This window comes from Myodes glareolus, chromosome 12, assembly GCF_982192425.1.
Source record: "Myodes glareolus chromosome 12, mMyoGla1.1, whole genome shotgun sequence".
Lineage (NCBI taxonomy): Eukaryota > Metazoa > Chordata > Mammalia > Rodentia > Cricetidae > Myodes > Myodes glareolus.
The window spans coordinates 68081651-68153739 of NC_142037.1; the positions used below are offsets into that span (position 1 = coordinate 68081651).

General features: G+C 41.0%; 1 long non-coding RNA gene across 1 annotated transcript; it reads left to right on the forward strand.

Moving 5' to 3' along the window:
• Positions 1-14172: 14172 nt before the first annotated feature.
• LOC146892166 (uncharacterized) lies at positions 14173-14772 on the forward strand. The gene is made up of 2 exons (XR_015004656.2): positions 14173-14450; positions 14729-14772. It is a non-coding gene; the product is annotated as an uncharacterized LOC146892166 (long non-coding RNA).
• Positions 14773-72089: the final 57317 nt, after the last annotated feature.

Consider the following 72089-nt stretch of genomic DNA (forward strand, 5'->3'; position numbering starts at 1 on the left):
AAGCCTGATTCAACTGTCCCTTTCTTCTACGGCCTTTCCCAGTGACTGAATCCCTGGGTTCCCTGGGGCAGCAGCCGTGCTTTCTTGGCTCAGTGTAGAGTTCCTGCTTTGCCTGCCTTTGCCTCACACTGAACACAGCAATCTTCTCTACCTGCAACCCGCTTCGCTGACCTCCAGCTCAGGGAACTTTTCATTTACATGCACAGTCAAATTAAATTTGCCTGGCCTTTGAAAACTTACATCTGTTGAGTGTATAATTTGTATTACCATTTGTTCCACAGATGTGTAACAAGACAAATACCTGTCCAGGCTTACCCAGGATTCAGAAATGCTTACGTTAATCATGCTTCTGGAAAGAGGTTAAGGGCTATACAATAAATCAGTCTCTGAATGGTTTCACTTGGAAGGGCCTGGGAGAACAGGGTTATTTTTATCCTAGGATGCTTTTAATTTGAATCAAAAATGCTTTACCACATGTTCTGCCACAAGTTCAAAAGGATTGGTAACAAACATTTAATCTTTTTCTTCTCGGATTGGCGCTAAGCCCTCATCAAAAAGCGAACGCCGTCAGGCAGCTTATCTCCCTGAGCTGCTTCCCTTAATGTGTTCCTAATTATAGTCATATATATGGCTCACTGTGGCCGATTGAACAATATGGCAGTGATTTCTTTACAGGCCTCCCTGCTCTTTGAACTGTGAGTACAGAGGGCTCGAACAGAACCAGATCAATGGGATTTGAGTGCTGGCAAATCAAGCCAGATGCGATCTTTACAGAATACATTTCCAGCTGTTTCCCAGGAAAGGACTTTAACAGATGCTGGGGACCTTATCATTCTTGTCACCATTGCCACCCTCATCACCTCGCAAGTCTCTGCAAACTGTGCATCTATTCTCGTTTCTTCCTAAATCATTAATTGCCATGGAGTCTCTCCGATGCTTGAGATGGCGGCTGGGTAACATAGATAAGCCCATGACCGATGATGTGGGAAAGGAAACCTAGCCATTGTATACCGACTCGACTCTATCTATTCACCAGTGCACCATGATGTCTGGCTGAAGGCAATAGCCCAAATTAATTGTCAAGGTAGCAAGTGCTCACATTTCCATGTGTTTGTAAGGGGATAGAAGACATAATCCTCATTTTGGGGGACAAATGGTGCTTATGGCTTTGTGTCTATATCTTTTTATCTTTCACCTCACCATCACCAGGTCATGTCGTATCCAAGAACTTGTCTTCCAGAAAGACTGGTGCTTTCTGTGAAAGAGAGTAAACTTCCTAAATCCCAAAGATGTTATGTCTTCTACACTAAACTTCTTACACTATTTTCAGAATATCTACTATTTTTCTTTATATGTTAAAAGATTATATTCAATAATAGAGACCAAATACGCAACAGCTATCTCTGTATTAGCTAAACTAAAATGTACAGTCACAGTACTGCCTACCTATCCCTGCTCATATCCCCTGTGTTTCCCCAGAAGCAACCGCTTAGCCCTGTTCATTCAGCTCTGAATGGATATTGACTCACAATTTATGCCCCTCTGAACAGTCAAGCCATATTATAAACCCACAGTGAATATTAGTTTCACTTCTAAGTTTTGCAAAGCACCAAGTTGAGTAGGGTAGGGCAGTATCAGAAAGTCCTCAGATGTTCATGGTTTTCTTACCCCTTCTGCAGAGATACCTCTACTATACTTACTAAAATGTTGGCTAGGAAGAGCCACTGCAGAGGCCTTAAAATCTGTACTTCTACGTGGTGATCTCACCCCCTCCCATGCACAGGCAGGGCTCTGGAACTTTCCTGCACAGACAAGGGCAGCCTCTGTGTTGCTTTCATGCTGCACTTGTGTCTTAAAGAAGAGAGAAAACTTGTAGCTGGCAATGAACTGAGGCAAGGCCTTGCAAATACTTCCTAAAAGCTACAGTCTGTTTTAAAACAGAGTGTTCCCACCCAAGAGAGGAGCAAGAGAAACCACTGGCTCAGGAACAAAGGCCATTTTAATCCTTACTAAAAGTTAGCTTTCTCTAAAGCAAAGGGAAAAAGTTAAATACGAGGACTGTCTGATACTGCCCTACCCTACTCAACTTGGCGCTTTGCAAAACTTAGAAGTGAAACTAATATTCACTGTGGGTTTATAATATGGCTTGACTGTTCAGAGGGGCATAAGTTGTGAGTCAGTATCCATTCAGAGCTGAATGAACAGGGCTAAGCGGTTGCTTCTGGGGAAACACAGGGGATGTGAGCAGGGATAGGTAGGCAGTACTGTGACTGTACATTTTAGTTTAGCTAATACAGAGACAGCTGCTGCATATTTGGTCTCTATTATTGAATATAATCTTTTAACATATAAAGAAAAATAGTAGATATTCTGAAAATAGTGTAAGAAGTTTAGAAGTATTTGAATTTGATTCACTAGAATGATTTCATAAATCAGGTTACATTTGAGTCTGGGGAAGCGTACATTGTCCTGAAAAGAGTTATTGGAATACAGACCGACTCACTGTAGTTAACTCTCAAGAATTAATCTTTTCCCTCTCAGGTTTGGCTTTGGAAGGATGGACAGTCTGTATTAAACAAAATGTTTAACTTCCTCTTAGGAGGGCATACCAGTTCTTATAGCTTGTATAAACACTCTATTTCATGCCAACAGAGTTGTCATAGTTCTACAAAATCCTCCGTTATCATTTTGATGGAAAACAAACAAATCCTAATTCAATTCAACAATTACACATTGGTCCTCTGAGTTATACCCTACATCATGCAGAACATGCACTTTAGAGGAAAACTGGAGCCCGCTAAGATGTGCAGTAAATCATCTACAGTTTTCTGAAAAGGGAAGCCAGGCACGTTAATGGAGTTTGTTTTTATAAACATGAAGTGTTTGGGCATGTTTGATTTTTCAGTTGGGCTGCTCAGCCAAGCTTAGTTAACACCTTGTAAAAAGTGAGTTGCTTCTTATTTCCTTAATGGAAACCAGCAAGAGTTAGAGCTGAGGTCCTGGTATCAGCTGGAGGCCTCGTGCAGCTCTCCTTATACCGCAGGTTGGATCTAGGATGCAAATCCATCTGGATACTTGAGCCCAGAAAGTGTGTTTCTCCGGGGAATTTAAGCTCTCTCCCCATCAATCTTAGACAAGTAAACTATCTAAAAGCAGATCTTTGTTTCGGAATGTCAGGCTGGAAGAAAGGTTCTATTGATAAGCATTTATATCATCATGATTCTTTGCAACCCAGAGCTGGATCATCATTTTTACAATCCATTTGGCCTTCAGAACATGCCGTGTATCTGCATCTATGTAGATATCACTTTTCTTAGTAATACAATGTTAACTTAAGGATGTGATAAAACAGGAAGCACGCTGGAGCTTTTACTTGTTCTGGGGCCTTAACAAGCCACAGCTGTATCAGCAGCTGGGCATTGAAGGAGCCTGGTCCTAGCCTCTACCAGCATCCTTTTCAACTAGATCAAAAGGAAATAGGCCAGGCAGAAGGCTTTATCATCAAAGCCTATAGAAATCTGTGGGAACCAATATTTCCATTTAGATTGCTTTAGCCTCATCAGACTGAAGGTTTTCCTAGTGGGAATGAGGTTGTTAAATCAACTAATTTAAAAAGCCTTTTTCCTCCTCACCAATTTATCCTCATGAGTTTCTTGACGAAAGGGGAATATGGTGTCCCAAAACTGCTCCCGCTCCCCAACATGCCTCACTCAAGTTGTCAGTTTATTCTTTTACCAATTGTTTTAAAGGTTGAGTTAATTACTACTAATGATTGCTTAGAAGGCACAGACCCTGAAAGTAGCTTAACATGCATTTAATAAACTGCAAATGTCTGTGGTTTCAAATGCAGGTCACACTAAAAACAACTACATGAGGGAGTAAATATTTGTGGGGAGTGGAGGAAGCCCCAAATGAGTAAGTCCCTGAGAGAACAAGTGCTGGTGACATTGGCATGGCCCTGCCAAGGACTCCAAAGCCATGGGAAAATGGTGATGCTCTCCCCAGGCTAGGCTGAGGAAATGAGCAAAGACTTCCCTCCTGGTCCCAGCACCAATGTTGATAGTATGTATAGAAAATGTCCACCTTAGCTTTTCCCCTCCACCCCAGGTATTTACAGCATAAAGACACCCTGTACAGAGACTGCTTCTACCAAAATTAGCTAAAGCTGGCTCCTTGATCTAGCTCTAGGCCACAAACTCGCCTCCTTATCTGGAATGATTAACCCCACCACTCTGATCAACTGTACATAAAAATATGCCATGCTTCTGGGTGCTGAGGTCTTTCCATCAGAGATCCCCATCACTCATCTCCAGATTTTGGGGTGCCTGTGTGTCTGTATGTGTTTGTCTTTTCTTCATTCTTTCACTGTCCCAGTCAGGTCAAGTCCTTTGAGGTAAGCAAGAAAACGGCAAATATTGTATGAATAATATTTTCTACAATGTAGTAGGAGGCTCTGGCCACACAGACCCAAAATAATCACATAGAAACTATATTAATTGCAATACTGTTTAGCCAATAGCTTAATCATATTTTTAGCTAGCTCTTACATCTTAAATTTGCCCATTTATATTATTTTATATTTTACCACAAAACTCCTGGCTTACAGGTAAGGTTCCGGGGCCTCTGTCTTCTTGGGCAGCTACATGTCACCTCTTTGACTCTGCCTTCTTTTTCTTCACTATTTCTGCTTGGAATTCCTACCTTACTCTATTCTGTGCTGCCATAGGCCCAAAGCAGCTTCTTTATTAACCAGTGGTAATAAAACACATTCACAGCATACAGAGGGGAATCCAACATTACTTCCCCTTTCTGTCTAAATAAAAAAGGAAAATTTTAACTTTAACATAGCAATATTACATACAACAAAACAGTTATCAAGCAAGAATTATAATTACAATATTTGGTCCATTTATATTTGTCAAATTAAGGAAAACACTCTATAATCTATCCTATCTTTGTGAGCCTTTTTAGATAGAAAGTTTTATATCTAATCTATCTTTTATAATTATAGCTTTCTTCAAGTCTATCAAAGACTCCAGAAGAAGATAATGTTACCTAAGTAAACAGGAAATGCGTTGCAAGCAACTTCCAAAACTCTAGAGTTGACAGAGATGACAGAGACATCTCGCTGCCTGGACTGTCACCCAAAGTTCTTCTGTAACATTTGGGCACCCATCTTCAGCCTACAGGCCCACAGTATCCAGCAGACTTTTCCATGAAGCAGGAAAGTTTAAAGACAGTTCCACCTACATTGGCAGTTTGTCAGTCACTTTCTTCTGTGTCTGCAGAATGTCTGGCAGACTCTTTCATGAAGCAGGAACCTTGAAGGACTGTCTCATCATCTTTAGGAAACTTCAGCAGTCATTTTTATGTGGGTCCTGCATGTCCAGTTTATACAGTGTACCATCAAGCAGTCCAGGAAAGAACAGTTTCTTGCCCAGATGGCTAACAAACACCATAAGGAGCCTCTTCAATGCCCATCATCCTCTTGAAGTAGATTAGTGCTGCCAGGAGAAAATGTGTCTCATTGCCCTGAAAAGTCCTAAGTTCTTAAAACATTTTAAATGCCATATTCTGTTAGTCTTTGAAAGGTTTGAAAAATACCTCTCCATCTGAAATGTGTCTCTGAACATTTAGAAAACTTAACTAACATGATTACAAGCCTGACTATTATAGATGACTATCTATTAACATGTATTTCTTAAATATACATTACATTTTGAGTGAGCTGTACAAACACAATACCTTAATCAAGAGCAGATATATATATATATATGTATATATATATATATATAAATTGCTCTTAAATTTTTATCAAAAATCCAAGATCCATATCATTCATCTCTATAGCATATCCCCCTTTAAATGTACCAACATTTATCAACAATGATTTAGAGAATTTGGTCATTGTTATCTAGACTACTTTTGCTGACTGGAGGTACTGTTGTTCAGGTTTTTCCTGGGGTCTCCTGTGTGGTAGGTTCATCTCTACCAGCCGTCCTGAAGCTGTCATGGATGTTGGACCATCTGGGTCCTTGCTTCAGGGGGGTCTGGTTTGATCAAATCATATTAGCTGGTAAGGAATCCATAGCTTTCTGTCTTCTATGGAAACAAACGCAGAACCTCTTTTCCAAGGCAACGTATTCTTAGACACAAATTTTGAAGTCAAGACACCTTTAAAATATATATGTTGGTTTAGCTTAGCAGCCCTCAGAATCAGATATCTCTCAGCAGTCAAAAAAATTAAAAGAAAATGCAATAATTTACATAATCCAGACTCTGTGTATTTTCCATCTTTGCGTGACTTTTTACGTATTACCTATTATTGTATTGCTTTTTAACATTTAATTATCTTTATTCTTTTAATATATGGCTTTCTGTACTCTTTCTTCTCTCTCATAAGCCCATGTACATTTATCCAATGCTGAGACCTATTCAGAGGATTTTTTTTTTTGCCTGAATATGTCTTTATTGCCTGTTTGTAATCATTTTCTGACCAGGACCACCTTTTTTTTTTTTAAATGCTAAATGGGAGTGGTTAAGACCACCTCCACTGCCCTGCCTGTTCACTCTGCCTTGTCTAACATGGCAGAGGAATGTTCATAAATGGTGGAGGAATGTTCACCACCAGCTCTGGGAGCCATGCTTACCGCAAGAGCTCCATGGGCACAGCTAGTCTATGCTGCCATTAAGCAAGTTGTAGCACTGTGCTCATAAACTCCATGTAAGTGCTCCATAGCAGACTTTCTGAAAGAGCCAGAGCTGTTCATGCCAGAATGAACCAGGAAGCGTTTTTTAAAGTAGCCATGCCTCTGCTTGCAGCCAGCAAACAGAATCTTTCTGAAAATAATGCAGCTACAGAGAAGTTGGACTTGGTTCCTGTTTTTGTGGGTCTAGAAGCACTCTTTTAAAGCTTTTTAAGGCTTTATGTGAATGTACATTGCCAAACATTTGGGCACCATTTTATATGTGGAGACTGCTCATTTGTTTCCTGGCCACCCAGACCCAAAATAATCACACAGAAACAATATTAATTGCAACGCTGTTTGGTCAATAGCTTAAGCATATTTTTAGCTAGATCTTACATCTTAAATTAGTCCATTTCTATTATTTTATATTTTACCATGAGGCTCCTGGTTTACAAGTAAGGTTCCAGGGCCTCTGTCTTCTTTGCAGCTACATGCATCTCTCTGACTCCATCTTCTTTTTCTCCTCTATCTCTGCTTAGAATTCCTGCCTTGCTCTATTCTGTGCTGTCATAGGCCCAAAGCAGCTTCTTTATTAACCAGTGGTAGAAAAAAAAAACCATATTCACAACATACAGACTGGAATCCCACATCACTAGAATGAATTAAAATGAAAATGGCTTCATTGATTTATATAATTGTTTGCCTCTTCCTGTGATTAAATTCAACTCACAGCTGTTTTATGGACTCACTGATGTCATAAAAAAATGTTGAGTAATACTTTGTGCTTTTTTTGTTGTTGTTAACCTGCATGAAACCCATGGCCATCAGTTGTGTGTGTGTATGTGTGTGTGTGTGTAAATACATATATGTATTTCATTATAGCCTGTAATAAATTACTATATGAAGTATTCTCATAGAGTACCTATATAGATGTATAATCAGATCATGGGTGTTCTAGGGTTAGCTATATTTCCACAGTTCTCATGACAACAGATATTTTTAGCTCTGTTCATTTCATACTGTTAACTAATTTGACATATAACTTTTAGATTTATCTTCTGGAATCAGTGACTTCAATCACTGCTTCCCCATTTCAAAGTCTTCTATGATTTCTCCAGGCATATTCAATCAACTTCAAAATTCTTACTAATACCAAGGGCCTTCATATATGGTCGTTCTAAAATACTGACTCTGCTTTTGTCCTCCTAGTTTTAAAAAGCCTCTTTTATTTTCTGTCTCTCATGAAATTTAAAGACGGTCATTAAAAATAAATTTTATTAAATATATAAAACAAATTTCACAACACTTGATTAGGGGATGGTATCTTGAAAAGAAAACAAAAAAAAGTAAACCAAAGAAAAGAAAAGTCAAAATATCAATGTTAAGAACTTTTTGCATCAAGCGACTCTATCAAAACCATAAAATGCAACACAGAAAGTGGGATACACACACACACACACACACACACACACACACACACACATCAGATAATTAATAGTGAGTTAATACCAAACAACATAAAGAACTTCTACAAGCAGAAAACAATGAAAACAAAGAAAACTGAGGGAAAGGTATTCAGGAACTTTTTGGACTACTCAGCTCTTCTGGAAACATCCAACTATTTTCACATTACTTCATTTAATAAAAGTAATTCTTGCTTTAGTACAATAAGTTACAATTACTTCATCCTAATAGCTAACCAGATAATCACAAATGTTGGAAATATTTCTTTAAAAATTCTAGAAGTAATGAAATAATCAGGAAAGCCAAAATATTGCATAATTATGGTATAGCATAGTGCAATTAATTGTTCAATATGTAATAATTTTCACTTAGCATGTCTTTGTATGAAACTAAAGTTATATTTATCTAATTATTTGTGTGTTGGGAGTGCACCTGAGTGAGAGCTCACTTCCTTCTCTACATTGTGGGACCTGAGGATCAAACTCAAACCATTAGGCTTGAGAGCAAATGTTTTGACTCGTTGAACCAACTTAGCAGCCCTCACGAACAATCTTGTAGAAGTATGCATAGTCTCAGTGTGAAACAAAACTGGAAGCTGAGAAGTAATATTTCTACTATTAGGAATTATTATTTGTATTATGCATTATTTGCAAATAGCATACTAATGACTATACTTGATTAAAAGCTAATCATAACATTTAGAAAAATGCAGTTATGTGACAGCACAGATTAAATAATTCAATTTATCAATTTTCCTATGTACTAACAATAATAATCTGCAAAAATATATTGGAAAATATATTTAAAAATTATAAAAATAATAAAATTAAACTAGTAATAGAAGCAAGCAACTTTAGCTTTCTAGGAATAACATAATTGGACTAAAAATAGAGAAGTGGAAAAAGCTATTTATGGTTTATGTATACGAGGTACTACTATACAGCACTTATAATTGCATTTTCAAGAGACTTTTAATATAGCTAAGTGACTGGCACTGTAAAGTTAAGTGAAAACTCAGAATTATATCATTATAATAATTATAGAGTGAGTAGTTGCCACCAGCAGGGAAATTATGCAGATGCAAAGCCCTAAAATTGATTGGCTTGAAAATCAGACAAAATCGGTTGAAGAATAAAAATTTCTCATGGAGAAATGAGATGGATACATTGTATAAAGGTAAGGAATTTGGGTTTTCATGTTTTCTTTTTTGTTTGTTTTTGTTTGTTTGTTTGTTTTGGAGACAGAGTTTCTCTGTGTAGCCTTGGTTGTTGTCCTAGAACTCACTCTGTAGACCTGGATGGCCTGGAACTCACAGAGATTCACCTGCCTCTGCTTCCCGAGTACTGGGATCAAAGGTGTGCACCACCACCCAGATGGTTTTCAGTGAGAGTTTTTGAAGTGTACTGAGGTGCGTTTATGTGAAACCAGCACCCACAATCACTGGCTTTGTTTTTCCTTTTCTTTCTTTCTTGCTTGCTTGCTTGCTTGCTTGCTTTCTTGCTTTCTTTCCTTTTTTGTGGTGAATTCTAGATGGTCTCCACAGAGAGATGTTAAGTTTGAGATGCACACTAAATTAATAGGAAATAGCAAATGCATAACCGAGTAGAAACAACCTGAGGAGTCACAGGGAGACACATAAATTTGGAAGTTACCAAATACTTGTCAAAGCTAAGACAAATCACTCTGAGTGAGAGGACGGAAGAGTGACATGCAAGACCCTTTCAACAATTTCCCTTTGACCTGATTTTGACAATTTAATACAGAAATATGAACACCCTTAGTTTAGTATATTTTAATGCTTTTCTATTTCTAAAGTTAAGAACTACTTCAGATTCACATTGGAAAAAATAATACTGAATATTGTTGAATGATGCCCAAGTTAGTACAACCACTTTAGAAAACAATTTGATATTGTCTAATTTAGTCAAGGCTGTTGCCTCCTCTTCCTCCTTAAAATTTCATTCTCAATTACTTTTTTTATACAATTGAACTTACATTGGATCTTCTCACTTTCCAAATGAAAATATCCCTTTCTTTTAATTGTCATTTTATGAATATATCAGAAAAGAAAGAAAAAAATGCCACAGAGTGATAAAAAGTTGAAGCCCCATGATGTTTCCAACAACACTTTCATACAGACTCAGGCTGGCAGCTTTTGAGATGCTGAATGAGATGCTGGTTTTGAGTCAATGGGTTTTTAACTCCGTATTGAGAATTGACTAATTCAGGTAGGGTCGTATGACTGTGCCATTGATTACACAGATGGGAAAGAAGGAGCTGCAGAGTCTCTCTGGAGGCTGAAGGGAAGACCAAGTGTCAAAACTCTCATGACCGACCTTGGTCTCATCTTTCAGGCTTTGCACTACATCCCAAAGATCACAGCACATCCACCTTAACTCACAGCTATCTTAGCTTTGGTTATATCTATTTGGTTTATCTATTGTATGTTGCATGTTCGATGTATGTGCACATGTGTGAAGTTGCATGTGGAGGTCAAAGGGGAACATTGGGTGATTCCTCAACTGTTCTCCAACTTATTTTTCATGTTAAGATCTCTCACTAACCTGAAGCTCATCTGTTCAACTAGGTTGACCAGTCTCAAGGATCCTTCTGTCTTTGCCTCTGCTATTATTATGAGAGCACACCACTATGGCTGGCTTTTTATGCAGTTACAGAGAATACCTGATGAATTCCATCAGAAGAAGACATTGTATCCTCTGGGACTGAAGCTATGGATGGTTAGCTATGGATGGTTAGAGCCTTCCCTTCAGCACTATTTTGTAGTTATAAAGAAGGTTAGACACACATAGTAACTTTATATAGCATCATATTTTGAAATAATAGTCATTGTAGAATTTAGGTGATTAACCAATGTCTTACTTTATGTAGGTATCATGTTTTGTAGTGAGAGCCCACTTTTGTATTTTTCATGAATATAATATACTGTTATAAACTTTAGTCATCTAGTTATGCACTAGACCTCTTGAATTCATCCTGCCTATTGCAAATTACATGATCTTTGAACAACATTTCCTGCCTTCTGCTGACAAATGTTCTCCTCTCTACTTCTAGGACTGACATACTAAACTTTATGCTAAGAATCAACAAGTAAGCATTGGTACAATGTTAACCATCCAAAGAGAAAGTGTTCCTAAGGGAAAGAGAAATTTTGACTCTTTGCAATTTTTCTTTTCTTTTTCTTTTTTTTTTTTTAAAGATTTGTTTATTTATTAAGTATACAGTGGTCTGCCTGCATATGTCCCTGCAGGCCAGAAGAGGGCAGCATATTTCATTACAGATGGTTGTGAGCCACCATGTGGTTGCTGGGAATTGAACTCAGGACCTTTGGAAGTGCAGCCAGTGCTCTTAACCTCTAAGCCATCTCTCCAGTCCCTGCAATTTTTCTCTAAACACTTAACAGAAATGGAAATCTGTTGTGACATGCATTTAATAATAAAATCATCTTTCACCTAGATATTACACTTGAGGCGATGCCTTCTAAGTGCGAGGTAGAATGATACCACCCCCGAAGGTGGGGCTGGGCCTTAAGTCATTGCATCTAAAGTAAAGTGCTCTGATTTCCTTGCCCTTCTCTGGGCTTTTTATTTCTGTTTAGCTTCTTCATACATATACACTTTGTAAAGCCAAGAGTGAGAGAATGCCAGTGTGGCCAGAAAGAATGAAGAGTTCACAAGCTTAGGACAGAAGGGACTTGCATGAAACTATTAAGCTCAATTAACCACTGAAAAATGAACTAACTTGTTCCAGAGTGATTTTTAATTCTGTCAAATAAAGAGGAACCAGACTGCAGGGTAAACTCTTATTTATTAGTTTTGGTTAATGAGTTTTTCCATAAGCAGAATTTCTTAAATTTTATTGAATCAATAAAGTCACCATTTGGAAATCTGGTCTTTCCCACCAGGGCAGTGCTTTAATGGAGCACGCAGCAAACACCCAAGTGCTGTAAAGCGGCTCCATGGCGGTGAACTGCTCTATGGGGTCTATTACTGGTCTGGCTGACAGGGCTGCAGAAATCTTTCATTTAATTTAATCTCCAGCCCAGGAAATAATACTGAGAACTGACAAATGGGGTTGCATGACGTTAAAAAACTTGTGCGCAGGGAAAGCAACAGTTCATTGAGTGAAGAGACAGCTTTCACAAGTGGAGAAAATCATCAGCGGCTTCATATCCAGAATGTATAAAGAGTTGCCAAACTACTGAACAATCAAATAATAAGTGAGTTAATGAAATGCACAGACACTTCTTAAAGGATGAAGTACAAATGGCCAATAACTATGAAAAAAATAGTGGACACTAGTAGCTATCAGGGGAATGCAAATTGAAAAAGCATTGAGATGTGGTCTTCAGAAAGCCTGACCAAAAAATAAAAAGAAAAAGAAAAAGAAAAAAACAGAAAGAGAGAAAGAAAGAAAGAAAGAGAGAGAGAGAGAGAAAGAAAGAGAGGGAGAGAAAGAAAGAAAGAAAGAAAGAAAGAAAGGAAGGAAGGAAGGAAGGAAGGAAGGAAGGAAGGAAGGAAGGAAGGAAGAGCTAGTAATCACGTAGGGAAAAGGGAACACTTATACACTGATGATGGGGGTATAAATTAGTGTACTCATTGTGGAAATTAGTGTGGGAGTTCCTCAAATAAATGAAAATTAGAGATGACACACGATTGAGCTAGACCACTTCTGGGTCTATATTCAAAGGACTCTGAAACAGCATAGCACAGAAGTGCTTGTATATTATGTTCATGCAAGCCACAATAACCAAGTTCAGAATCAGCCCCATGGAACAAGACAACGTGGTTTAATGTTAATATTTAACACTAACAGTGGGGTTTTAATCAGCTGCAAGGAATACTAAAATTATGCCATTTTTTGGAAAATAGATTCATCTGCAAACCAAATTAAGAAAGGAAGCAAGACTTGAACAAATATTGCATGTTGTCTCACACTTATGGATCTGAGACTTAAAAAAAATACATAAAGCAATCCCTCTCCTTTCTCTCTCTCCATATAACAAGAAAGAGAAGGGAAACTGAGAGAAGGAAGGTGACGTATGGGAGGGAGAAGAAAGGTAGGGTATATAGTAGACATAGTCACTAGACAGAAAATATTTGAAAAAAAACTATCTTTATGAAGCTAATGTTTTGCACAAAGAACACATCTCAGCAATACATTTACCCCAGATGAACCACATGTGAATTTGTTCGCATTTTCAGGGTGATGTATTTTTTTATAGGTATTGCCAATGAACAATTATGAGAATTCTTTTAAGGGAGTGATGCCTGACACTTCAGTTAGAGAACAGCAATGAATCTTTTCTCTGGCCCTTTCTGGATTGTCTGTGGCTAGCTGTTCATAGTACGGCTACCTCCACTGTGTCATGGTCAAAGGATGCATCCTCCCCCATGAATGTCCTGCACACACCTGCCTTTGTTGTTAAGTGAGTCAAAGACAAGCTCACTAGAGGAGCAAAATCCTTCTCTGAGTCAAAAATGGCACAAAGAATGTACTTTCAGGAAACCAGTCAATACTTCTTTATTGATAAAGTTAGGGGTGGGAAAGAAAATTCTTTCATTGTGGCCCCAAGTCTGGAAATTTTTGTTTACATTGTATTTTTTTAAACAGCAAAAAGGAAGGGAAATAATAATAACTTGGAGATGCTTGGCTCACATTGAGGAGATTGCCTAAGTTGGATACAGCGTCTCTGTATCTGACCTCTGTCCATAGTTAGACGATCGGGAGAAACTAGTTTTCAGTCTTATTTTGTGGGTCTTGCACAGATTTGGTTATCAACAGATAAGTCTGGCTGCACTCACTCCAGTTCCAAGCCAAACATATCAAGAAACAAATGCATACTCCCCCTACCGCTCCTCAAACTTTTTCCATAGTTCTGCCTCATAAGTGGAAATCCCAGGAGGAGATTCAGGTTTTGTAGGGTCTGGAGCTTATAAAAAGGTATATAAAGTGTAAAACACTTTTTCAAAATATTTATTTACTTGGCGTGTGTGCTCACCACACATGCCATTCATGGGTGTGGAGGTCAGAAGATAGCTCGCACGAGTTGGTTCTCACCTTCCACCATGTAGGCTCTGGGGATGGAACTCAGGGTGTCAGGCATAGCAGCAAACACCTTTTTGTGCTGAGCCTGACAAGACACCTTAAAGAAAATTAAGAATTGTCTTAACGGTTGTCTGTATGCCGTTCTGCTTGAAGAGTAGCTCCAGAAGAAGATAGCGTTCTTATCTTCGAACTACGAGGGATCTCGTATCTGGTGGTGTCTCCTCCAGTCTGGTAAGCCTGAAGGCTTTGTGAGTGACTTTCTGAGGGCAGACGGGCTCAGTTGCATGGAGGGAGCACTGCCTGTTGGGTCAGTGATCTCAACTTTCTCATCCTCTTTTTCCAAATTCTGGGTATATACTCTGGAAGCTTATGTAGCCTGAATTATGTTATGCCTTTCTCTGAGAGCCTTGACTGCTGGTCTCTAACCCTACCCTCGCTAATACTAGTTGGGAAATCCTTAAAGGCAGCCAAGTGCCTCTCTCTTACTCACCTCTGTCTATTCCTTTCAGGTTTGACTCCATCGAGATGAATAAAGAGTTCTATGGTTATTGCACTTTACTGACTCTTTTTAATGTCCCATTTCAAGTGAGCTACAAGGAAAAACAGCTGTTTTCGTGGGAAACGTGTCCTGTTGCTCGTATTTTTTTTTCTGAAAAGAATTATCTCCAATTTCATGCTATGACACACACACACTCCTTCAATTCTTACTGAAGCAACTTTGCCTTTTAGAGTCGTCTACCAACATTTTCCGCTGTCCATTTTTTAAAATGTAAGAGTGAAAAGAAGACCGAAAAACATCATCCTTTTTACTGGAGAGGAAACAGCAATATCCACAACCGGATATTAGTTTCTGATGGGTCTATGCCCTTCTTTCCATGAGTAAGAGTTTAATGTTTTTGCTCGGCGTAAGGGAGAAATGTGTCTGGAGCCATTTTGTTTTCTCTCCATCTCTTAATACAAATGCTTGTATCGTAGTCAGTTTTAAAGCTTGTTTTATAAATTGTTGTTTCTTCTTGAGATTCCTTCCCAAGACTCAGAGCAGAGCATAAGAGAAGGGGAGAAGGGGGGCAGGCAGGAAGCAAGCTGTTTAGACTTTCAGATGACAAGGTCAGGTTCATTTGTTTGTGTGCTTTTCTTTCTTTTTTTAATTCCTTTTTTTTTGTTGTTGGTTTTTCGAGGCAGAGTATTACTGGCTATCCTAAAACTTACTCTGTAGATCAGACTGTCCTCAAACTCATAGACCTTCCTGTCTCTGCCTCCCAAGTTCTGCGATCGAAGGCATATGCCACCACTATCTAGCTGAACATGCTCAGTTTTAAGATAGCTTTAAGTAGTAGAAACTACAATGACATACACATACAACCGCATTACTTGCTGAATGATCTTAGAGAAATAATAACAATGAAAATCACTCGACTCTTAAAGAGACAGCTCACATGAAAATTTCATGATGTTCTTTCTGTAGTCTCTGGAGCTAGAATGTAATGGCATTGATAGGTCAAATAGCTTACTATGAGAGGTGAGAGCATCCTTAGTGTATGATGTTTCCAGCTTTGCCTGCAGAATATTCTGGTAAAGGTCAAGTTCATAAAATGGAGACATAGCAGGTATGAAAATAAGCTTCTGAAAATAAATTTCTGTCATACTAAAAACTAAACCATTAATTAAAAGTTTAAAGTTTCTTATTTTGTTGTCAAGGGCACTTGAGAGCTCTCTTTCTGCACATGACACTTCCTGCCCTTAACATTTCACTGGCTTTATATTGTCAAGAAAACACATTCAATTTGTCCCACAATGACTTAGCCTTAAAGAACCAGTCACGTGTATACTTTGTGATTTTTATGAGTTTTCTTCAGTGAATGGACAGATTCACTATCATCATCAGTACGTCACTATAAAAGTTACCACTTTACCCTCCATTTCACTGGCTCTTGTTCGTTTTCATGTATTTTTCTTTTTGTAGTTGCCTGAAGAAGCCATTCTTGCTACTTCACCTATAATATAAATAACCCTAAAACTAAAAAAATAATAATAATCTATCAGATCTGGTGTGTGTGTGTGTGTGTGTGTGTGTTCTATGTTGATTTCATGTCTTATAGGCTCTGTTTAGTTTTCTTAAGTTGATTTTTGATTTGTGAGCAAAGTTTTAAAAGGGTGAAACTAGTTAAATATTTCAAGCACAATGAAGCATTTCTTTCGTGATTTCATTTCCCGGCTGTATTAATTTGTGGTTACTCACCTTCTTCTCAGAGATCTCTGGGGGACCCCAAATCTAACTCTCTATGATCTGACAGGAACCCACACATTTCTCCCGATAAATTACATCTCATGTATAATAAAGCAAAGTCGGCTTCCTTAGGGTGGGGAAGAATGCTCCGGGCACCCATTGGCTGTATTTTGGGGTTTTGTTCACTCACATCCTGCGGATGCAGATCGCAGCCTATGTGGGTCTGGGAGGGGGAGTGTTGAGTTCCCTCGCTGGTCCAAACAATGCCGGAATGTTTTTCCCCTGCCCATTCACTTAAACAATGTGCCATTCTGTACCTCATAAGCACTTAATTTATTCCAACTCTTTGGCCTGACCTGTAATCCCCCTCTCCTTACCCATCTGACCCATCTGTGTTTCATTTCCCACTCATCAGCATCCAAAGAGCTGGGCCCGGGCCCTATTTGGAACCATTAGACAGAGATTGGCACTCTTCCCTCTTCCTGCACCACATCCTCTGCTGGAAAAAAAAATGACCATCAGATCAGAGAACAGAACCTGCTTTGTCCCCCGTAACGGGGATCTGGAAGCATTTTCAATCGTTTGCACTCTACACCCACTCAAACGCATTAATGTGATCAGCATTGGGTCTGTTGTGGGCATTTTTTTCCCCCAGCAAATAGCTTGCTAACATTCCAGGCATGTACTTCCCCGAAAACAAGACTGAGACAGGGCCCTGAATATTCAATTGGAAAATCACCAAGAGCAGAAGCTTAGCTTGGCACGGCTGGTGTTGATTCTTAATAAGTGACTTCCTAAAGCTGAGGCATGGGGCTTACAGCGTCAATGACTTGTTTGAAAAATATTTTGTAGGTGCCTCATACCACTGTTTCCTGTGGTATGCGTCATATCGTGAGCTATTCCAAGCCAGCCTGGTTAAGCATACTAACCCCCCCCCCCCCCGCCCCAAGATTGTGGTGTTTAACTAAAAATGTCTTTATACAAGATGAGCTCATAGCTATTAGTGCTGATGTAGTTTTAACTGCTTGGATACCAACTGCAGTTGCTTGAAAATGTGCTGGAGAGGGGTAAACCTGAGCAAAAACATATCTCCCCCTGCCGAACATGGCGGGATGCGGTCCAGCAGCAGCGTTTCTTGCGGGGCGGGGTGGGGGGGGGGAGCCGTCCAGTTAAGCACAATGCGTACCTTTCACTTTCGTTAGAAAGACTTACTGTTCTTAATATATTACCAAAGTCAAGGTGCTGAGGACATCTGGAACCCTGGAGGAAAATTAACTCTTTCACAGCTTCAGGTGTCTCTTTTTAAAGACTTGCCAAGAAGGAAAGATAAATTCAGAAAACCAGATTTTCTCAACTATGTTTCCGAAAGGGTAGCAAAAGACAACCCAAAGACCCGAATCGCTGTCCATGAAACTAACATGAGTGGATATGGGTGGGACTTGTGTGAGGATCGAACAGGACACCGTATGTAAACGACTTCGGACAAACGTTTCTAATTCTAGAGGTGGGGAAAAGAGTAAACACCACTGTCATCAGCCGGCCTCACACAGCATCCAACACTTCCGTACACTGCAGCTCTTCTCAGAACTTATAACATAGATATTGTCATTTTTCTTTCACAAGCAAGGAAGGAGAGTCTCGGGGAAGATTCAGTAAATTTCATAAAGCAGCGGCGCTGACAAATTACGAAAGCAGGACCCACACATAGATCATTGCAACGTGCTGGCGCTTTGTCCGCCTCCTTGCTGCCCAGAGATAAAAGTATTCTCATGTCTATTAGAACTACCCCGTCTTTTTTTTGTTCAGAGGATACATGTTTGCCCTGGTGTCCTGAGGTAGAAGAGGAGATGAATATAAATCTGTGTGAGTCATGTTCTTTCATGCTTTTCTCGAGCAAATACATTACAGGCAGCGTCTAGTTTGGGGCCTGTACCCAGTGGGTGCTCACTGGCTATGAACTGATTAGACATTGTCTATGCCATCTCCGAATGATTTGTGTCTCTACAATAGGACCTTTTATAACAGAGAAGAGAGGGACTGATACCCTGGACACTGCCTGGGCTGTGTTTGCCTCTTGGGGCAAATAATTTTTGTTGGTGCCAGGAGCGGCTCTGACGTGGCTGCTCTGCCCTTATGTGGCCTGGGGCTTTGAGCTTGGGAGAAAAGCTCCACCCTGGTCTCTGAAGAAGCAAGAATGTACCAAAGGGGACTCAGGGGAGCCATGGGACTTGTGGGAAGAGGCGATCACATGAGTGTCTGTCTCCGGATGATTGGCAAGGCAGACGATATGTGGAGGAGAAGACAAAAGATTCTCTGAGGCAATAAGCTACCAAACCAATACACTGCACAGCACTATAAAGGGGGAAGGGAACTTGGGCTCCCCTACAGCTTGGGAAGGCACCCAGTAAGTCTGTACCATGAATTGGAAAGGGGAGTTTTTGTTGTGTCTGTTCTTTTCTGTTAGTTCAGAATTTTGGGTCTCTCAGGTTGCAAGCTTCAGAGTAGCCTGGTGACTGTAAACTGAGTTTGGTCCCTTTTGCCTTGATATATAGTGTGCTAACTGAAGCAGATACCTCGATTCTTGACCAAGATTGGTGCCGCAAACCAGTTTTCTTAAAAAACAAACAAACTAAGGATTTATTTATTTTATTTTATGCGTATGAGTGTTTTGCCTGCATGAATGCTTGTGTACTGTGTGTATATCTGGTGAGTCTGGAGGTCAGAAGAGAGTGTCAGAGCCCCTGGAGCTGGAATTGCAGATGGCTGTGAACCACCGTATGGTGTCAGGAATCCAGCCGAAGTCCTCTTGCTCTTACCCACTGAGCCACCTCTCCAGTCTGTGGTTTTCTTTTAGAGTATAGTTTTTAGGAAATATACATTTAAAGAATTATCCTGTATAGTTTAGTTGCATTAGCAAAGACATCAGCTCAGGACGGCTAGCCTGGAGATTGGTTTTTGTGCTTAAGTTGTAAGCAGCTCCGATTTTCTACTTGAGACACTTTTAAGTTTCTTTTAAGGGAGTAAAAATCACTTACTATTTTGACTGGGAGAGTTGCCACCACAGGATTGTCGCGTTTGGTGATAAGCCACATGAGTATGTCACTGACCTAAGAAAATGCTGGCAGCTTTTTTTTTTCCTTTCTTCATTTCTTTCATTCTTGTAGTTAAACTCTCATTTGAAACTATTTAACAAGGAGGTAACATTAGGAAAAGAAAATAGATTTCTCTTTCTCCTAATGAGAACAGATAAACTGGGCACAAGTCAGCTGATGCTCATTTAAGCCATTTGTAGCCTCATCGAGAATTAAACATGTGCACTATTTTTGTGTTGTTATAATACCTACAAGTGACTCCGCACGTTCTCATAGCAGAGACTTCCCCCCCTTTGCAAAGCAGCGGGAAGGGCACATGTAAGGAAATGTCAGGAGACAAAATGGGAGTGATCCATCATAGTGTTCCCATCAATTTGGAAATATTGGCTAAGAGCAGCTAAATCCTAAATATATGGCATTCCCCCTGGTCGGAGTTTCCCCTGAGCCAGCCCTACAGGCAGCTTTCACATTTAGCATAGACTGAAGTCTACATCCACTGTTGGTCTCAAGTAGGGACTGTGTTTGAGAGAGCAGACTAGAATGCTGGGGTTTTCTCTAAAGAGTATGCGCAGCCCTTCAAGTAAAGCTGCGTGAGTCTCATTCCTGAGGCTGTGCACACAGAGTTTCAGGAAACAGCAGGTCTTAATTAGCCCTCTAGTTTATAGTTTCACCTGAAAAAATACGTTTAAAAAATCATATATATTTGGCTGTCGAGATTTTTCAAGTCAATAAATTCTTGCTAATTAATCACATTAACGGTACTCCTTAAAAGTTGAAACAGAATCAGAAAACAAACCAAAATTCCCATAAATATCCTACATAAAGGCCTATTCACAGATCCTTTTTCAGTTTCGAAGACCTTTACAAGTGTTTTTCCCTTCCTGCCCGGACGCTCATGTGTGTGTGTGTGTGTGTGTGTGTGTGTGTGTGTGTACACGTGCACGCATACACACACGCACGTTATATCACTCTCCATTCCTCTCACTATCTGTCCAGATAGGCAGCTCTGGTGACATATTTCGATACTTCAGGATAATATCCTCATAAGTACCTTGGAGCTTGGTGTTTGTACTTGTGGCCATTTTAAGAGATAAGGACTCAAAAACTCTTGACAGCAGGGTCCTTTAAAGTTCTCAGAGTTCCCTCCCCAGCAAGTTAGTGTGTCATGGAAGATGGGATGGCCAACTTGGAAAGCAGGAGCTGAGCGAATGATGACTTTCCTCCTGTCTGTTCAGAATTGCTGTCTTCAAAAGGATCCTAATTACTGGTGCAAGTTTGCCTCTCAAATATTCTGTTTGGTGCTCTGATCTGTAACAGCATACAATGTCTCAAAGCAGGATTATTTAAATCTGCTTTAAAAACAAAAACAAAGAGATCCAAATTCCTACCTTCTCCACGGTGTATGTCCTAAGACTAGAGCTACCAATGGTCATTAAAACAGCTTATAGGGACCTAAGAGATGGCCCAGCAGTCATGAGAACAAGCTGCTCTTGTAGAGGATCCAAGTACAGTTCCTAGCATCTGCTGTGAAATAATGCTTTGTACACTGTAAAATTTTGTCTCTTGTACTAGTTTAATAAAACTTTGATTGGCCAGTAGTCAGGCAAAAGGTATAAATGGGCAACCAGACTAAAAAAATTCTGGGAAGAGGAAAGGAAAGACACAGTCAGTCTCCAGCCAGAGGCAGAGAAAGCAAGATGAAAATGCCTCTCTGAGAAAAGGTATCAAGCCATATGGCTAAGCATAGACAAGAATTATGGATTAATTTAAGTTGTAAGAGCTAGTTAATAATAAGCCTGAGCTAATAGATCAAACAGTTTATAATTAATAGAATTCTCTGCATGTTACTTTGGGACTGAACAGCTGCAGAACCGGACAGGACAGAAACTTCTGTCTACAAGCATCTGAGTTCTGGGGCTTACAACCCTGTGTTACACATCTGCCTGGTTTCTCCCTGCATCTCCAGGTGTCTCTACCTGCCTTCATCCCTACACCCTCCCTATCTGAAATCCTGCCTAATCTCTTCCTGCCTAGATATTGGCCTTTTAGTTCTTTATTATACTAATGAGAGCAAGACATATTCACAGGGTACCAAAAGATTATTCCACAACACTCAAAGAATAAAAAATATTTTAAGAAACCTTAGCTGTTGTTTCTCTTTGTGGCAGTTAATCATGTTTTAACTGTAGATTTCTGAATGTGAGTCATATTTTAGAAAGGAAAATAGATCAGTTACCCTCAGTTATTAGTTCTGACAAACAACCAATTTTGTATGGCAGAAACAGGATAACAACTGCTTCAGGACTGCTTTGCTTATCTGTTTTGCAGAGTGAAGGAATAAATTCAGAGCCTTGGGCAGGCTAAGCAAATAGTCTGCTATTGAGCTATTTCTGAAACCCCTGTTTTTGTGACAGGGTCTCACTTAGTAAGTCAGACTGGCCTTGAATTTGCTATGTATTCCAAGTTGAACTGGCAAGCCTTCCTATCTTTCCCTACTGAATTCTGGTACTATAACTGTGACTAGCTAGAGTAAATAGATTTTTGTTTCTACTAATACATTCGTATATTATTATCAAGATGATCTAACTTTAATTTTACATCTCTGTATGAGAATATGTCTATAAACGTTTCAGTCCAGTTACAACCCTTTCCACTAATTACAAATAGTTGATTATGACTTATATAATATAGTCATAATTAATATAATATATTAAATAATATAGTCACAATAATACATTATTATGTTATATATCTATGTATAACATATATGTGCTATATATATTATATAATATAGCTTTTTATGAAATCCCCACCCATGCAGAGATTTTAGGATTAAAGATTTTAATTTGATTTTAGAGTATAAGGAAAAGAAAGAAGCTGCATTCAATTACAAACACTTGTCTTTGGATATCTTTCAGGAATTTGACTCTTCATTGATGGAGGTTTTAGTTTTCTTTGACTTTTTTGGCCTTACCTTCCTAGTATGCCAGTCTATGCACTATAATGTCATCCATTTAAATTGTGATAAATTGAGATGTTTCCTTGCCTGGTTCCAGATGAACCACTATTCTTTAACATGAGTTAAAGTTTTACTCTTTAACATGAGTAAATCATTATAATTAAGTGTCCTGGGATTTTTCTCTTTCTTTCTTTCTTTCTTTCTTTCTTTCTTTCTTTCTTTCTTTCTTTCTTTTCTCTTTTCTTTTTTCGACCACCAACCAGCTCCCAAATTATTACATGAAAACGTCTTATTAGTTATGAATGCTTGGCCTAGATTAGGGTTATTTCTGGCTATCTCTTTTAACTTATAGTAACCTATTTCCCTTCACTTACCTTTTGCCTTGGGACATTTTACTTTCCTTTCCTTCTGTATATCTTACTTTCACTGCTTCTCGAGTCTGTCTGGCTAATGGCTGCCTGGTTTCTTGCCCCAGGCATGTTCCTCTCTTTCTCTCCCTTGTTCTTTCTTCCTTCTTCTCTCCTTTCTGAATCTAGATTTCTCTTCCTATTTATTCTCTCTGCATGTCAGCCCTGCCTATTCTTCTTTGGCTAGCTATTGGCCTTTAAGTATTTTATTAGACCAATCAGTTACCTTAGGCAGGCAAGGTGAAAACAGCACCACATCTTTACATAATTAAACAAATTCATTATAAACAAATGCAACACACCTTTACACAGATAAATTATAATACTCTGCAGAATAAGCAAATGTAACACATCTTTGCCTAAAGTAGTATTCTACAACAATTAATCTTCAACTTAGAAATTTAGAAAATTCAGTTATTTATTCACTCAGCCATCTTCCAGTGAGGATCAGCCACAGGGAGAAACATTGGAGTATGTGCTGTTGACACCAAGATGAACAGCAGTCTTTGTCCCCTGGGAGACTGAGAGCATTGTGTGAGCAGACTTGTAGGAGACGGAAGCAGAGATGAGACCTGCAGACTTGTTTTCCTCTACTCATCAATAGGTATGCTACAACTATTTACCACGTAGAAGGTGTCAAGAGAGAAGGCAAACAACACTGGAAACAGTTCATAGCAGTTCCAAGTAGGAAACTGAGAAAGAGGTTTGGAGAGATGGTTCAGTGATTAGGAGCAATGGATATTCTTGTAGAGGGCACCTCTCTGGTGTCTCACCACTGTCTGTTGTAGGAGGCCACTTGTTCATTTCTCACCTGCCAAGACTCCCAAAATAACCACACAGAAATTGTATTAATTAAACTACTGCTTGGCCAATTACTATAGCATATTGCTAGCTAGCTCTTATATATAGAATTAACCCATTTCCAGTATTTTATATTTTACCATGAGGTTCATGGCCTACCAGCAAGGTTCTGGCCAATACCTTGTGTCTTTCTCTTCTGGCAGCTCCATAGTGTCTCTCTGACTTTGCCTTATTTCTCCCAGCATTTACTTTAGTTTTCCCCACCTACCTCTATTCTGCCCTGCCAGGCCCAAGACAGATTCTTTATTAACCAATAGTATTTACAGTATGCAGAGGGGAATCCCACAATCTGTCATGCTGATTCTATGGGATTCCATACCCTCTTCTTGCCTATGTGGAAACTTAATATGTGGAAAAAGTTAATAAAAAATAGAAAGAAATACAACTACTTGGCTGGTGCTGGTCTCGTCTGACTAGCCCACTAGCAGGGAGGGGGATTGATTTGATTCCAGGAGAATGGCTTTGATGTTGTGTGAGTAGACAAGTTCCTTCTTGTACTAGCTTCATTTAGGAAACTGTGACTACAGCGTTACAGTCTGGTAGAGGGTTTCTACTTCAGTGGATTCCTTGCTCAAGGAGGCTGAGTTAATTTAAGAGATTAAAAACAAAAACAAAAACCAAAAAAAATAAAGAAAAAACCCCAAAAACAAAACAAACAAACAAACAAAAAAACGGAAGGAAACTGGGTCCCTCTGAATTGTTAGGTTTAGTGTTTATCTGCCCCCAAATTTATGAGCATGGCGTTGAGAACAAAACAATTTGATGTGGATTATGGGCACATTTTTTCAATAAATATTATGTAAGGTACAGATGCATCAGATGCATGCTATTTATGATCGTGCAGAATAGATTTTTATGATATAATCCAGTTTTTCCCTCTCCCAATCACTATTTTACTACTTCATTTTATGTTGCAAGATGTGAGAGGGTACTGGAGTAAAGCATCGCATCCCTCAACTTTATAGAGGAGAAATCTGAAGCATAGTGAGGTTGAATTGTACCCCTTCAACTAGAAAGTGGAGATAATGGTGCTGGGCTGAAACCTCGCGGGCTTTTAAAAGATTTATTTATTTATTTATTATTTATTTATTTATGAGGATCAAATAAAATTAGGAAAATTCTATGGAGATTTGACTCATTGTGTGTCTACTAGCTTTTAAAAGCAGATGGTGCCAGGTGCTACCAGGTATGACACCGAAGCAACAAGGAGAAAAACAAGACTCAATTGCAGATGTATGCTCTACCAAGTTAGAGTAGTCTTTAAAATGTTTTGATATGTCCAGCTCACCTATGAAATGGACTCTCGGCCAGTCTTCTTGTTAACAGACTATCAAGATTTGCAGCTGGGTTCAAGGAATAGGGTTTTTGTTGTTGTTGTTGTTGTTGGATCAGAAGCAAAACAAAACCAAAAAAGGCTACTGATATTGACCATTCTATTGAAGCAATTTTTCCACACTTGGAGGACCTTACACGTGATAGGACTTATTAAACGTATTTTCCCTGAAGCTCAAATTTGTACTTTTCAGCTTTGCTAAATATTACAAATGACTAAATGGTTGCAGATATCTAACGAACATAATTTAATCTATACTCACATTTTTTGTAGAGCAAGCTACAATAACTTTGCAAAATTAACTAATATTTTTATTCCCGGTGAAGGTCAGGACTATCCGAACACTTCTGCCTTGGTCTAAGCCTCTCAGGAAACAAAGGGAGAAGCATCCTACTCCCTTCTGAAAACATGGCTCTGAGTCTGGTCACTTCTGGCTTTTAAAACTTGATTTTAGATATCTTCTATGTTGCTAAAAACATAGTAGTTAGAGTACCTTCTCTTACTTTCTTGAATGAGGTCTTTGAATAATTTTTTTTCTCTGTAAGAAAGTTTTGGAGTAATCAGGGTTTTCACCTCAGTAAGTCTTTAATTATTCCCTTTGAAACCGTCCTTGTTTTATTCTTTATTTTAGTACATTCTTTATATTGCATGTCATACTTTGTAATTATTTGAGAATAATAACTATAAATAATACTATATTTAGAACTTCCAATGGGTATAAATTGGTCCAACCACTCCAGGAAACCAAAATTTAGTATTTTCTTTAACATTAAGCTGGAAGAAGGCCTTTGTCCCGGAAATCCCAATTTGTATGTGTAGGTTTTCGGAAACCTACACAGAACTCCGAAGGGGCACCCATAAGAATATTCCTCTGGCTTGGTGACACAAATCATAATCCCAGTACTCAGAAGGTTGAGGCCAGAAGACCAGGACTTTATGACTGGTTACGGCTACACAGCAAGTCTGAGGCCCATCTATAGTGCATAAGATCCTGTTTCAACGAATACACACACACACACACACACACACACACACACACACACCACCAAAACCAAAAAAAGAAAAAACAATGATTTAACATTATAATGTTTATAATAGCTAAAGTATTTGATACGTATCAGTTTCAGCATTTTATAAAACTCTTTCAAAATTTTCATTATATTTTTTTTTCTTGAACCCATGTATCATCAGAGAACTTGTGTTTGAGGCAGGGTTTAAGTCTGTAGCTCTGTCTGACCAGAAAATTGCTATGTAGACCAGGCTGACCAACACAGATTTCCCTACCACTGCCTCCTGAATGCATGCACCACACCCAGCTGAGAAAAGTTTGCGTGACATGTGTTTTTAGAGGAATACTGGCCTTTGCTTTATAGTCACCCATATGTTTTTCTTAGGGTTTTTATTGCTGTGAAGAGACACCATGACCACAGCAACTCTTATAAGGAAACTGTTTAATTGAGAGTGGCAGCTTACAGTTCAGAGGTTCAGTCCATTATCATCAAGTTAAGTAGTATGGCTGTGTACAGGCAGATGTGATGCTGGAGCTGAGAGTCCTACATCTTGCAGACAAGAAGAAGTCAACTGAAACACTGGGTGGTATCCTGAGAATAGCAAACCTCAAAGCCATCCCCCACAGTGACACACTTCCTCCAATAAGGACATGCTCATTTCAACAAAGCCCAAAGATATACTTCCTAATAGTGGCACTCCCCATGACATTGTGAGAACCAATTATATTTAAACCAATACAGTGTTCAATTTTTTTTGAAGAGGGACTAGAATTTTTTATGCATCAATTAGATCAATTTTTCATATTTTTAAACATATTTAAAATGTTATACTTGATCTATTTGGGTGTGAGTGAGTCTTTTTCTTCTCACTACAGGTATACAGTATCTCCGTTTGGTGGTCTCTCTTTTCCTGTTCATTCTCTGGCTTATATTTTAAACATCTAATGTCCTAAGCAATGAGGTCTAGTTTTTAGTGTTCACCCACCCCCCAGATTGATTTGTTTGGGCTTTGGTTTGTTATTGTGGAGTAAGTTGACCTGTAGTGAGGGGCTGCGGGCAGGCCTGCTTTTTGCCTCACCCCATTCCCGCACGGCTAGCTTAGTCCCAGAAATAACAACACACAAATTGTATTCATTTAAGCACTGCCTGGCCCATTATCTCTAGAGAGTTAGTTACTGACTAACTCTCATATCTTGATATTAACCCATTTCTAATAATCTGTGTAGCACCACGAGGTGGTGGCTTACCGGAAAAGATTCAGCATGTCTGACCTGGTGGCTGGCTCCATGGCATCTGCCCCATTGCCCTCTTCCCAGCATTCTGTTCTATTTACTCCGCCTACCTAATTTTCTGTCCTATCAAAGGGCCAAGGCAGTCTCTTTATTGACCAATGAAAATAACACAATAGACAGATAACCCTCCTCCATCACTGACCCTTTTCAGCTTCTATACCTGGTGGTGACAGAGGCTTAAGTAGAGACTGTGGTTCTCCCGAGAATGTTCTTTCTTGACTAGGCACTCTTAAATTTGTCTACACATTTATTTCTCAGCTTAGGACTTCTTGGACCATGTAACACACACATATTGGATTCTTTTTTTTTGAAAGTAATTTTATTAAATTATAAAAGTTTCCATTTCCGCCCCTTCTCCCACCACCCTCCCACTCCCCCCACTCCCTCTCCTCCTCCCTCTCCATCCCTAAGAGCAGTCAGGGTTTCCTGTCCTGTGGGAAGTTCAAGTTCCGCCCCGCTCCCTCCAGGTCCGGGAAGGTGAGTGTCCAGACAGACTGGATCCGCAAAATCCAGTATATGCAGAGGAAACAAGTCCCAGTGTCATTGTCAATGGCTTTTCAGAAAGACTCCGGGCCAGCCACATTCAGAGAATCCGGTTGGATCACGTGCTCGTTCAGTCCCAGTCCAACTGACCTTGGTAAACTCTCATTAGATCTGTCCCCTTGTATCATTGGGTGATAGCATCCCTCGCAGTCCTTATTTCCTTTTTCATTTTCTTCATCCTTCTGCTCCTCATTTGGACCTTGGGGGGCTCAGTCCGGTGCTCCAATGTGGGTCTCCGTCTGTATCGCCATCCATCGTCGGATGAAGGTTCTCTCTGGTCTTGCCTTCTTTGCTCACGTTCTCTTTCCTTCTGCTTCTCGTTTGAACCTAGGGAGTTAAGTCCAGTGTTCCGATGTGGGTCTCTGTCTCTATCTCCATCCATCGCCAGATGAAGGTTCTGGGACTCTTGTCTATTTCCAATCTCCAGGCGGATAGCTACATGATTTTCATCAGCTTCACCTTCTTATTTAGCTTCTCTAGGATCACGAATAATAGGCTCAAAGACCTTTAATTATGGTTAGAATCCACTTATGAGTGAATACATACCATATTCCTCTTTTTGGGTCTGGCTTACCTCACTCAGTAAAGCGTTTTTTATTTCCATCCATTTGCATGCAAAATTCAAGATGTCATTGTTTTTTACCGCTGAGTAAAACTCTAATGTGTATATGTTCCACACCTTTTTTAACCATTCTTCTATTGAGGGGCACCTAGGTTGTTTCCAGGTTCTGGCTATTACAAATAGTGCTGCTATGAACATAGTTGAACAAATGCTTTTGCAGTATGTTAGGGCATTCCTATGGCTATATGTAAGCTGACCTTGTTTACAGGATCTTGGAGACTTTGCTTCTCACTCAGTGCTTTGTGGAAACAAATAACTGGAAAACAGAAACTCCAACTTTGTAGTTCTTTTTGCTTTCCAGTGAATTTTTTTTTAATTTACTGTTTTACTCCTCAGATCTTGAGCTCTTAGTTCCAAATTCTGTATTTTGTTGGCAAAGGGTCATATCACCAGCACTTCATTTTATTTTTCAACCTGAACCTTCAAGATTCAAAGATTTTCTAAAACTGTGCACATTGCACTGTTGGTCTTAGGCTGTCTTGGTTGTTGTCTGCTTGAATCCATGTGCATTTCTTATATTTTTTTTGTTAAAATTTACATGTGCTTCTAAGGGTCTGTATTACCACACTTGATTCAGTAATATTGTGAAATAATTTATTTCATTCTTTTTTATGTTTACTTCTTTATTTTGAGTAACGAGTGTACGCATGTGAGACAAACAAACAAAGAGAAAGAGAGAGAACGAGACACAGAGAAAGAAAGAATGAGGATGCATGCACAGGGTGCATGGTGAAGGCCAGAGAACATGTGGAAATCAGTTCTGTGTATTCTGTCTGTCATATGGATCTTAGAGGTTAAACCCAGGTAGCCAAGATTGATGGCCAGGGTCTTTACATACTGTTCATTTTTACCAGCTCCTTGATTAAATGAGATTAAATGAGAGAATCTGTGCATAAAATTTAGCTCATTGCCTGAAATATATGCAAATCTAGAAGACTGGATTAAAAATACTGGACTCAAAGAAGGATTTGTCTTGTTCTCTTAGTGAGAAGGAGTTGTATTCATTTTTTAAAAAATACCTTCCTAAAACTGCCTTGCTGTTTTTTAAGCTGAGTGTACAGTCATCATGCAATTTAGCTTGCAATTTTTTCCTATGTACGAGCAAAAGTAGCTATAGATAAGGAAGGTGAAAAACAGGTTCCACATTTCATCTCCAGATGCCCATGGACTAAGGGAACCCGGAAAGGAAGAAGCTATTCAGAACAATACAGATATTTCTTGGCCCTATCTCTTTTCAATCCAATTTTCTGTCCGTTGGAAGCAGCTGTGTCTTTCTCCCTCCGACAATTCTGAAATCAGGGTAACTGGTTCCTCATAAAGAGTTTAGGATGTGCTAGCAGGAGCTGCCTCTGCCAGTAGCTGCTGAATGTTCAATGGTGCTTGATTATACAGGAGGTTAATAAGACCACTGTGATTATTTCCTTCTTGGTAAAACTGCCCCTTGTCTTATTACAAAAGTGCTAATTATCCCAGAAACTAGAAATTCTTTAAATAAGCATGAGAGAGGAAGCATTATGTAACAAGCATGAACTCTTTTTCTTTTCTAAGGACTTTAAAAGAAAAAGGCTATAAGAAAATATAATTCTCAAGCTACATGATTATACATTTAAAATATACAGTGCATTGATTTTGACATAGTCACTGTTATGTGCACCACCATGACCACAGCCAGTGTTTAAACATTCTCATCACCTCAGAAGGAAGCTCTGCCCTTAGGGACCATCCCATGCCGTGCTTTGATCGTCTCTTCCTATACTCCTGGATAGTGAAGAGATCTCTCCAAAGGGCATGCCCTGTATGAGATGCCCAGCCAGGTGGGCTTCCTCCTCAGCGGTGTAATTTGGTGTCCTTACAAAAGGGTTTGGCATTGTCTTCTGCTCTGCCAGCACCAATGCAGGTACAAGAGACACCAGACAGTTCCACAGACCCCGGACAGCAGCTATCCCAGGACGTGGTCATCCCAGGGTCCTACTCTGTACACAGGTGCAATGGTCCCTTTAAGAGACAAGTTCACCTACTCTCCATCTCTATTCCCCCACAGCATGTTCTTCTGAAAAGGCAGGCAGGTCTCTGTGTCTGTCTTTCTCTCTTCCCTGTGCCCCCTCTCCCCCCCTTCCCTTCCCAATCCCTTTTTCTCAATAAATTTCACACTCAAAAAAGGAGGGCTTTGACAAAGGCAATTTCTTCCTTTTTCTGTCTTCTGTCATGTGAGGCTATAGAGCATCTCTTCCCCAGTTACGTTGCACTCAGGGCACCAATTCCAGAAGCAGACTGGACCCTTATAGACAATGAAGCTGCCGGTGTCTTGATCTGGACTTTCCAAACTTCAGAATTATGTGTTGCAGATGAAACCCAAAATTTCATGCATGCTAATCACTTCATCAGCAAGACTGCAGTGCCAACCGCTGCCCACTGCGTAATGTATAGAAAGTGTGTGGATTTAAATCCCATGCTGTTTTACAGCTTTCATATAAATGAAGCCGTAAGTCCATTGTAATGACTCATTCTGATTTCTTATTTTATTTGTGCTTTATAAGATGGGAATATCTTAGCGAGAACACTGACTTCCCCAAAGCAGGACTGCTACGGGTGGACCTTTAGAAATCAGCCTCTCAGAGCCTCATTTCAAACCGATACCTCTTTCATTAAGTGGAAATTATACCTAGCAGGGGATTTATTTGTAGGTCTTCTGGAATGTCTGTAAAGACTAACTGGAGTGTTGATCTTAAATGTCAAAAAAACCCACAATCATCTATAATATTCATCAGTGGGAATGTGCATGGGAATTATTGTTCAATCACACAATATGAACCATTTTCAATGTGAAACTCTGGAAACTCTGTACTTACGGATGAAAGGTTTCCAAACCTGTGAAAGACAAATAAAGTATACAATACTATATATGGCATGTCACAGTGTGGGTGGATACATTTTGAAATACATGGAATACCCGTTAAAGTTGGTGGAAAGCGACTGTGTTTGTGGAGCAGAGCAGTATCTAGCACCGAAGAGAAAAAGGGATGTTGGTCACTGTATACCGGATAGTGTCCTTCTGCTTACTCTTTCTCTTCACGTTAATTTTACTTAACAACTCACAATTTTATGTCACTCCTCAAAGTGCAATGAAGAATATATCACTCAGTTTGTTGTGTGCCATTTCCCACCTAATACAACTTCTTGACATTAATATTCACTGTAGATAATCATTACTAAGTCCTTATCAGATGTTCATGTTATGGGATATGAGGTCATTCTGTGTTAAAATGTGTCTCTGTTTTTATCTCACCTGCCTAAGGGCCCTTCTGACTGGTTTAATAAAGAGCTGAACAGCCAATAGCTAGGCAGCAGAAAATAGGCAGGACTTCTAGGGCAAGAGAGAAATTCAGGGGAAGACTCTGGAGGGGTGGGATTCATCAGCAAGACAAGGAAGAGGTCGGCCATACAATACAGAGGAGAGGTAATACACTATGTGGCAGAATAGAGATTAATATAAGTGAGTTAACTTAAATTTTAAAAGCTAGTTGGGAACAAGTCTAAGCTAAGATTAACTTTTCACATTTAATACGAAGTCCCCCTGTCATTTTTTGGGGAGCTGCCAGTTTAAAGAAAGTCTGACTACATGTTTAATCTTGATTGTCAACTTCTCTGGATTCAGAAACACCTGGGAGATATACCGCAGTGTTTGTGTGTATGCGGGTGTTTCTGGAGAGGCTTCAACGAGATGGAAAGACCTACCCCAGATGTGGCTGCCCTCTCCCATAACTAGGGTTCCCATACATAATAAAGAGACATGGGGCTGGCACCAGCATTCACCTCTTTCCGCTTGCTTTCTGATTGAAGGATGCAGGGCACCGGCTGTTTCCTCTTCTGTCTCCACGTCTCCCAGCCACTATGTGCTGTACCCTCAAACTGTGAGCCGAGACAAGCCTTCCTTCCCGCGGCTGCTTCTGTCACACAGTGCCTGGTGCACCTTCCGAGGGAGACATATTTACTTGTCTTCAGAATCTCTGCTGAGGCTGCCAGCTTCACAGAAGAGCTTATTGCGGAGCCCAGCGCTCTCGGAGAACACACGGCAAAGGCTTAGGCAAATCCACCTCCACTCAAGGCACTTGCTGTTTCTCTGGTTATTTAAGGGGTTGAACGAGGAAGCCTAAATTAACTGGCACCCTATTTCTGATTTATTCCAGCAGGATTTATTTATTGACCTTGCAGTCTGGAGCACCGGGAATCTGCCCTTCTAGGCAGCTCCCTAATCCTACTGTGGTTTCACACCAATGTAAGAGTTTTGCTAATGTTATATTTCTTAAAACTCGGTAGAAAACACATAGGAGAAGGTCTAAAATGCTGTTTCCGTTTCAAACCAGACAAATGCTTGACTATTTGAGGCTATTTAATGAAGGCACCAGCTGTCCAAATCCATCCTGAGATGTGACCATTTAAAATACTTTCTTAAAAATGATATTTGAGTAAAAGAAAATGTTTAAGGACAAGTAAAAAAATTCTACTTAGAAAAAAATATATATGTAACATAACTGTCATATTTAAAACTACAGAAATTAAATTCAATGATATGTATACCATCAATAACTCAAACTATAAAGGTCTGAAAAACATGTTTGCAGCTTTCCTGTCCTGCATTCTCTCTGCATATTTCATGCTCCTAAAGTTTATAAAATGGGACATGGGCTATAGCAGTAGGTCAGTTGGTAAGGTGCTTGCCCTACAAATATGAAGAGTTTCATCATCCGAACATGGATAGAAGCCATGGGAGGCCAGCCCTTCTCTGAATAGAAATGGAGGAGAAGTGAATGCAGGAAAATGGGAGAGGTGGAGGAGGAACTAGGAGGAGAAGAGAGAGGGAAAACTGCAGTCAGGATGTAAGATAGATGGATAGATAGATAGATAGACGGACGGACGGACGGATGGATGGACGGATGGATGGATACATAGATACATAGATGGATGGACGAATGGACGGACGGACAGACAGACAGACATATAGATTGATAGAAACTAGGCATAGTGGCCAGTGTTTATAATCCCAGTGCTAGGGATTCAGAGACAAGTGGATTCCTGACGCTCACTAGCAGACCAGTCTACCCTGCCTGCAGAGTTCTAGGCCACTGAGAGCCTCATAAAACAAAGGTTGATAGTGCCTGAGGAATGATACCCAGGATATCCTCTGGCCTCCAAGTGGTACACACTCGTCTATGCGCACACATGTGAAAATGCGCACACACACACATACACTAAAAACACAAAGAGTTATAAATAAGACATGAACAAAGGGATGACAACATCTGCCAGAAAATAAAGTGTATCCCAGCTGTGCTCTCAAAAGTAAACGTGTTGTGTTTGTAACAACTGTCGGGCACAGCAAGATCCTGAGGTGAGACAGGCTTCTTCTGAAAGGTACGTTTAAGTGCTGTGTCTAGTACTGTGTTCTTATACAGTTTCTTTGAATAATTGGAATTGCTTGTTTCTTTATTAATTCTTTTACATGTGACATCAGGTACTCATAACAAAATTTAGAAAATTCAAACATTCCCGTGCAGTTCTGGCTGAGTCTTCCTCCTGATGATGATAATCCCAGCAAGTGTGATAAATTCCTGCATTAAATAAAAGCATGGCCTTTCATTAAATATGACTCAGACTAAAAGTAAATTTAGTATGCACTACTGTTTTTTCCACTAACAAATTAACTCCAACTTCTGCAAGATAATAAGGGAATCTCATTTCTACAAATAAAAAATTGAAGCAATTTCTTCATTGTAGTTACTAATTTACAAAAAATCATGTAAGATTATGAACACAGAAAAAAATGGAGGAAGCAATTTTGAATTTTCCTAGTGATAGTTAACTGTTAGCTGAGATAATTGGTTAATAAAAAAGAACTTACAGAGATGCCGAGATTGGTCAGCACACAATGGAGCGTGCTGTCAAGATTGACTGCATACCAGAGTTCTACCCTGATCCATGGTGGAAGAAGAGACCTAACTTCTGTGTGTTGTTTTCTAAACATCTGCAGAACTCTCTCTCCTTTGGATGCCACTCAAGACCACAGACAGCTCCAGGAGGGTCAGAGTGGTGTCATTGTCCGTCACACACTGAGCACACAGTAGCCAATGGCAGTCAGTGTGACGTCAGCTCTCAGAGGAGGGCCTTAGCCTTTTCCTTTATGAAGAGAAGCTGTGCTTGAGTTGAATCTAACAACACACAAGATTACAGGATTCAAACCTTCATTTCTGAAAAAGTAGGGCTTCTCAGGTGAGACATTCACGTGAATGACGATGTCAACGAAGAAGTGTTTCTTTTGTCTCTTGCTCTTTCTCTTCTCCTTTTGGGATTTTTATTGTGACACAGTCCTTGGGCATCAAGGGGATTTCCTTAAGGTCTTTTAGACTGATTTTCATTTCTAGCAATTTCTTTTCGATGTTTTGCCTGGGATTTCCATCTGTGTTTACATGGTCTTACCTGTTCTTATGTGCTTAGTCTCTTCAAATTACCCCCACCCCCGCTTCTCCATTAATAGGCTTCAGAATCATAATGGGAGGGTGTGGAGGGGGTCATGCTCTGGTCCTGTGATTTGTCACAGTATTTGGTGAATCTGCTCCTACCTGCTGTCAGCTGCACCAGCGAATCTCTATCTACCTCACCCTGAGATGAGACAGAATGGCTGCAGGGGGTAGAGTTGGGTATTTCCTCTATTTCACAGGGAAGGCTCTAGCCTCCTGGAGCTGGATGTTTCCCTTCAGTTTTCTGGTTTGGAAAGCCCCCAACAAATTAGAGTGCAGAAAGATAGCTTCTCTCGAAGTCAGTCCTGCTTAAGACTGCTTAAGAACAACAGTTTCCAGAGGGTTTCAAATTGGTCCCCTTCCTTTCCTTGATGGAAGGAAAAAGAGATCTATTTTGGTGTTCGCTGTGAGGACCCAACAGCGGGTAAAGAGCTCAAAATTGTGCGGTGTCCCCGTCCCCCCCCCCCCCCCCCCCCCCCCCCCCCCCCCCCCCCCCGCCTCCCGCCATAGCAAGGTTCCCTCGGGTTCTGAACACTCGGACCTGTCTACATTCGGCCTCCAGCACTTCTTCAGTTACTGATCAGGTTTTCATAGTCTCGTACCGATTCGGTGCAGATTTCTGCTGGTGGGTTCCCTTCCTGATTGGTCAGGGTTCTCTGTATCTGTCTACCTTTCTCTCCAACTTGGAGAGTGAGGGCTAGCAGTGTGCCTGTGGTCTTCCTTCTTTGAAGGTAACAGCGTTGCAGATGTGGGGCGGGGTTGGCTTTTATCTGCTTTCGACAGAATGGCAATTCCTCAGCTTCTTAAACACACACTGAACAGAGAGCTAGAAATCAGCTAGCCCCTCAAGACGACCACACTGCTTGCAGAATCCGTGAAATCCCATCAGATTTCACAGCAGAGAAATTTGGATTTTCTCAAAACCCAAATTCTGAATCACTTAGGGATGTTTTTGTTCCTATCGTCTGATACATCTGTTTGTCACTTTTTTCTACAAACAGAAAGCATCAAATCCTGACTTTGCCTGTGAGACAGCAGAGGTTTCACCGAGAAACATGACTCTTCCTTGACTGTCCCTTCCAATAAACAATTGCTCACTGTGGGCCTGGAGTCCCCACCCAAGGTCAATGACTACTTTGCTATTTCAAAATAGCCTAAGCAAGCACAGGATACTTGTGCAATGAGATAGAACAGTAAAGCCCACTACTTAAGTGAGCTCTGTCTTCTGTAGTTACTATGGCATACAGAAGAACTTAATAAAGAGAATAGGGCTGTATCACCCCAGGCAGCACTAGATCCTACTCACTACTGAACCTTGGTACTATCTCCTATTTTTATTTTCTTAGCTGTAGGTTATCTCAGTGCTGATTTGCTCATGGAATCATTGGTTCACCAAATATACACTGATATGTTTCAGGTGTCTTCCTCGTGAGATATAGAAGCTGTGATTTTACTGGATTTCAGTATCTACTAGTGAGTTTCTAGACAATAGCCTATTGAGCTTTCCCTTCTACTTCAAAAATATTTGGTAATTACTGTTCAACACTTACTAAACATGAATATTTCATGCCTCATTGCTTCACAGTGTCAGAGAGCAATTTAGAATGATGCTAGTCTCAGAAGGTAACTCAGAATGGCTTGCGCCTGGTGGGCCAGTTGCTCGGCTTCTCCATCCATCCCCTTTAGCAAATTCTGAAATGTCTTCTAGATCTGCTTCCAGGACATCATCTCTAGGAGATTTTCCCTAACTTTTCCTGTCAATAGTAAACCCTCTCTGGTCCACGAGTCTCTGCAAATGACACAGTGGAGTTTACCTGGGCCCATGCTGTACCTTCTATCTCACCGGACCATATAAGGGCAGGAGCTGTAGTTCTCATCCGTCTTTTAGCAAGCGGAGCCTCTGTTTCCTATAATAGGAACCCTTTACTACTTTAGAGAACTTTCACAGTTGGGAAGATATTGGTTTTATGAATGCTTTGTATGTCATGTATGTTCCAAATACTACTGTAAACACCCTCACCAAAGATACGTGGGCCTTCTTTTAGCTTTTTCTCTAGCTAAAGCACAGCCGGTGATCCATAGTCATTGCTACACTTTCTGGAATTGGAAGAAAACAAGTGTCAGTGCTTTGGTAGGTGATTTCTTAAGGCCTTTTCTCTTTATCACCACCTAAAAGCACTACTAATTCCCTTGCACTTTGTTCCTATCGGGTAGAAGTTTAAACTAAATGATTTAATCTATGATATGACTTCAAACAGCAATATGCAATAATTGTTAGCTCCTGGAGGGCAAGGAAGGCACAAGTTTATCTTGCATTGCAGAGTACATTAAACAATACGTGAATTACAGTTGTTTTAAATGAATTCTTTTATGACCAGGCTGAATCATGGGGCTGTGGACCTATGTGATCAAGCAGAGTCTCCACAGCTCAGAGAGCAAAATGCTGACAGAGTTGGCCAGGGATGCTTTTGAGATCATTGAACGTTCTCCAACCCAAGTTCTTTTTTTTTTTTTTTTTTTTTTTTTTTTTTTTTTTTTTTGCCGCCCTTTTTTTGTGTTTGGGCCAATCCAGGAAAGAGAAAGGGGGTAGTGCCTCGTGGTACACTTGCCTTGGCAGTAGGTCCAATGCCAACCTATCCACATGTCTGAAGGCCAAGCAAACCAGAGATGGTCTGCTAGTTTCTAAGGATCTGAACAGGAAAATGAACTGTAAAGCATTTTGTAAGCACATCGAGGTGAGTTCAGGAAATGTCCCCTTTTCCTAAGGAGCCATTTGAAGGATTTTTAATTGAATCATTCACACAATTCACACAATTGTTCTGCCTTTGTGAACAGCTTCTGAGACTTTGCTTCATGTATGTCTCCTTGTGGTAGGGTTGGTAAACCTCTTGGAAAACTGACACCTGACTGACAGTCATCCTCCTCACGCTGAGACCTAACTTCATCATGGGTGACTACATCTGACAACTTGCTTTACCTGCAAGACCCTTCGAGCATCCAACCGCTCACTCTTTCTGTGGTCACTCCTGATGGTTTGTCATACCTAGACTGAGCTGTGTTTCAAGTGACTTAAAGTCCTTCTCTTCAAGAACATGTGTGCCTATTAAGCTTTGTGTACGCTATTTTTAACATGAATTTTGGATATTTAAATAATAGAGTATGGAGACTGCTTAAAATGAAGTGTGTTTAAAATAATTCTGAAAACTCTGAATATACCTTTGAATACTTATTTATTGTCCCCGAATCTCAGAACAACATACTAAAAATTCGAAAACACCGAGAAATTTGTACTTTTTTCATTGCATCGTAATTCTAAAATGCATCATCATTGCTGAGTAAGTGTTCTTTTTTTTTAAAAAAAAAAGTTTATGAGTTGTATAAAGAGCAGAAAATGTAACCAATGGATTTTTTTTTTAATGGTATGTAAGACTTTTTCCAATTAGGAACAATGAAAAGACAGTACAATGCAGGTTCTGATGACAGCCTTCAGGAATATCCAATGAAAAAAACAATAGACAGTTTAGATCTTGAGGTTGGAGCTATTGTCGGTGGTTAAGAGCAATTATTACCCTTGCAGAAGCCTCAGGCTCCATTCTCAGCACTCACGACAGGGTGGCTCACAGTCATTCATAAGTCCAGCTCCAAGGGATCCAACACCTGTTTCTGCTTGGCAGGCACTGTACACTCACCCTGCACTTTCATGCAAGCAAAACAGTCACACCAGCAAAACAAAAATAAAAAGTAATTATAAATAATTCACATCTCCCAATTGGAAAACAGCCCCTCATGGAATGAAATGTGGAAATTGGCCATTTAAGGACAGGAAAGTGTGTTATAACAAGAGAGATCATTCCGAGATGTACATAGAGTATACTCTATCTGTCGTAAACTACTGTCTGTGGCCAGTGTCACTGCAGTGATGGCGTTATCTTGAGTCTCCTGCCTCATCTCCAGCATCGTTATACCACACAGCATTGGTATCATGCCCAGTCCTTTCCTTTAAGCTTCCCAGCTTTAGTCTTTAGGATATTTCTTGACTTCCGTCCATCCTATTCCCTTTGCAAGGCTTCTTTCCTCCCCCCAGTTTCACCAGTCAGGTCTTACTTGTCTTTCAGTGTTTAACCCAAATGCCTCTTCTTATGGGAAACTTGGCCCATGACACAAAAGAACACAGGTCTCACCTTGCTGTTGCTTTGTATAATTATCGGCCTTTCCTGAGACCCTTGTAGGTTCCAAGACAGCAATAAAAAGTTTGTCTTATTTTTATTTTTTGTTCTCTGTGATAGGGCCTGGCACATTGTGTTGCTGAGCAAATGTTTGTTCAGTAATCCTCATTTCCATGTATCTAAGGCTTATGAAGCTAAGTAAAATCAAGACATTGATATTCTCATCTTTGAGGTCAGTTTCTCACTTTCATTTCTAATTTCTGTACTGATTAAAATCAGCATTAATACTAATTATATCTGCTGTTGTATCATGGTCTTCAATCACAAACAGCAGTGATATTTTATGTTTATAGGCTTCGTTGTCTGAGTAACTTTTCTGTAGTAATTTCAAAACCACTACTCAATATTAATAGATATACATACATATGTACACACATATATATACATGTATATATATATATTACACACACTTATATATACATATATATACATACATATATATATATATATATATATATTACACACACACGTGTGTGTGTGTGTGTGTGTGTGTGTGTGTTGCCCCAGTTTGGTTTTTGTGCTATAACACAAACACCTGAGACTGGATATATTACAAAGAATGGAAAGTTATGCCACAAGATCACAGTACTAGCACATTTAATGTCTGGTGAAGAATGCAATCATCTTTCACGATAAACACATACTGTGTCCTGTTGAAAGAGGTAAATGTTTTATCTTCATATGAAAGGCAGAGAGCACAAAAAGCTTAATCCTTTTTAGGAATACCAGTCCCTTTAATAAAGGGGAAAATAACCTTCTAAATCTTTCTTAAATATTTTGCATTAAAGTATAACATCTACATATTTTTTGAGGGACATCTATATTCAAATTATAGCATATTAATCTACCTGTACTTTATATATAGTTTTGTTTTAACCAAATATTGTATTTTTATAGCACATGGAAGATAGATAAATTGTATGATTATCAAACTATTAACTAAACTCAAATAACTTTTTAAGTGAAAAGATCGCTAATCTAGAATCTATAAAAGATTCCCTTAAATCATAAAAGAATTCTTATTTTTGAAATCATAATGGACAGTCTGCTTTATGGTCCTCTAACTAAAGGAAAGCCCATGCCTAATTATGAGGAATAAAGTTTATTTTATCTAACTTAAAGCTTGTGTTGTGGCTCACAAAGTTATAGCCAGAGTGGTGACACTTTGAAGTACTCTGAATTAAAGGGGACTAGAATGCCTCAGAGCGAAGTTCTCCTCTGACTCTCTTTACCTACTCTCTTCCCTTCCCTCGCTGAAGCAGGTCCTAGAGTCCAGAGTTACCCTACACTGACTCATAGAATGGAAATCTGTCTTCCCCAAAGCATTTCAGAAAACCTAGAAATACTATTTAGCATTCTCCCACCTTTCTGGAAAAAGTTGTTTGTAAAAAAAAAACAAACAAAAACAAAACAAAACAAAAAAACAAAACAAAAAAACCCAAACTTCTGACCTATATTTTCTAATAGTAAATTATGACAGCCATGTTCCAGGGGAATTCTGCCACACAGCTAGAAGGAAGAAATGAATGTGATTTGAATGTAAAAGTTTCCCCATAGGCTTTTGTGTTTGACCACTTGGTCCCCCGCAGTTGGTGATGTTTTGGAAGGTTGTAGCATTTTTTTAGGAGGTGAAGCTTCACTGGAGGAAGTTTGAGTTCCCTCCACTTCCTGTTGGCTCTCCACTTTCTGAGTGAGGGTGGAATGTGACTAGCCAGCTTCCTGCTTATACCACAATGCCTTCCCCACTATGATGAGCTGTATCCTAATGGAGCCGTTAAGTCCAAGTAAGCCCCATCTCATTTAAGCTGCTGTTGTTGGTGTATTTAATCACAGGAGTGAGAAGGTAACCAAAGGTGTCACACAGGAATGCCAAGGAATCTGCACCAGCTGGCCTCAGTGAATGTCCTTGCGTGATCCATTATTCCCAAATGGTTCATTTTATCTCAAACGGTCAAAATTCTACACGATTGTTCATTCCTCATTAAGCCTCGAAAACAAGATAGACAGTTTTCCAAAGGTATTTGGACTTTCATTTTCCCAAACCCTCGTATTGTGTAAAACTTTGACAGACTACATTGACTGTACTTCCTTTCCTTTGTGACCTTGTCTCTGACCATCTGCTTTTACAAGTGATAGAGGCATCACAATTTTACTCTTATGCTCACAAAAGTTTGCTTAAACAAAAATCATTTTGCCACAGAGATTCTTTAAAGAATGTCTACTGAATAATTAAGCATATATTTAAAGTTCTAAATTTTTAGAACTTTAATATTTAAAGGCTAAAGAGCAAGATTTCAATTACATAGGACATAAAAGTTAGCAATTATTATTCCTGAGAAAGTTGTAATAAATTTCCCTGCACTCTATTTATGTAAACTTTCATAAGAAACATTTTTAACACAAGACAGTGCAATATTTCACTCGTTTATTCAGAAAGATGAAGCCATTCTGTAAGATATTATGAGAAGTTATGGGTCTATGTAACGTTTAGCTTGTGATTTGCATTTAAATACTGCCATTTCTTAAAATTTGTCTATTCTATTCCATTGGAAAGTTTAATACTGGTTGGAGAATGACTGAGGATATTTGTAAAAATGATCTTCAGTGCAAAATGTAGCAATTTTAAACTATAAGATGAATTAAAGTATTTTTATGATAGGCCAAGCCTATTGCACCAACAAGTCAATTGCTCCTCCGGGTAAACTGATACATAATTTGATGATGTTTATTATAATACTCTCAAGATTTTCTCTGAATTTGAAGCAGCAAATTATTCAAATTCCTCTAAAATATTATTCTAATTCTTATTGACTCCAACTTGTTGAAAGGGTCTCACAGAGAGATCAACTCATAAAGGGATAGGAGCAAAGAAATTCAACTTAAAAAGAGAGAAGATAAGTGGCTCCCACGAAATAAGGAAATAAGAAATAAGGAAATAAGAAATAAGGAGGAAAATATTAAAATGATCAGAAAGAGAAACAGATACACATGGTCTGTGAAGAAAAAAAGTTGCCTAGACCTTCTTTTGATTGTCCTCTCTGGCAACAGCCGGGGAGATCTCAGACTTTGGGTCTAGATATCTAAGACAGAGTTGAAAGACTCTTGACTCTGCCTTAGCTAGCCCTCAAGGGACGGCGATCTTCACTACGGTAGGTCTTAACTAACAGTGACTCCTGGCTGAGCTAACTATTTTGCCCAATCAGCGCAGCCATGTACTAAGCCTAGCATAATTAAACCTCAATTGAGGATTACTCTGAAAGGTACACTAAATTTTTTATTTATTCAGTTGGTGATCTTTGAATCTACTACACATTCGGGATATTCTAGGGTTTTGAAAGTCAGTGAAAAGTACCTACAACAAACAGCATCCAACTCTGTGTACTTCACTTACTGATCAACTTTTCCTTGGGAGATGTGAAGAAATAATTTATCAACTACAAAACACACCAATAAACCAAAGAAATGATTCCATTCAAGTCCAGCATAGGAAGGCAGAAAGTTTATTGGGGGAAAGGTTACTTAGCAAATGTGACTCCAAAGCAGTTACATTACCTCACTTGAGTGATGAGTCATGAAAGTTCCGCCACTATAGTCCCACCCTCGGCCAACCTTCTACTTTTACAAACACCAGGGCTTCCAAAGACCAAGTGTGCTTGAGAGACAGGAGGGCCTGCAGAGGAATCTTAAATAAGGATTGAGTTACCTTCTATAAGAGATTTTCTCAAAACTTCACTATGATTGCATTAGACATAACTATCATAATTTTTCGTTCTTTGATTATTATTTTTACTTGCTACTTTAGTGTCGTGACTGTGCAGCCGACGTGTTCTGTGGATTGCTACAGTAGTCTCTGCTCCCATGATAGGGATTGTTGGGCTAAGTGTGAGGGAATATAAACAAGCGTCTACTGTTATTATCTCCATTCTACAAATTAGAGAAGTTGCAGCCTAGAATGATTCCATGGCTTTGCCAAGCTCACACAAGAGAGTTAAGTGGTAGATCTGTTAGCGAGGTGAGCCAAGATGGGAGAGAGCTGACACAATGGCTGAGGTCTAAAGAGGGATGCGAGGAAGGTGGTGGCAGTAGGGGTGGACAGGAACGGGCAGAAAGAGCAGTACCCATAACGAAGAATGAAGAGAAGCATTCTTGAGAGAACAGAGAAGAATTAGACAAAAGAAGGCTCCAATGAGGGGGAAGGAACATGAGGTAATCCCCAAATTGACACAGATGTGGGACTCAGTGTAAATCCCGGTCTCTGGCCTCCATCTTTGGAGGTCCCACCCCTGTGCCCACCAAACCATGGCCGCTCCCCTGAGGAAGGTCAAGGCAGCCCGCCAAATCTTGACCACTCCCCCAGTCTATTTAGACTGCTCCCCAGAAAGTCCCTTCGTGGTCGTGTGTGGTGTGTTGTCGTCGTCCCGCGGCCCCCACGTTGCTGGCTTCCTGGGTTGTTGTGATTTGGTTTGAATGGGACTTTTGCGTGGGCAGAGAGCTCGCATTAGGAAATATTCCTAACACTCAGGAAATGGCTTGGTGGGGAACCGGTCTGCTGTGCAAGCATAGGGACTTGAGTTTGGATCCCTGGAGCTCACTAAAAAGCAAGGTGTGATGATGCGCCTTTAAAACCCCCATGCTTCTGGTTCAGGGTGGACTGGGGCAGCAGGTGAATCCTTGGAGTTCATTGACCGTTCAACCTACTCAAGTCAGTTAGAGAACCTGCCTCAAACAAACAAAAACAAAAAGATGAAGACAGATTGATGAAGACAGATTGAGGAATACATCCATCACGTGGTCTGCATATACGTGTTCACACACCCACATGAATACACACATACGCTGCTCCACATGTACAAGGGAAGGAATAAAGAGGAGGCAGGCTAAGGGAAGATATAAAAACACATAGTGAGAGAAATGGAGGTGGCTACCATGCAAGTACACCATTCGGTGGGGGAATTCATCAGAGAAAAACTAAGATTGTTTTCAATATAAGAATGCTCAGTAAGTGTTGCTTATTTATTTTAAGCAGTTGGTTTTAAAATTAAGTAAGACTCCGGATTTGACCTTTTTCTCACCCAGTGTTCAACAGTAGAGACAAACTCCTGCTGTGGGCTGCAATGCCTTGTCTGTTAAAGATCGGGAGATACAGCTCTGAGTGGAATGCAAGGACAAGGCGGAGTTGTGCTTAGAAGGAATGCAGAATATGGGGATGTCTATAATATGTATGGAAAATTGGAGAAAATGGGAAGAAAAGACAGTGTGTCGAGGTTGATTTCAGTAATTCAGTAGTGACATGGTGATTGGGAATGCGCCATATTGGGTAGGGGGAACACGAATAAATTAATCCCACACTAGCTCCAAATAGGAGATAATAAGGGGTTCTTTATTCAAGGGGGAACTCACAGATAACAATGCGAAACAGGAACAGAAACCAACATTCAGGTGTAGTGAGTCGGGAGAGAGAGCTCAAGCAGGCCTGTGTCTTGTTGGTGCCCAAGACCACGCCCAACCTGGTCCAGCCTCTCAAAGGCCATTGGCTGAAGGAGGTTTCTATCTCCTCCCCTTTTTGTCTAAGATGTCCAAATCCAACTCAAAACTATATACAATAAGAACAGATATCAAGTATAAAAATTAGAATTACAACCAGCATAAACAATATTAAGCAAGAAACATATGCTAAATGTTTCAATAATTATTTCCTTCAGCCAATGGCCTTTGAGAGGCTGGACCAGATTGGGCGTGGCCTTGGGTACTCAAAAGGCACGAGTCTGCCCACTCTCTCTCTTCCCACTTGCCACACCTGGATGTTAGACTCCATCCCTGTTCTCTGCTGTGATCTGTGCATTCCCCTTTAATAAAGAACCCCTTATTATACCCTATTCAGAGTGCTCACCACACCTGGATGTTAGACTCCATTCCTGTTCCCTGTTGTTATCTGTGCATTCCCCTTTAATAAAGAACCCCTTATTATACTCTATTCGGGGCTAGTGTGGGATTACTTTATTTGCATTCCCCCCCTCCCCCATCTGGCATGTTCGCCTTCAACATGGTAATGGTCTAAAGCATTGGTTCCCACGGAACACCGTAAAGACAAATTCTTTCACGGCAAGTTTGGCAGTGCTTGGGGGCCATTTTGGTCACATATGGGAGTGGATTATAGTGGCATTGCATAGGATCCAGACATGCTGTGAAACACTCTATAATATGTTGAACATCTTCACAGGGAAAGGAATTAGCCAGTCTAGTACATCATTAGTGTCCATGTTGACAAACATGGTCTCCACATAGGAGTAGGAATGGAATAAAGAGGACAGACTGAAACAAGGTTAACAAAGCTGATGCAAAAGATCTTGGTAACCAACTTGATGTAGAAGGTGAGGTGGTCAAAGTCTGACACCCATGGAAAGCACTCTGCAGGCAGATAGTACCACAAATTACTATTGGGCTGAGCGAGTGAATGAGTATGGAAAGGAATAAATGAGTGTTTGGTGAGTGTACAATATTCACACTTCTTCAACTCTCTGTACATTTAATGTAACCCATTTAATCTTCACAGTATAAAGGAACAGCTATTGTTCCCACAGTATATAATGAAGTAAAACACAGAACGATTCTATGACTTGTCCACAGTCACACAACTGTTTATTATTGTGGATCCCAGGGTCAAGAAGGGAAACCCTTAAATGCTGTAAGTAAGAATTACGGGCCGCCACAGAAGCTGCATAGTTTCGGTGGGAAGATGGCAGCTTCAGTCATAGACGGGAGATGTTTAAGGCGATTATTTAATAGCACATGTAGGTCAAAGGTTCAGTTGTCTGATGCCTCAATTGTTGAACCTGCCAAATGGATTTTAAAAAAAAAAACAACTTAAACGGAAGCCTTCATTGAAAGTAGTCCTTGGAAACAACACTAGATCTTTATAAAAATACAACCAAGAATTAGTGCAAGTTGTTATTATAGCTAGAGAAAGCTACACTTTTGTGTTTATTAAATTTTCTGGGGAGACCACATTTTAAAACTTTCAATTATGTGGTCTTAGGGTGCTAAATATTTCCTCTCATCATTCTTTCTTGCCTAACCTCATTCTGCTGGCTCTGAAGTGCAATACAAAAACCTACTCATACCGTGTAAGCCCCCGAGGCTGTGGTTGCTCTTACCACTGGCTGCATGTCTGCTCTTCATGTAAAACTTCCCCAAAGCCATTCTGTCTCCAGATGCCTATTTGACACAGACATTTTTTTAAAAAAAAATTAGCTCGTACTAATGCATAAAATACTGGATTTCATTATGACATTTCATACTTGCCTATAAAATACTTTGAATATATTCACCCCACAGTGTCTTGCCTTTATCCTTATGATGACCCTTAGAACCAACGTAGGGACATTGGTCCATAGGGGTCTCTTTGCCTATACTCAAGGGTCCCCCCTAGATCTTTGTTGAATGATTTCTACATTGTTGGTAAAGGCAAGGAATGCTATAGCTAGAGCAGCACGTGAGGCTGTTCTCACTGCTCCGGTCACCACAATAGGTTTCATACATGATGTTATTATGAAGGAAATACAGCTCTTGGTAAGTCTCTTGTGACCTGGTCCTGCCCCCTGACACAAACCATTCATTTATTTCAATAGAAACTTGTCACCAAAAACCTTTAAGGAGAATTCATCAGAGTATGTTTCAGAGTATTTGAACTGCTGTTCCATTATGCTGAGGATAGAAGCCATGGATCTCTAGTCTTCCTAGCTGAAGGTGTGTTCTTTTAGGTGAAGGACCTGCCACTGAATGGTCTGTACCTCTCCTTTGTGCTATTATTCTGAAATATGTTATTAACAATACAATGTGTTATTCTACTATTTCTGAGATTGGCCACTGTTAATATCAGTGGTCTTTGTGCTCTTAGGTACCTCAGTGACCTCAGTTCCAGGAATTCTCTTTATCAAACTTTCCAGAAACTCTTGGGGTCCTCTCCCTCACTTGAAAAATAGCCCATAGAGTTAGTGTCTAATGATTAAACTTTCACCACATAAACATTTCCCAGAACAAACAGATCACTCAATCTAGGCAAACTACCTTGGCCTCCAGCTGCTGAGCAAATTTCCCACCCAGGATCTGAGAGAACAGAGGAAGAAAGTTGCTGTGGGAGCCAGAGAGTCTGCCAGGTAGGCATTTGGATAGTCTTCAGAACCACCACCTCTCTACCACCTCTGTCCAAGCTGCATCACTGATGGGCTGTCAAGAACTGTGTCCAGGGACTAGAATTTGAAGTCTTAAGGCAAACAGGACATTAGATAACAAGGTTGGTTAGAGGTGGTACCCAGAATATACCCGCCCTATTATTTCCTAGGCAACATGCATACATACATACATACATACATGTGTGTATGTGTGTGTATGTGTTGCATATGTCTGTTCAAATATGTATGTGTGTTCAGATGCGCATGCATGCTTATGGATGTAGTGGGTTTAAACTGATGTTGAGTGTCTTTCTGATCATTTACCTTAGATATTGAAGTAGAATTTCTCTATATACCTAGGGCTTGCCATTTTAGCTAGTCCGGATAGCCAGTTTGCTTCGGGGAGTACTGACAGGGAGCCAGGCTTACCAGCTTTTGTTTGGGTTTGAAGAATCTGAACGCTGGTCCTCTTAATACCTGAGCTACAAGTGTTCCATCCTCTAAGCTGTAGCCCCTGTATACTTTGAAGTCATGTTTTCCTTTCATGCTGGCACATTCTGGAGTTTTATTCTTACACCTTCTGTGTCTATTGACTCTTCAGTTCCACTGAAGCAGCTAGCTGTTCAAAACATAGCCATAAAACCATAGTGCATTTTGTTCTCCACTGTCTTTGTTGTTCTCCGTCAGGGCACTGAACATCGACTAAGGGAGACCTAGGGTAGTGCAGTAAACCTGCTTCAAAGAACTTGATACTGAAGCAAAATATCACTATCTAACTTTGGTTTTGGTCAGACTTTTAAAACCTAAATTCACCCTAAAATATCATACAGTAAGCTATAAATGTGTGTCATTTTCATGGTTTTCTGTGCCAGCTAAAAAATAACTTAAAATGTGAAGCTGGAAGATGGCTCAGAAGGTAATAGCATCAGTTATATAAGCCTGAGGACTTGAGTTTGAATCCCCAGCAACACCTAAAATGCCAGGCATAACCTCACAGACCTGGGGCTCCAGAGCAGCAGAGTGTAGAAATAGCCAGATTCCAGGAGCTCCCAGGCCACTTGAAGCAGCATACTTCTCTTTTAAACATGAGACCCTCCTTTTGCCTCATTGACTGAAATAGCTTTATTCATCAACCAATAAAAGCAGCACATATACAGAAGGACATCCCACATCACCTTTCTTTTCTGTCTAAATAAAAAAGAAAGTTTTGCCTTTAACATAGTAAAATTACATATATTGTAACACGGGGGGGGCTGTTTGTTTGTTGTCCCGCCCTGCCCCCCAGCTATTTAGTCCCAGAGAAAAATCACACACAGATCTCTGTAAGTTATAAAGCTGATTGGCCCATTAGGTCAGGCTTCTTACTGGCTAACTCTCACATCTTGATTAACCCATTTTTCTGATCTATGTTAGCCATGTGGCTCAGTACCTTTTTCAGTGGGGCAGCTCACATCCTGCTGCTTCTGTGATCTGGGCAGAAGTGGGAGGAATCAACTTCCGCCTTCCCAGAATTCTCCTGCTCTCCTTGCATCATTTCCACTTCCTGTCTGATTTTCCCACCTACACCTCCTGCCTGGCCAATCAGCGTTTATTTAAAACATGATTGACAGAATACAGACAATTCTCCTGCACCAATATATAAAACAATTATTGTAGAAGGAGTGGCGGGCCGTTTCTCACTGCCCAGCTAGCTTTACCTGAAATAATTACATGGAAACTGTATTCTTTTAATCACTGCCTGGTCCATTATCTCCAGCCTCTTACTGGCTAACTCTCACATCTTGATTAACCCATTTCTATTAATGTGTGTAGCACCACGAGGTGGTGGCTTACCGGGAAGATTCTAACCTACGTCAATCTTGGTCCGGAGTTTCATTGTCTGCCTGATTCTGCTTTCTTTCTCCCACAATTCTGTTCTGTCTTCCCTGCCTACCTGTGTTCTGACCTATCAGGCCAAGCAGTTTTCTATATTAATTAACCAATGAAAGCAACAGATAGATAGAAGACCCTTCTACATCAAATTATCAAGCAAGAACTATAGTTACAATATTGAGTCCATTTACATTTAACAAATTAAGGAAAATACTTTAACATCTATCCAACTTTTGTGAGTCTAAAGTTTTTATATCAATTTATCCTTTATCATAACTAAGGAAAACTGTAACTATGACTATTTAGCCTTCAACTCCATCAAAGACTTCAGAAGGAAAAAATATTACCTAAGTAAGCAGGAAGTGCTTTGTAAGAAACTTCCAAAATTCTAAAATTGACAGAAACATCTTGCTGCCTGGATAGTCACCCAAAGTTCTTCTGTACTGATGGGGCATCCATCATACGCCTACAGGCACATAGTATCTAGCCGACTTTTCTATGAAGCAGGAAATTTGAAGATCTGTTCTTCCTTGTAATGATTTTCTTCTGTGTTCTGAAGAATGTCTGGCAGACGCTTTTGTGAATGCAAGAACCCTGAAGGACGAAAGTGACTGAGTAAGACTTCAAACATCTTTTTCTGGTTTTTACTTGCATGCCCATGTATGCATACACCTACCTTCTCCTGTGCATCCAACACACACACACACACACACACACACACACACACACACAAATTAATTAATTAATTAAAATTTTCAAAAATATTTTGGGCTAGAAACAGAACTCAACAGCAGAGGACTTGCCTAGCATACATTAAGGCTTTGGTTATAATCATCAGCACCGATTGAATATAATTTCATAGTATTCCAAATGACAAAAGGCAAAGATAATAAAAGAACCCTGAGTTCATCTTGCAATTTCTTTCTTGCTATTACTATTGTTTTTGAGACAGAGTATCTCTATGTAGTTCTGGCTGTCCATGAATTCGCTTGGTAGACCAGGCTGACTTTGAACCCACAGAGATCTACCTGCCTCTACATTCCAGGCGCTGGGATTAAAGACATGTGTCACTATGCCTGGCTCGCCTTGCAATTTTTGTGCTCGGGCGTTTTGACAGTTTTGCTTTCCGAAACGACGGAGGCCTCAGGTGTAAGTCTGTGAAACAAGTGCAGATGTCAGCATCTTCACCTGTGAGCACTCTCTGTAGTCCTGGAAGACACGCCAGTGCCAGGAGGGAGGAGAAGATTAAAGGAGCTGAAGACGTGAATTTCATGTAGGGAGTGTGTGCATGCACACAGAGAGGGATGTCAGCAATGGTTTAAGACAGCCTTAAAAACCTAGCAAAGGATTATTTTACCCATTTGTCAGGTCTGGGAGCTAGGACGGCTCATTTGCATGAGCTTTTGGTTCATTTATAAGTGACTGAGATGATAAAAAAAAATTCCTTGTGATGTCTCGCCAAAACTATCAGGGGAACGTGAATCTGTGCATGTGTTGGATCAGTGTTCCCATTCTGAAGGAGTTTCACCACGGTTAGGAAGCCTTCCTGCTAGCTGTTAAACTGCTCCCAAGTACTTCAGCTTGGTTTGGCTTATTTTATTTTATTTTCATTTAGTGGTTCCCCCCCCCCCATTGGAAGAAAGTAAAGAAAATAACCTATTGGTTTGACAAAGACTGCAGAATCCCATCATGATGCCTGTGAAAAAGATGTTCGGTGTAAGCACATGCTATGATGTGTGCCTCTCATGAATCCGGCCCTCCGGGAAGCTTGAGAGCCTTCAGCATAATGTCTCCTCCCTCATCCCCTACCAGGGGACTGTGAAGTTCTTAAAATATTAAGAGAGATAGAATTGTAGAAGACAAGTTCTTGAATGAAATCTCTCATAGAATGAACATCTCCTCTGGCTATAAGGCAACCATGTTGCTGGGAAGTGTGGTGTGCCTTGGTTTAATCAGAAGATGCCATCAACAGCTTTAGTGTGTGTGGTGGTTTGAATAAGAATGGCCCCATAAGCTCGTATGTTTGAATGTTTAGCCACCCGGGAATGGCACTACTTAAGAGGAGTGGTCAGAGTAGGTGTGGCCTTGCTGGAGGAAGTGTGTCACTGGGGGTAGGCTTTGGGATTTCAAAAGCCCAAACCAATCCCTGTGTCTCTCTCTTCCTGCTGCCTGTAGATCAGGTTGTAGAACTCTCAGCTATTTCCCCAGCTCATCTGCCTGCATCCAGTGAAATCTCTTTTGTAAGAGTTGTTGTGCTCATGACTTTACGGTACTGGAACAGTAAAACACTCTGGGAACCTGGCAAAGAAGCAGACTGCTAACAGTAAATATTTGGTTCTATACTGCAATAAAGTGATGGTTATATAAATTGTTAAGATCACTCAGAACACTGGCATCCTTTTGCCCAGCCTTACTGTTAGTACTGCTAACAGTATATGCTTTTGAGAAGGCAGAAATTCTCCCAAGAGTAACCTGATCTCCCATTCAGTGCCATTCTTTTCTTTATCACTAAATTCTCTTGATGTCTGTAGAGGCCGCAACCACACTCTCCACCATAGATGGCGCTGCACCGCCAGGTGAGCTAGAAAGCTCACAAGTGTTGGTATTTTTCCACTACTCCCAAGGTTTCACCTGGGACTGGGAGCAGTTGACCAATCCAAGAATGACACGTCCAAAGCAGGGTCTGTTTCCTTTATAAGGGATGGGTTCCATCTTATCTGGGTCCCCGGCCATGTTGGCTTATGCTCTAGCTCCCAAGAGGATTAAAGCCATTCCTGCAGAAGGATCCTAGTGTTCCGCGTGGTTCTTGCTGGCGAGACGGTAGCGTGGGACATCTGGTGCCGATACCCAGGAAGAAGAAGAAAAAGAAGAACTTTGCACCACCGGAGACCCCTTGGACACAAGGAGGATTCAGAACTGCAGGCATGCAAGCTTAGAGAGGTACGCTCTAAAGTCCAGAGAGCATATCAGAAACTGAGCAGCAGTGGGAGGTTGTGCGCGCACCCAGATAAGTTAAAAATGACCCTCCGGTAAAGAATGGGGGAGACAGAAAAGAAAATAAGTTAAAAAGGACCCCCCAATGATTCTAGAAAGTAAAAATGGGGGAGAAGGCTGATTTACAAGGTCAAAAGCTTTATGTTATGTTATATGTGTTGTCTTTTGTGTACTGGATAGGAGAAAGATATTTAAACTTAGAAACTGCTAAGGATATGATGTTTTGGGAAAGAGGTTCTGTTTTCGTCTCCACAGAAAAGGAGAGCCTAAGGGTGTACTTGGGATTTATGTGGTTTGAATCACCGAGACCTCCTGAAATGTTGTAGTGTATACCCCTAAGAATGCAACGGCCCAATTTCAGCAGGAAGCAGCCAAAGAGACTAAACGACGCCCAAATTCCCTAAAAGATTAAATGAGGTCCTTTCAGTGATTACAGATCTGCAAGCCTGCTTCTCTGAGTTCCGCTTTGCTCCGTACACCGGTTTGGGCACGGAGTGGGTTGGGCTGGGGCTGGAGGGCGGCTGGAGCGGAGCTTTGCTCTATGGCTATGGTGGGGAGCACGTTGCGCCGGCTCAATTGGTGTGGCTCGGTTGGTGCCTGGCCTGGAGGATGTCACAGCAATGCCAAGAGTGAGAGCGGTGCCACAAGCTGCCAGGCCAGAATTGTACCTAATTGTACCTTGCAATGTACCTAAAACTGTGAGGGTCTCTGAGGCAAAAATGACTCTGGTTCCATTCGGCTATGCTAAACTATGCTGACTTCAGGCAGGACTGGTCGTATTTATCATAATAAAAGCGCAATTAAGGTTTAGACGCAGTAAACAAGCAGTACCGTATTACATCTACATAGTGCAACTTAAGTTTTTAAGAACTGCTTAGCATTTTAAGAACTCAAGTCCTCCTAAAAGATTGCTGTGTATACGCTTGGCTTGTCTGGTATTTCAGGATCCGCAGGGAGGTGGATGCGAAGGGCCCTTGGATTTTGGGGTGATTGGGTCGTTGGCTGGATCTGTGAGAGTTTATAGCCGCTTTTGCTGTGGCACAGGTGTTGAGAGTTTGCTAGTAGGAAAGCGGCCCTGGTCGCCGCCTCTCCCATCGGCCCCTTGAGCCGCAGCGGCTCTGGCGCGGACCTTGAGATGTTGCCGCCTGTGCCGCCTAGGTCTGAGTGTCGGCTCCCGCCACACTCCGTCACCAACACAGCCTCAGAGAACTAGGCTAGCCCCGCGGGGAAGGCAGGGGCGCCTGGGGGTGGAGCCACCACTTCCTGGCCCGGGACAGGCGGAGCCGCACAGCAAACAGGCCCAGGGCCTCGGAGAATGGAGGGGTGGGCTCTGGAACCCAAGGCCACCGTACCGGCAAGAAATACGGGAGCCAATAAATCTTAAACCTAATATCAACAAACAGGGCCTGGGTTTTTCCTAGGCGCCACTGGGACAGCACGGCCTATACCATGAAAAACAGAGACCCTCAATCAGTTATCTACCACAGTGGCTACAGCCCTGGATCAACAGGTTACCATAGATACATCTATTAGAGGTGGAATAATGGTTCTTAATTAAAGAATTGACCTAATACAAGAACAGGTGGATATCTTATGGCAGCTTGCCCAATTGGGCTATAAATGGAAAACTCCAGCCTTATGTGTGACCAGTGTACCATATGAGAACTTTATAAAAATGGCTAACTTGTCCCGAGAATTGTCTTTGTATCTTGCAGGAGAATTTTGATGATTTGCTGTCCTCCTTGAGACGGTCCATCGTGACAATCAACTCCATGCGAGTGGACATAAGCCTGGCCAAAGGATTCCAGTCCTGGATTGTGTCCTTCATCTACTACTTCAAAGAATGGGTGGGGGTTGGAATGTTTGGAACAGTCCTATGCTATGGAATAGTGTTTCTCCTCTGGATGGTCTGCTGACTCAAATCCCAAAGTCTTAGGGACAAAATGGTTTTTGCACAGCGCTGGCTGCCCTAAAACAGGGAGCCTCTTCTGATGTGTGGTTATCTATGTTAAAGCAGTAAGGTTTAAGCCAACCAGCTCCTGCACCCCTAGGACTGTGGTCCATTGCACAGGGTGGAGTGCTTGGCTTAGCTAGCCCTGAAGGTTGTCGAGCTTAAGAGCATCGCACAGAGAATGACCCTCTCTGAGAGATAAGTCGCTCTGCTTAAGGGTTTCTTGCCGTATATTCCCTTTCCCAGAAAATTGGCAGAGGGCAGGCCGGATAGGTTCCAGGTGTCATGAGCCTAGGGACAGATTCCGTGTAAGCCCATTTTAATGTTTTCATTTTTGGGAAGTGCGACCTCTATCTTTACCTTCCTAGGGAGTTGCCTTTCTGCAAAGAAGTAAAATTAGGGGGAGATGTAGAAGGCCGCAACCACACTCTCCACCATAGATGGCGCTGCACCGCCAGGTGAGCTAGAAAGCTCACAAGTGTTGGTATTTTTCCACTACTCCCAAGGTTTCACCTGGGACTGGGAGCAGTTGACCAATCCAAGAATGACACGTCCAAAGCAGGGTCTGTTTCCTTTATAAGGGATGGGTTCCATCTTATCTGGGTCCCCGGCCATGTTGGCTTATGCTCTAGCTCCCAAGAGGATTAAAGCCATTCCTGCAGAAGGATCCTAGTGTTCCGCGTGGTTCTTGCTGGCGAGACGGTAGCGTGGGACAGATGTCATGAGGGAAAATCATTCAAGTACCTTCTAGAAGCTGCCATGCTTTGTACTGGACTTTGATGTGACGTAATCATAATAAGCCACATGAGTGATATTGCCAAAAATTAACCTAGGAGTCACCCAAGCAATATATCAGTAGCGGAAAATATTAGAATCATGACAATCAAGGACAATAGTATACTATGGGTGACAAGGCAGGAAGATTGGCACTAGGAGAGAAAGCTGGTTAAAAGAAAAGTAATACAGGAATGCCTCTCAGGATGTGTTGGAAGATGTCCAAGGAAGTTCAGACAAATTTTTATTTTATGAGCTTCTGAAACGGCGTGGAAGAAACATAAGAGCATTGAGGTAGGCACTAAGGCAAATGTCCAAGATTGAAAAGATTTCAAAGTCTAAAACCTCTTTGACTTTGCATGAGTTACATCCTGATGAACTCATCTGTATTATTCATCTTTGTTGCTGTAGCCAGACATCTGCAGAGGTTACATAAAGGGGGAAGATTCATATTGGCTAACAATCCAGGTTATTGACAGTCTATTATGCTGAGTCCAACCCTAGCATTGGGAACTTGGAGAAAGTCACCTTGTGAGGACAGACGAGAAACCGAAGGAACTGGCTGTAACCTTCAAAGACTCATACAAATAACTCACTAGCCAGACCTCCCAAAACAGTGCCACCAGCAAGAGACCACACATTCAGACACATAAGCCTATGTGGAGCTATAGTGTGATCCCAACTTGAAAATATCATTAGGAGGAAATCGCTAAATATTAGTACTCCTGACCTACGGAACACAGAGCTTAGTTATACAAGACACTGTAGACTGCCACTTTCCTTCCTGGAAGGTAGAGCTCATTGTTGCTGCTTATTATTGCAAGACAGGATAGTCTCACATACCATTGACACAGTAGGAAGCCAAAATGACAAACCCAAAGTCTGGTTTCTACTGAATATGGACTACTTTTGCATCATTGTAAAATCAACAAACCCAAAGTCCAGATGTTTTACACAGAGGACAATCTGTGGACTAAAAGGTGTTAGTAAGATGTAGACCAAGTCAGTGTCTAAGGATGGTGCTGACGCCTCTTCCTCTTCATGCTCTCCAACTAGGTCAGCTATTAATTCTACATGATGCCACCCCCACCCCACTCTGGACACATCTGAATGGAGTCCCTCTTGTAACATCCTATCGCTAATTCATTCCAAGATTGCCCCCCCTTCACCTTTGGCAGTTGCTCTCTCTTACTGGGTTCCACCATTTGAGGTGGTGGCTCCCTGGCACAGAAAAGCCAGGGATCGTTGGCAACAGTCCTCCGACTTCATTATTATTTCACTGGATGGACCGCCAGAGATAAAATACAAAAATCCCTTCTGAGAGTTCAGTACCAGCCACATTTTCTCATATCGAACTCCATGCTTCTTTTCCAAGAATTCTAAGTAGGAGCAGATAATGATTTTGGAAATATGCTCTGCAAATAGTAAGAATAACAAAGCCTACTCTGAACTGTGATGTTGAAATCTACATCTTTCCTCATTCAGAAAAAAACCAAAGTATGTGCTTTGTCAGAGTTAAGAGGACCTGACAGAAGAACATTCTGTGTTTAGCAGCAAAACAAGCAAGCAAACAAAGAAAAAAGAGAAACAAGAACAAGAACAACTACAACAAAAAATCATCTTACTAGTTTTTTGGGTTTTGTGTGTGTGTGTGTGTGTGTGTGTCTGTGTGTGTGTGTGCTTGGAGTGCATATACTATCTAGGATTCTGCCATTGTAAGCCTATAACTGGTTAGAAGAATCAAGACAGAAGAATTCACCTGCAGTTTTGGTACACAACCTGAAAAGACATGGGCTACAACTCACAAATATTCTGAGAGATGTGTCCTGGAAAACATCCATGTAGATAAAGTGCTGAGACAAGATAGGGCAGAATAGTGGAGTGGAGACCAATTCTTACATTTGTCGTGTGTTGCTGCTCTTTCTTCTTTGTGTTAAGTGCTTGGAATACTTTCAATCTCTTTATTAACTAGTGAAATTGAAACAGGCTAGATTGTGTGTGTGTGTGTGTGTGTGTGTGTGTGTGTGCGCGCGCGCGCGCGCACATGTGCACATACACATGCATGTGCACATGCACAAATTTATTATTTCTGATTGACCAAGTTTGAAAGCTTACTGTATAATAATAATGTCACATCCACAACGCTTCCTTTCTGAACAGCCTAGGGAACACAAGGCTGGCAACAGACATGGGAATATATTCACAGCCTTGCATCAGCCGGCTCTCATTTTCAGAAGCAAAGGCACAGTTAGACTCCATACGTAGATACACTCCCTAGTTATGAAAAGCACATGAAAAAGCAGATCACACCCCAGAGACTTCACGTGATCCTTTCCTGTGCCCACAGAGAGCACAGCTGAGGGTGTGATTTCCACTGTAAGTAAGTGTGAAGGCCTGTTTGTTGTGTTCAGTCTTTGCCTGGCGACAGGGCAGTCACTCCTGGCCAGAGGCCCTTGTCCTTGCTTTAATGCTTTGCTCTCCTTGACCACTGAAATTCAAAATCACTCTTGAGCAAGGACCCTGGCACCCAGCGTCTCCACTTTCCACAAGCTATCACCAGTCTTGCAAGCTGAACCAAATCACTTTACAACCTAAGTCTCTGGCTAGTAATGGCGTGACGTCTCCTGTGCCCACCTCCTGTTTCTCTTTGGTTTTGTTTTAAATAGCAAGCTCATTTTTGAAGTAGACTTACTTTACTTATGGAACTGAGTATGGCATATTTTCCAGGTAACAGGGTTGTCTTTATGACTCTTTTCACTGTTTGATTTGAGATAAGCTTTCACTCTGTAGCCCAGGTTAGTCTGGCACCAACTGTATAAAACAGGCTGGCTCTTAGCCCACTGTAATCCTCCAGCCTCAGCCTTCCTGGTGCTGGAATGACAGGCGTACACTACCACACCCAGCTGCTTATTTCATTTGCATAGCTGAAATGATGTCACACACAATTTAATTAATGATGTTAACCGCGGGCAATAATAGAGGCGGGGTTCTAGTCTCACTGAAGATTCTGCCGTGAATATTGAGTCTGCAGTTCTCTGAGCGAGAGACTCAGACGCTTGTGTTTTGTTTTCAGTCCCTGATGCTAGCTGGATTCCTCTTTTAGGTCATGTCTCCTTGGGTTAGTTCTATTGAAGTTGTGCTTCAGAAAGGCCTGACCAGGGTAGAGTGAAGCCAGAAAGCCAGATGTTCACAGACATTTTGATTAACTGGCCCCTTTTCAGCCACCTTTCAAATCTAAGACTGTTTCTGCAGAACAAAATTCTTTGCCCCCTAATACATCAAGATTGGATTAGGAATTACAGTCCATCCAGTGATTGTTTCTTGCGTGTCTGTGTCTGTGGAAGGATTACATGTTGCTCAAAGGTTAATATTTGAATTTTTTTAGACAATGAGCTTTCTGATAATCGGCAGTGATTTTTTTTATCCATATGTTGACTTTCGAAAATTGAAGTAGTTATGCTGTGTGTGTGTGTGTGGTGTGACTAAAGACTATGCATGTCTGTGTGTGTGTGTGTGTGTGTGTGTGTGTGTGTGTGTGAACCAGTGCTCTACCACTGAGCCCATATCCCCTAGCAACTACATTTGCAAAGCTTAATATTTTATTGACGTCTAACTTCTAAAGTTTGGAAGGGGCTAGCATCAACTGTGCAGCTTTCTTTGAAGGAATGAAGTTGTGAGGTGTGAGTCAATGATTATTTATTTTTTTCTCTTTACAATACCCAGTTCACAAGGACTCACTTGGAGTTGTGGAGGAGGAGGAAGAAGAAAAAATTACTGTTCCCACTATCAGTGGTGACATCTTTATTACATGTGTTTTCCATGTGTGCCTGTTTCTGGAACATTATATCTAATTAATTTATTGTCTTTTTGAGTCCGTCTTATCTCACTTTAGCATAATGGTCTCTAGTTCATTTATCTCCTGAAAATGACACAATTTTATGTTTTCATATAGCTGCATACAACTCCACTTTGTGTTTATACTATGTTTTTTAAGGGAATCATATGCTGACAGCCATCTAGACTAACTCCCTGTTCTGACTACTGTGAATACTACCGTAATAAAAATGAATGTTGGGGTCCTGCTGCCGTCGGTAGCCACATGCTTAAAGTAGTTCTTCCTTGTTATCCAGCAAACCTCTTCTCGCTCTTGGAAGCCTTCTGACTGCTGCTATGGCTGGGTCAGTGCATCTGTTCCCCCTAGATGGATCGTTCTCAAGAAATTACAGTGCTTCAGGATTCGTCAGGGGAGAGGGTTAATCACCGATAATGTAGTCCTCCTGCCCAAATCAGTGAGTTACAATGTGGATGCTTGGATGTGGGTCTGTTTCTGACTATTTCTGTGCTGCCAAGCTTGATGGTGTGAGTTCAAGTCCCCAAGCCAACAAGGAGGAAGGAGATCGACTCCTACAAGTTTTCCTCTGACTGCTGACCCACACATTCAACAGGATAAATAATTCATTTAATTCATTAACCAGAAGATCAGGCCTCTGCTGCAGCTGTTTTATGAACTCACTAAGACGTGATATGCTCATATTTTTTTCATTCTATCTTCACTGTTGTAACATCAGTCTATTAAATTATGTTAAATGGCCCTTTCCTCACTAAGTTTCATAGCCTGACTCCTCTTTCGAAGGCCTAAGAGTATTTCCAAACCTCTTTGTTTGTTTATTTTACTCAGGTAGGCCTAAGTTGTGTTGAACATCAAGGGTTGTTGTGACAAAGAACGACACAAAAAAGTCTTGCAGTCTGAAGGGGCAAGGGAAGCAGACCGTCCTAACAGTTTGTCTTGGAACACCTGGAGGATTTATGTCCTGGCTATGTAAACTAAATCCCCAGAGAGATGGGACTTGTTCAACAGGTCCCTCAGGAAACCCATCCGCTCCAAGTCACACCAAACAGCGTTAGGTCCTTCTTCAGGAACAGAGATCAGAGTCCCTGTCACATTAATTCTAGAAGTCTGCCTCTCTGTGTCTCACCTTTTTCCTCCTCCCCATCTTCCATCCAGTCGGAGCTGTGAAAGAGAGAGGCCCGGGGGATCGCTGTGCACTCAGGAATCATCGGGTTTGGTTGGCTGGAAGAGGCGAGCAAATTGGGGACAGGCACGACGTAAAGAGCAGCCTTCACTGTTTTAATCATAATGCCATTTTGTTCTCTAAACTGATTATTATTGTTCGAACATCTATTTGAAACAGACCTCGCAGACGGTTACTGCACATCAATTACTTCAAAGCCCCTGAATTCTCGCCCCTAGCTAAGCCCATCATCCTATTGGTGACTGAGAGCAACTGAGACATACGGATTACCGGAATAGAGAGAGGAGAGAAAACATTATTGGAAAAGCAGAGGTCAGCTATAAATTGCCTTGCTGGAGTGTTTTTGGACGGGAAACAGTGCTTTATGAAGGTCATAGTCAGTGATGACAGTGTGAAGAATGAGTCGGGGGAGCCGGTGAATAATGGCACCTGACCAGGTTGTGGTTAGAGCAAGAACAGCAAGGAGGGGCTGGCTGCTGCCTTTCATTACCTCCCTGTCCCTTTCCCACATCTGCACATGAAATGAAACAGGAAGAGTTTGGATTTATACGGGAGACTTCTAGTGCGCAGTTGGTGCGTTTTGACTCCTCCACAGATGGCGTTCCTCAAGTGTCTAGCTACATCTCTAACCCCCTAAAATAAGATAACCAGTCAGGATCTAGCTCCACGTTCTTCTCTTTCGCTTACATGACTGCCTGCACATTTCTTCATTTGTGAAATAAGGTAATGAAGTTGGGTAGCCTCCAAGGTCCTGACAGCTTTGACAGCTTGAAGCTCTGCCGTTGAGAAGCCAGAGGTTTTGTGATTTCTTATCCAGTTTAAATATCGAGTGACATCTATACAGTGTGTGGTGATATTCCAGGTAATTCCTGAACCTTCATGTATTTTACTTATGCTAGAAACTTCCAGATGCTCAACATCAGACTCCATTTTCTCCAGGTGGATTGCGAACACCTTCAAGCTTTTTGGCTGGCCATGCAGTACTTGGCGTTATTTTAATGCCAGCAAAGTCAAGAGGAAGATGATGCTTGTGGCTCAGCTTATTAGGCCAGTCCAGTTTCCGTCACAGTGGGGTTGGCTGAACTAAAGCCATACTTACTGATTGATGCTCAAGTCACACAGCACAGTGTCATTAGCTCTGCTCACCTCTCAGCTTAACAATTTTTGCTACTGATTGCTATGAAGCGTGTCAGTCTATCCAAAGGCCAAAACAACAGTCTTGGGAATAGAATGATCATGCATATCAAGCATCATTAACATATCTGCCCAGAATAAATGTGTGGACTTGGTACAGTGAAAAGGAACTTGTGCTAAAGTTAGTGTTCTTAGGAGTTTATCATTTCTAGGAATCCTAAAAGAAGTCAGTAACCTCAATTTTCTAATTAATCTTAATGCTATTTATGAACATTTGACATATGATTGTACTACTTTAAATGTTTCTCTATCATTTTAATGATTTTGTTCATTGGCTCATCAAATCCCTAGAACAGGATCATGGTCAAAAGTTTTTGGAGACTGGAAACTATGTAGTGCAGTCCTCACTGCCTCTGTCCTGCGCCTTGATTACTAGAGTTAAAGTATGGTACTTGGGCTGTCAACAAGCATCTTCAAGGTCAAAGAGCCCCCTTGCTCCTCCTGAGTGAGGGGAGGGAAGGGAAGAATTTATTATATTGATACTTCTGTATCTATCACACTTTGGGAACAGTAAATAGACTTTTAGTGGTTTGAGTTGGGCAAGTGTTGACAGTGATAATTCTCTGACCTAACATTGCGGTCATTTCTACTGAAAGAAAGATCCATTTTCATTGGTGAGGCCTGAAATTTACATTGTTGGTATTTGCTCACAACTAAGCAAAAAATAAAATTTTCCCTGCAAGAATTCTATTTTAATTAAAATAGAGACAAATTATATCCAACATATAAGCACGTATCAGTCAATTCCTGCAATTTGATCTGGTAAGAAGTAGAAAGGGAGGCAAGAAATTCCCACAAAAGAGTTTTCTCAAGAAATTACATCCGGCAATCAGAATCTCTTTCCAACTCGAAAGGGAATTCAGGTCATGCATGTGAGCCGGCAGTTCTGCAGCCCAAGCACATACATGGGTTAATGAGAGCACATATCAGAAGCAAAGTCTTTTCCGTGCTCTATTTACCAGAAAGTCTTTTCAGCAGTTTCTGTAAATCCTTACCTTGTTGCCAACCACTGATCTGAGGTTCAAAAGCAACCAGAGAATAGAGCTATTATTTCTGTGACTTTTCATTAATTCTGGGCCTATGGTGACTGAACATCTTTCTTTCCAGAAACTCGGAGGCATTGTTTGCTGAGCTGCTATGCTAATTTGTACTTTGGAGCAAGGCTTGAGCAAGGGCCCACTGCAGAGATGATGCAAATGGACTGGGGAGAGGCTATGGCACCCAGACGCTGGAGTTGGAGATGGCTAAACAGGATTTAACCGTTATTCTGTTTGTGTTTCATCGCTCTGAATTCTGATGATAAGAAAGTACCACACGGGCCTTCTTCACCTTAAATTCAACAGGTCACATATGAATTCGATAGCATCCCCCCACCCCAACTTGATATTCTTTGGGTATTTTATACCTTGATCTTTTAAAATATTTTTTTTTTTACTCCTTGAAAGTTCTGTACATTTAAACAAACGTATATTGATCATTTCCGCCCACCACCACCTCCTTCTTAAGCCCCCAGTACCCCCACCTTCATTAATCATTCACTAGTCATGTAGAAATCCAAGCTAGAAACCACTCTGTTCCTCTTGATTCTTCCTTTCGTCCGACATTTATACTCAATGAACGTCTCCTAACCATCCGTTCCACCTCTGAAATGTCTTTGAATCTGCTCGTTCCTCCAACCACTATCCTCATTTTCTCTCTCCTGGATCTTTGTCAGAGCCTAATGGGTCTGCCTGTCTCCAGGGCAACCACTTTCTATTCCACCCACTGATCTGTGCCAGGGTGTGCTTTCTGAATAGCAAATCTGATCTTGTCACTCACACAATTAAAATCCTCCAGTGGATCCCAGCCACTTACAGCATGGAAATTTAGGCTCCTGAGCTCAGCCGACAAAGACTGCTTTTAATTTGGCTCCTGCGCCTTCCACCTGCAACCCAAGCCACCCTCGCTAAATTTTTCAGTTTGGCATCTTATATGCGCTCTTGAGCCTCCACGGCTTGGCATGTGCAGTGGCCACGCCTGAAACAGCTTTCTTATCCTCCGTCCCCCAAACACCTACTCGTTCCTTCTAAATGGAATGCTAGAGACACCTGCTCAGAGCGGCTCAGATTCCGCAGGCCTCCTGTGTGCGTAGTCTCAGGAACAATCTCACATGCAGCCGTGTTTTTGGATGTCTTTTCCCCCATCTTTCTTTGAATTCATTTGAGCATTGTCTTTGTGTTCTCAGCCTCCAGCCAAGCGCCTGGCAGAGGAGAGGAACCCACTACATGTTTGCTGAATATGAATGAACACCCCGAGGCAGCTGGTTTCAGTAACAGCAGAGCCACTCTGGGCATGCAACTTAAAGTCCTTTGAGACTTTGTCCTCATTTGCAAAATCAGGGACAAAACCAGAGCTATCTTCCTGTGCCGTTGTAAATAGTAGAGAAGACACTGGCGTGCTCTGAGAACTGATGCTCTGGTATAAGAAAGTGTAATTATTGTGACTCATTACACAACATATTTTTATTTTTAGAAGGTTTTTTTCCTGTGTGTATGGGTATACATATATGTATTTGTGTAGGTGTGTGCATATGAATGCAAGGGATCTCAGAGGTCATAAGAGGTCAGCCAGACGTGGGCACAAGAAACCAAACAAGGGTCTACTGGGAAAGTAGCAAGTGCTCTTAATAGCTGAGCCATAATTCCAGTGTCCTCCAACATATTTTAAACCTTATTTATAGATACGCATAACAAGGATACATCACTAAACAGATTTGTAATTTACCATGCCTCTATTGGGCTCCTGGCAAATTTACCTGGCAAAGTCTGGTCCACTGGTCTTTCCGAGCTGTCTCTGTCCTAGACCAGGCTGAGTTTAGCAGGCTCTGTCTCGCTGCACATAAACTTGGTAGTTCCTGCCTCTCTGGTAGATCGCACTGGGCCACTTCACATCGTTATCTTTTCTGCATTCGTTTGTGATGTCCTTGGGGTTTGTTCTCTCTGCTGTCCTACACAGCGAGTCAGATTTCCAGACCAAATTGAGGACAGTGTAGACAGAGTATCCACATACTGACTGTTCTCTGGGCTGCCCTGCTTCTGGTTGAGAAAGGGTCCAAGAGGTGCCCCTGGGCTTGTGAATCCTCCTTCGAAGTTTCCCTTGATGGCCATTTGACTTTGCCTGGGGATCTAGAGTGTGTGGGAGATTCCCCAGGTCTCTGCCATCTCTGTCATTTACTTCAGAACTCTTAGTGGGCACAGGATTCTCAGCTTTTCAGCGTCAAGTCTGTGAGACTTGGCAAAGCATTCCTGCTATTCAGGTGCATATTGCCTAGATAAAAACCAGTGTCTTTCTGGGACCTTCCACCCTTCCTCCTTCCTGAGCTGCTGACCTACTCAAAGTCCTATTACTGGCAATGTTTTTAAAGGATGGTTAATTGTCCCTGGTGATTTGTCCAGTGTTTTGCCTTGTGCTATACACAATACATGCGGCCATTCACATTTTCCTTGTATGAAATCTTCGAGGAGCTATTATAATACCCCTCTTGGAAGGGCAAAAGACACACTGAGGCGTAGAGAAACACGCCTTGGGAGACACATCAAAAGGCTTGAATCTGCTCAGGAGCAGGGTGAGATTCTGCCCCTGAAACATCCAGGTACTACCGCTCTTCTCCGCATCTGCACCTTTGCCTTCCTCTGAGGCCTTTGCCCTTCCTCCAGCGGCACACAGCTGAATCTCCATACCTTTGACTCAAGATGAATTTGCCTATCTCTCGACTGTGGTAAATCACAATCACACCCACTGTGCGACCTGCATCTGTCTCAGTCCTTACGTTTCTCGGTACCACACCAGGTTTCCTTCAACCTTTGAAATGGAGCAGAAGGCAAAAACTGATGGCTCTTTCTTCTGTATATTCCTACATTCTGTCACAGGCTAGCCTCAGCCAAACCACTTAGGCACATACGTTAATGAGCTTTGCTGACATAAAAAGCAAAAGGAATGAATGAGTGTAGCACTGTCACAGTTCCACTCTGTCCGAGTCGGACTTTCGGGTAGCTGAGACAGGTTTTCAGCTTCCGATAACTGTCCTCTTGCTTTCTCCTCTGGAATTTCGAAACTACCACACTTAGGTTATGGAGTTTAAGGGGTTGAACATGGGGACTTTGTACTTGCTGGGCAAACGCTGTATCGGAGAAGCTGGATCTGTATCCCTGCCCCCCCCCCCAACACACACACTTTTTCTGTGTAACTTTAGAAATTGAACCAGGGTCTCACATATGCTAGGCAAAACACTCAACCACAGAGCTACATCCCAGTCCAAAATTCTGAATATAGTCAGTTCTGAACTATCGTTTGTCTCATACAGCAATTTTAATTTCTCAATTTGTGGTATATTAAATAAATACCATAATCCAACTGTTAATAATCTTGTTCATTTTGACTGAATTAAGGAAATATATTTATTCATAAATATAGAAAACTAATTTTTGTTTTGTTTTGTTTTCTGTTTTTTTGAGACAAGTTTTCTCTGTGTAGTCCTACCTGTCCTGGAACTCATGCTGTAGACTAAGCTGGCCTCAAACTCAGAGTTCTGCCTGCCTCTGTTTTCTGGGTACTGGGATTAAAGGCATGCACCACCACTGCTCAGTTGGAAAACATTTTTTATAGGTAGAAAAAGAGCACAAGTTTGAGACCAGTCTCCTCCCCAGAGCAAGTTCCAGACCAGCCAAAGACTGCACAGTGGAAGCTTGTCTCAAAGAAAAAAAAAGGCCAGGCGGTGGTGTCACATCCTTTAATCTCAGCAGAGGCAGGCAGTTTCCTGGGTCTGTACACCAGCCTGGTCTACAGAGCAAGACCCAGAACATACAGGGCTACACAGAGAAACCCTGTCTCAAAAAACCAACAGAGTGGGAAAAGAGAGCCTTCTCTAACATCTAGCAAGATAAGTAGCGGGACTAGAAAAGATCATATTGAGTGAGGTAATCCAGACCCCGAAAGTCAAGTATTTTATATTTTCTCTCACCTGAGTTTCCTAGCTCCAAATCTTCAGATATAAGTGTATCCCTCACTTTTCATCAAGAGAGCATCTCCTTGCAATTGTCAGGGAGCATTAGTAAACCACAAAATATGAATTTTCAGACCTGTGGAGATCAGCTCCAATGGATTCACCTGCAACTCAACTCCTGCACCTAAATCTCAGGGATCATTCCCAAAGAGGGGCAGAAAGATTGCAAGAGCCAGAGAAACATGGAGTTTGCTGTGAAATTGTCTCTTCTAGAAATGTCAGACACTACATCTATGAAGTTTGATGAGCATGGTTGCCTGGACAGTAACTGAACAAGGAAAACAGCAATAGACATGCTAATATGGATGGTGGGGAGCTCATAAGGCCTCAACCCTATCAAGGGACTACTGACAACCAAGGAATGCTAATAGTGGGAAGGACTGTCTTCCCCAAGAAGAGCACACCTTTAGGTTCTCCAATACCAAACAGCCAAATGGTCAGCCTTGAAACCGATTTTATATATATATATATATATATATATATATATATATATATATAATCAGTATACAGAATTAATATGTTTTATTTATGTATTTAGGAATACACAAGCACCACAATCTACCACCATCTCTACCACCAACAGAAGAAAAAAGAGACCACGAGTTTGAAAGAAAGCAGGGTATGGGGTTTGGGGTGGTATATGGGAGGATTTGAAAGGAATAAAGGAAAGGGGAAAATGATATAATTATATTATAATCTCAAAAAAAGATAATTTTCAAAGAAGTAGAAAAACAACTTTAGCCCCCATAAAAATGTCTCATTGTAACCTCTTCTCAGTTAATTAACTTGAACGTCTTATTATCATTGGGAACAATCATATTGCTTGTAGTTGCTTTTCACTGCATTTCTGGGAGATAGACAAGAACAGGCAAGTGTACACTGCTTTTTAGAATAAGATGAACCTCATACTGAGATTACCATTCATGGCTTTTCTTACCATCAAATCTCATGGATCTACTTGAGAAAATTGAAATTAGACAGATGGGAAAGCAAAGCTAAATGAAATCAAACATTTAACTTGCATGTTCTTGAGCTGAATATGTTTTATTTATGTAAAATAACTTAAAACAGAAACTTTATTCCTTAAACTCATCAACATGACACAGCAAACAATTAACAAATGTTCTGTATGAGTCAAAAGGGTATTGTTATAAAATATACCCTCTAGACCCATGAAATGAAACCTATACACTTCTGTCTGTAGATGTTGTGCTGCTTTCGGTCAATGGCTAAGCCAGGTTGAAAGAAATATAGAGAGTCATGGAGAAGCTATGTAGCTGCCACAAGAAGTGAACATCTATTGATCTGATAAAATAACAGAACTCTCCCTGGCGGTTCCGCTTACTCCTGTTCTAAGGACTCTTCCAGCTTATCTGCACAAAAATTAACAGACTGGAGAAGCAAGGTAGTCTCATTCTATATGATATGTCCCTGGTAACTCATGTATTTGAAAACTCCCCAGCTGGTGGTGCTGTTTGAGGAGGTTGTGAAGTCTTGGGAACATGTGGCAAGCAGGAGCAGCTACAATAGCCTCTGGATCTCCTCTAGCTCCCTGTTTCCTAGTCCGCTACCATGAAGCAACCACCTACACAGACTAAAACCTTACACAGACTCAGCCACTTCTATCACCAGGTCTCCTCTACCATGGTGGTAAAACTTTGAGCCTAAATAAGCCCCTTTTCTTGTAAGGTGTTTCTGCCAGGTATTTTGTCAGAGGATCAAAGACTAAAAACAACAACAACAACCAAAAAAAAAAAAAAAAACCCCGAAATTAACATGCAAGAAGAAGTTCTGAATAGTAAGAACAAAACGTTCAGATATTCAGGCACATGCATGTAATCCCAGCACTCAAGAAGTTAACTCAGGATGATTGTCAGGAATTTTAAGGCCGGTTTGGACTACGTAGCAAGCATTAGGTCAGTCAGGGTTACTTAGGAAGGTCCTGTGTAGACAGGAATATCTGTCCTGCCAGATCTATTACAACTTAAATTAACCCATAATTCTTGTCTATGTTAGCCACATGGCTTGGTACCTTTTATCAGTAAGGTACCAAGTAAGGAGAACTGGCACAGCAATAAACATCAACAGAACTTTTAGTCTCTAGAGTACAATGAACTGTATCTGAACTCATATCTACTAAAGAGAGACAGAGAAGAAAATAAGGGAAACAATTAGGCTACTTTCAGATCTTTACCTCTCCCTCCATTTCTCCAAGTCCAAATCCCCAGGTTCATGCCCAGTTCTGTAGCATACCACCTAGGGTGACCACCCCTTCCTCTCTGCTCCCACCTCTAGATCACACAGATCTTCCTCTATTGCCTTCCTTCCAGGACTCCTTATGCCAGCCCCCAACTCCATCAGGCATTCTCTGGGAGCATGAAGGCCACTCCAGTTAGGGAAAGAGGAAGCCTAAGTGCAGATAGAGCTCCTTACCTCTAAATCAAATCTCCCAGTCTCACCCCTAACTCTTAGTAAACCACCTGTTGCCACCTCCCCTTCCTGTTTGCCCCCCTTCTGTGGCAGATCACCCACATCTTCTACAAACTTTTCACCCTCTCATCCTGTTATCCCATCCCTACAAATTCCCCAAAATGGAAACAAGTTAAATGTCCCTCGATAGATGAACACATCTAGAAAATACAATAGAGTATTGCTTGGCTGTTAAAAAACTGAAAGCACAAACTCCACAGAAAATTGGATGAACTAGAAAAAAAAATCATCCTAAGTGAGGTATTCCAGACCCAAAAAGCCAAATACAATATGTATTTACTTATGTGTGGGTATTAGTTAAGTCAATGATAACCAAGCTACAATACATAGAACTGCAGAGGTTAGGTATTGAGTAAGGGACAAGGAGAGGAAGACAGATCTCCCTAAAAAAAGGAAATAGAATAGATAATTGTGGGTGGATGGGGGTAGAGCAGACTAGGAATGGGAGGGTCAAGTGGAGAGTATTGTCAGAATTTCTTTAGGGGACCACCAGCTCCCAAATAATGACATGGAGACTTTTTATTAATTATGAAAGGTTGGTCTTAGCTTAGGCTTATTCACAGCTAGCTCTTATAACATAAATTAATCAATTTATACTAATCTACATTCTGTCATGTGGCTCCTTACCTTTCCTCCATAATGTATATCTGCCTACCTCCACATTTCTGGCAAAATCTGCCTCTCCCTATCTCTGCTCAGAAGTCCCACCTAACTTCTCCTGATATTGGCCATACAGCTCTCTATTAAACCAATCAAGTGCCTCAGGCAGGCAAGGTAAAACAGCAGCACATCTTTACACAGTTTGCTTAAATATCCTCCAATGGGGATGGGTAGGAGAGAGGAGGATAAAGAAGTGAACATGGGGAGAAGCAAATAAAATTAAGGACCATTTGAGGATTTGAGGGCTAGTATGGAAACATATTACAACAGTTGTTTCCTAAAACAAATACATATATGAAGATGATCTAAATGAAATTGCCAAGTAATGGGGGATATAGATCCCCTACTGGTCACCACTTTTTACCAAATGAAGCTTCTAGTATCGAGACTGGGTTACATACTATTGAGTTGTTGACCAAAGGGGTCCCATGGGAACACTCAACCCAGGCTGCTGCTGCCAAAACAATAGGTTGATCTCAGCAAACTGACAGTAAGGTCCTATTGCTGAAGGCAATACCAATGCAATTCCTTTGAACATGGAGAGGGTGATCTGGTTCTTACATTGAACCTTCACCCCTGTGTTCTAGTATCTTTGTTATGGGAAAGAACTCTCCAGGTTTCCAAAAGAGAAATGCAGGCACCAATCCAGCCAAAACCAAACAAATGTTTTGTAACCTTTGTTCTACAATCTGTCAAGCCTACAAAATATGCTAGGGCAATGGTGGCACAAAACTTGTGGGAATGGCCAACCAATGTCTGATTTGACTTAAGTCCCACTTCATCATGAGATAGAACCCATACCAGATACTGTTTGGGTGACCAACAACCGGAGACTAGATAAGTCAGGGACCTAGGATAAAGCAAAATACTACTGATCTTTATAAAAATGTAGCAATAAAATTATATTTTGCTAATAAAAACTTTTCTAATGTGTTGGGGACTGTGGACCCCCAGACCCTGAATTTCCTGTGACCCTTCCCTTGCCTGCTGGAGTAAACAACTTGTTTTCCTATGCTTGCTGCTGCTCTGAGCAAACAACTTGTTTTGCAGGTGCTCTGAGCACCAGACTCTCAGGTTTGTGATGGCAGGGGAGTGGTTTCTGGTGGGCTTGCAGGTGAGAGTTAGGGCATAGCCATTAGTCAAGTGGTGTAGGAGAATTGTCTGTATTCTGTCAATCATATTTTAATAAAACGCTGATTGGTCAGGCAGGCAGTATAGGCGGGCCAACCAGACAGGAAGTAGAGGCGGGGTGATCAGAACAGGAATATTCTGGGAAGCAGAAGCTCCCTCCGCCATTCCTGCCTAGAGCACTGAAGAGGCAACATGTGAGCTGCCACACTGAAAAAGGTACCAAGCCATATGGCTAACATAGAACAGAATAATGGGTTAAGATAAATCATAAGAACTAATAAGAAGCCTGACCTAATGGGCCAATCAGTTTTATAATCTTATGGAGTCTTGAGTGTGATTTTCCTTGGGAGTTGCCGGTTGTGGGGTACTAGGTGGGACAGATAACCCAACAAGCCGGCCCTCATGTTACATATGGCGCCCATGTGGATAACTGAATCCACAGAAAGCCTGAGAAAGTTTGGGAAAGAATAGAGTAAATCATGTTTTCTTGGTGGCAGCAATTTCTCAGGTCTGCTGTGCTTGCTAAAGGCAAGCAAGCGCTCTCATCTAAGAGAGGCTTCCTGACTCAGCTTTAGCTGCAAAACTTTGCAGCTCTTTTAAGAGGTCCTGCCACTAAACACTTAAACTGTATTGAGGAAAAGCTGAATGCATGCTTTTTGGTTTTCAGCCATAGCAGGAAAAAAGCTGTGCTGTTTTAAAATGCCGGCCGTCCTGTCAGGGCAAATTCTGACTCTTTCAGGCAGGCTGTCCAACTGAGTGTGGTCTGTGAGCAGAATGATGCAGCTTGCTTGTTGGCAGGGACCTTGAAATGCCACAGAGTTGTAGCAATAAAAGTGGCTACAGCCGGTACCTCAGTCACGAGGCTGGAAAGCTAAGGAATGGGCTAAATCTAGCTGTCAAAGCCATGGCTTTAGTCCTACCGACATTGCTTGGTAAATTAAAGACTCATGTAGTCAGAAAAAGAGAGATATACAGTAAAGAGAGATTCAAAGACGAAGAACACCTCTAAATGGTTTACAGTGTGTTAAAAATACAGGCAGGCTAAAAGTTAAAGTTCTTTAAGTAAAAAAAGAGAGAGAGAAAGAGAGTAGTTGGGTGTGGTGGTACACACCTTTAATCCCAATGCCTGGGAGGCAAAGGCAGAGAGATCTCTGTGAATTCAAAATATGGTAGCACACGCCTTAAATCCCAAAGTTTGGGAAGCAGAGGCAGACAGACCTCTGTGAATTCAAGGTGTGGAGGCAGACACCTTTAATCCCAGCACTGGGGAGGCAGAGACAGAAGGATCTCTGTGAGTTCAAGGACAGCCTGGTCTACAGAGTTATTCCAGGACAAAGATATACAGAGAACCTGTCTCTAAAAGTAAAAGTAAAAATATAAGAAATAGAGGTTAAAGTAAAGCCACATAAAGATGGGAAATAAACAGAGAATCTTGATACTGTATGTTATTATGCTTTCTTTGAATTGTTTGA